We start from the raw sequence: 72,089 nt of genomic DNA on the forward strand, positions 1-72,089 counted from the left end.
ATACTGCCCCCTATGTACAAGAATATAACTGCTATAATACTGCCCCCTATGTACAAGAATATAACTACTATAATACTGCCCCCTATGTACAAGAATATAACTACTATAATACTGCCCCCTATGTACAGGAATATAACTACTATAATACTGCCCCCTATGTACAGGAATATAACTGCTATAATACTGCCCCCCTATGTACAGGAATATAACTACTATAATACTGCCCCCCATGTACAGGAATATAACTGCTATAATACTGCCCCCTATGTGCAAGAATATAACTGCTATAATACTGCCCCCTATGTACAGGAATATAACTGCTATAATACTGCCCCCTATGTACAGGAATATAACTGCTATAATACTGCCCCCTATGTACAGGAATATAACTACTATAATACTGCCCCCTATGTACAGGAATATAACTACTATAATACTGCCCCCTATGTACAGGAATACAACTACTATAATACTGCCCCCTATGTACAGGAATACAACTACTATAATACTGCCCCCTATGTACAGGAATACAACTACTATAATACTGCCCCCTATGTACAGGAATACAACTACTATAATACTGCCCCCTATGTACAGGAATACAACTACTATAATACTGCCCCCTATGTACAGGAATACAACTACTATAATACTGCCCCCTATGTACAGGAATACAACTACTATAATACTGCCCCCTATGTACAGGAATACAACTACTATAATACTGCCCCCTATGTACAGGAATACAACTACTATAATACTGCCCCCTATGTACAGGAATACAACTACTATAATACTGCCCCCTATGTACAGGAATACAACTACTATAATACTGCCCCCTATGTACAGGAATACAACTACTATAATACTGCCCCCTATGTACAGGAATACAACTACTATAATACTGCCCCCTATGTACAGGAATACAACTACTATAATACTGCCCCCTATGTACAGGAATACAACTACTATAATACTGCCCCCTATGTACAGGAATACAACTACTATAATACTGCCCCCTATGTACAGGAATACAACTACTATAATACTGCCCCCTATGTACAGGAATACAACTACTATAATACTGCCCCCTATGTACAGGAATACAACTACTATAATACTGCCCCCTATGTACAGGAATACAACTACTATAATACTGCCCCCTATGTACAGGAATACAACTACTATAATACTGCCCCCTATGTACAGGAATACAACTACTATAATACTGCCCCCTATGTACAGGAATACAACTACTATAATACTGCCCCCTATGTACAGGAATACAACTACTATAATACTGCCCCCTATGTACAGGAATACAACTACTATAATACTGCCCCCTATGTACAGGAATACAACTACTATAATACTGCCCCCTATGTACAGGAATACAACTACTATAATACTGCCCCCTATGTACAGGAATACAACTACTATAATACTGCCCCCTATGTACAGGAATACAACTACTATAATACTGCCCCCTATGTACAGGAATACAACTACTATAATACTGCCCCCTATGTACAGGAATACAACTACTATAATACTGCCCCCTATGTACAGGAATACAACTACTATAATACTGCCCCCTATGTACAGGAATACAACTACTATAATACTGCCCCCTATGTACAGGAATACAACTACTATAATACTGCCCCCTATGTACAGGAATACAACTACTATAATACTGCCCCCTATGTACAGGAATACAACTACTATAATACTGCCCCCTATGTACAGGAATACAACTACTATAATACTGCCCCCTATGTACAGGAATACAACTACTATAATACTGCCCCCTATGTACAGGAATACAACTACTATAATACTGCCCCCTATGTACAGGAATACAACTACTATAATACTGCCCCCTATGTACAGGAATACAACTACTATAATACTGCCCCCTATGTACAGGAATACAACTACTATAATACTGCCCCCTATGTACAGGAATACAACTACTATAATACTGCCCCCTATGTACAGGAATACAACTACTATAATACTGCCCCCTATGTACAGGAATACAACTACTATAATACTGCCCCCTATGTACAGGAATACAACTACTATAATACTGCCCCCTATGTACAGGAATACAACTACTATAATACTGCCCCCTATGTACAGGAATACAACTACTATAATACTGCCCCCTATGTACAGGAATACAACTACTATAATACTGCCCCCTATGTACAGGAATACAACTACTATAATACTGCCCCCTATGTACAGGAATACAACTACTATAATACTGCCCCCTATGTACAGGAATACAACTACTATAATACTGCCCCCTATGTACAGGAATACAACTACTATAATACTGCCCCCTATGTACAGGAATACAACTACTATAATACTGCCCCCTATGTACAGGAATACAACTACTATAATACTGCCCCTATGTACAAGAATATAACTACTATAATACTGCCCCTATGTACAAGAATATAACTACTATAATACTGCTCCCTATGTACAAGAATATAACTACTATAATACTGCCCCGTATGTACAAGAATATAACTACTATAATACTGCCCCTATGTACAAGAATATAACTACTATAATACTGCTCCCTATGTACAGGAATACAACTACTATAATACTGCCCCCTATGTACAGGAATACAACTACTATAATACTGCCCCCTATGTACAGGAATACAACTACTATAATACTGCCCCCTATGTACAGGAATACAACTACTATAATACTGCCCCCTATGTACAGGAATACAACTACTATAATACTGCCCCCTATGTACAGGAATACAACTACTATAATACTGCCCCTATGTACAAGAATACAACTACTATAATACTGCCCCTATGTACAAGAATACAACTACTATAATACTGCCCCTATGTACAAGAATACAACTACTATAATACTGCTCCCTATGTACAAGAATATAACTACTATAATACTGCCCCGTATGTACAAGAATATAACTACTATAATACTGCTCCCTATGTACAGGAATACAACTACTATAATACTGCCCCCTATGTACAAGAACTACTATAATCTATTAATACATAAATATTATAAGCCCCGCCTCCCTTGGCCCCGCCCTCTCATTCGCCATCTCGCTCCTCTTGTTTACCAGTTACTATCTGTACAGGATGTGGGTGTGTTCTGTGGTGTTACGTCACGGAGGGCAGATCTGGTGGGCGTGGCTCCGGGCTGTGCGTTCCACGCCTCCTTGCCTGTACACCCGGGTAATGGCGGCTGTGCTCGGGGTGTACACCGTTTGACCGGAAGAGGAAGGAAGTTGGTTTCCGGTTCCTGCAGCGCTCCCGCCCGTAGCAGAGTTAGCACCGAAGGAGGATTGGTAGGCGGATAGGTAAGAGCGGGAGCCCGGGTGTGTTACGTATCGTGGAAGGAGTCAGTGCGCAGCTGTCAATCACACGGTCACATGACCGAGACAGCAATATGAAAATATACACGCCCCCTGCATATATGATACAATGTATCCTCCTCCTGTCTATATACTGCGCTGTATCCTCCTCCTCCTGTCTATATACTGCGCTGTATCCTCCTCCTCCTGTCTATATACTGCACTGTATCCCCCTCCTCCTGTCTATATACTGCGCTGTATCCCCCTCCTCCTGTCTATATACTGCGCTGTATCCTCCTCCTCCTGTCTATATACCGCGCTGTATCCTCCTCCTCCTGTCTATATACTGCGCTGTATCCTCCTCCTCCTGTCTATATACTGCGCTGTATCCTCCTCCTCCTCCTGTCTATATACTGCGCTGTATCCTCCTTCTCCTGTCTATATACTGCGCTGTATCCTCCTCCTCCTGTCTATATACTGCGCTGTATCCTCCTCCTCCTGTCTATATCCTGCGCTGTATCCTCCTCCTCCTGTCTATATACTGCGCTGTATCCTCCTCCTCCTGTCTATATACTGCGCTGTATCCTCCTCCTCCTGTCTATATACTGCGCTGTATCCTCCTCCTCCTGTCTATATACTGCGCTGTATCCTCCTCCTCCTGTCTATATACTGCGCTGTATCCTCCTCCTCCTGTCTATATACTGCGCTGTATCCTCCTCCTCCTGTCTATATACTGCGCTGTATCCTCCTCCTCCTGTCTATATACTGCGCTGTATCCTCCTCCTCCTGTCTATATACTGCGCTGTATCCTCCTCCTCCCTTCTATATACTACGCTGTATCCTCCTCCTCCTGTCTATATACTACGCTGTATCCTCCTGTCTATATACTGCGCTGTATCCCCCTCCTTCTCCTGTTTATGTACTGCGCTGTATCCCCCTCCTCCTCCTGTCTATATACTGTGCTGTATCCCCCTCCTGTCTACATACTGCGCTGTATCCTCCTGTCTACATACTGCGCTGTATCCTCCTGTCTACATACTGCGCTGTATCCTCCTGTCTACATACTGCGCTGTATCCTCCTCCTCCTGTCTACATACTACGCTGTATCCTCCTCCTCCTGTCTATATACTACGCTGTATCCTCATGTCTATATACTGCGCTGTATCCCCCTCCTTCTCCTGTTTATGTACTGCGCTGTTTCCCCTCCTCCTCCTGTCTATATACTGCGCTGTATCCCCCCTCCTCCTCCTGTCTATATACTGCTCTCTATCCCCTCCTCCTCCTGTCTATGTACTGCGCTGTTTCCCCTCCTCCTCCTGTCTATGTACTGTGCTGTATCCCCCCCCGCCTCCTGTCTATATACTGCGCTGTATCCCCCTCCTCCTGTCTATATACTGCGCTGTATCCCCCTCCTCCTGTCTATATACTGCGCTGTATCCCCCTCCTCCTCCTGTCTATATACTGCGCTGTATCCCCCTCCTCCTCCTGTCTATATACTGCGCTGTATTCCCCTCCTCTTCCTGTCTATATATTGCGCTGTATCCCCCTCCTCCTCCTGTCTACATACTGCGCTGTATCCTCCTCCTCCTGTCTATATACTGCGCTGTATCCTCCTCCTCCTGTCTATATACTGCGCTGTATCCTCCTCCTCCTGTCTATATACTGCTCTCTATCCCCTCCTCCTCCTGTCTATATACTGCTCTCTATCCCCTCCTCCTCCTGTCTATATACTGCGCTGTATCACCCCTCCTCCTCCTGTCTATATACTGCGCTGTATCACCCCTCCTCCTCCTGTCTATATACTGCGCTGTATCACCCCTCCTCCTCCTGTCTATATACTGCACTGTATCCTCCTCCTCCTGTCTATATATTGCTCTCTATCCCCTCCTCCTCCTGTCTATATATTGCTCTCTATCTCCTCCTCCTCCTGTCTATATACTGCGCAGTATCCCCCCTCCTCCTCCTGTATATATATTGCGTTGTATTTTCCTCCTCCTGTCTATATACTGCGCTGTATCCTCCTCCTCCTGTCTATATACTGCACTGTATCCTCCTCCTCCTGTCTATATACTGCACTGTATCCTCCTCCTCCTGTCTATATACTGCTCTCTATCCCCTCCTCCTCCTGTCTATATACTGCTCTCTATCCCCTCCTCCTCCTGTCTATATACTGCTCTCTATCCCCTCCTCCTCCTGTCTATATACTGCGCTGTATCCTCCTCCTCCTGTCTATATACTGCGCTGTATCCTCTTCCTCCTGTCTATATACTGCGCTGTATCCTCCTTCTCCTGTCTATATACTGCGCTGTATCCTCCTTCTCCTGTCTATATACTGCGCTGTATCCTCCTCCTCCTGTCTATATACTGCGCTGTATCCTCCTCCTCCTGTCTATATACTGCGCTGTATCCTCCTCCTCCTCCTGTCTATATACTGCGCTGTATCCTCCTCCTGTCTATATACTGCGCTGTATCCTCCTCCTCCTCCTGTCTATATACTGCGCTGTATCCTCCTCCTGTCTATATACTGCGCTGTATCCTCCTCCTGTCTATATACTGCGCTGTATCCTCCTCCTCCTCCTGTCTATATACTGCGCTGTATCCTCCTCCTCCTGTCTATATACTGCACTGTATCCTCCTCCTCCTGTCTATATACTGCTCTCTATCCCCTCCTCCTCCTGTCTATATACTGCGCTGTATCCTCCTCCTGTCTATATACTGCGCTGTATCCTCCTCCTCTCTATATATACTGCGCTGTATCCTCCTCCTCTCTATATATACTGCGCTGTATCCTCCTCCTCTCTATATATACTGCGCTGTATCCTCCTCCTCTCTATATATACGGCGCTGTATCCTCCTCCTCTCTATATATACGGCGCTGTATCCTCCTCCTCTCTATATATACGGCGCTGTATCCTCCTCCTCTCTATATATACGGCGCTGTATCCTCCTCCTGTCTATATATACGGCGCTGTATCCTCCTCCTGTCTATATATACGGCGCTGTATCCTCCTCCTGTCTATATATACGGCGCTGTATCCTCCTCCTGTCTATATATACGGCGCTGTATCCACTTCTTATGTCATGTATTTGCACAGGATATGTTCTATATTTTCTGTGTATAATTTTTGTTGGTTTCACAAAGTGTTTTGGTATATTGTGTGTGTAGGGGCCTGTTCTATCCTGTGTATACTGTATGTTATTGTTCTGTGCATAAGGGCCTGGTCCTCTCTACATTAATATGTATCTGTGTGTCGGACTGGAGCTATGGGGTTATGGGGCTGTGTTATCTAGAGAATAATTTTAAGGTTCAAATCTTTCCCTTCAGGGAATCCAAGAACCAAAATGGCCGCCATTCACATAGAACCACCTCCTTGTTTTCCTGTAGCGACCAGTTAGATCTCTGCTTTCATTCCTTAATCTTCTGTGGTAACATGAAAGCTGCACTGTGATTGGCTGCTGTGTCTGACTGGTTTGTGATTAGTGAGGGCATCAGAAAGAAAGGCCCATAACATCTAATCACAGCGCGGCTTTCATTTTACCTCACGCTTATGGGTTATATGGTGTCTGGATAATACTGCCATGTAGTGAGGTGTTATGGGTTATATATGGTGTCTGGATAATACTGCCATGTAGTGAGGTGTTATGGGTTATATATGGTGTCTGGATAATACCGCCATGTAGTGAGGTTTTATGGGTTATATGGTGTCTGGATAATACCGCCATGTAGTGAGGTGTTATGGGTTATATATGGTGTCTGGATAATACCACCATGTAGTGAGGTGTTATGGGATATGTATGGTGTCTGGATAATACCGCCATGTAGTGAGGTGTTATGGGATATGTATGGTGTCTGGATAATACCGCCATGTAGTGAGGTGTTATGGGATATGTATGGTGTCTGGATAATACCGCCATGTAGTGAGGTGTTATGGGATATGTATGGTGTCTGGATAATACCGCCATGTAGTGAGGTGTTATGGGATATGTATGGTGTCTGGATAATACCGCCATGTAGTGAGGTGTGATGGGATATATATGGTGTCTGGATAATACCGCCATGTAGTGAGGTGTTATGGGATATGTATGGTGTCTGGATAATACCGCCATGTAGTGAGGTGTTATGGGATATATATGCTGTCTGGATAATACTGCCATGTAGTGAGGTGTTATGGGATATATATGGTGTCTGGATAATACCGCCATGTAGTGAGGTGTTATGGGATATGTATGGTGTCTGGATGATACCGCCATGTAGTGAGGTGTTATGGGATATGTATGGTGTCTGGATAATACCGCCATGTACTGAGGTGTTATGGGATATATATGGTGTCTGGATAATACCGCCATGTAGTGAGGTGTTATGGGATATGTATGGTGTCTGGATAATACCGCCATGTAGTGAGGTGTTATGGGATATATATGGTGTCTGGATAATACCGCCATGTAGTGAGGTGTTATGGGATATATATGGTGTCTGGATAATACCGCCATGTAGTGAGGTGTTATGGGATATATATGGTGTCTGGATAATACCGCCATGTAGTGAGGTGTTATGGGATATATATGGTGTCTGGATAATACCGCCATGTAGTGAGGTGTTATGGGATATGTATGGTGTCTGGATAATACCGCCATGTAGTGAGGTGTTATGGGATATATATGGTGTCTGGATAATACTGCCATGTAGTGAGGTGTTATGGGATATATATGGTGTCTGGATAATACCGCCATGTAGTGAGGTGTTATGGGATATATATGGTGTCTGGATAATACCGCCATGTAATGAGGTGTTATGGGTTATATATGGTGTCTGGATAATACTGCCATGTAGTGAGGTGTTATGGGATATATATGGTGTCTGGATAATACTGCCATGTAGTGAGGTGTTGTGGGTTATATATGGTGTCTGGATAATACCGCCATGTAGTGAGGTGTTATGGGTTATATATGGTGTCTGGATAATACTGCCATGTACTGAGGTGTTATGGGATATATATGGTGTCTGGGATAATACTGCCATGTAGTGAGGTGTTATGGGATATATATGGTGTCTGGATAATACTGCCATGTAGTGAGGTGTTATGGGATATATATGGTGTCTGGATAATACCGCCATGTAATGAGGTGTTATGGGTTATATATGGTGTCTGGATAATACTGCCATGTAGTGAGGTGTTATGGGATATATATGGTGTCTGGATAATACTGCCATGTAGTGAGGTGTTGTGGGTTATATATGGTGTCTGGATAATACCGCCATGTAGTGAGGTGTTATGGGTTATATATGGTGTCTGGATAATACTGCCATGTACTGAGGTGTTATGGGATATATATGGTGTCTGGGATAATACTGCCATGTAGTGAGGTGTTATGGGATATATATGGTGTCTGGATAATACTGCCATGTAGTGAGGTGTGATGGGATATATATGGTGTCTGGATAATACCGCCATGTAGTGAGGTGTTATGGGATATGTATGGTGTCTGGATAATACCGCCATGTAGTGAGGTGTGATGGGATATATATGGTGTCTGGATAATACCGCCATGTAGTGAGGTGTGATGGGATATATATGGTGTCTGGATAATACTGCCATGTAGTGAGGTGTTATGGGTTATGTATGGTGTCTGGATTATACCGCCATGTAGTGAGTTGTTATGGGTTATATGCGGTGTCTGGATAATACCGCCATGTAGTGAGGTGTTATGGGATATGTATGGTGTCTGGATTATACCGCCATGTAGTGAGTTGTTATGGGTTATATGCGGTGTCTGGATTATACCGCCATGTAGTGAGTTGTTATGGGTTATATGCGGTGTCTGGATAATACCGCCATGTAGTGAGGTGTTATGGGATATGTATGGTGTCTGGATAATACCGCCATGTAGTGAGGTGTTATGGGTTATATATGGTGTCTGGATAATACCGCCATGTAGTGAGGTGTTATGGGTTATATATGGTGTCTGGATAATACCGCCATGTAGTGAGGTGTTGCGGGTTATAATACTGCCCTGTGGTGAGGTGTTATGGGTTATATATGGTGTCTGGATAATACCGCCATGTAGTGAGGTGTTATGGGATATGTATGGTGTCTGGATAATACCGCCATGTAGTGAGGTGTTATGGGATATGTATGGTGTCTGGATAATACCGCCATGTAGTGAGGTGTTATGGGTTATGTATGGTGTCTGGATAATACCGCCATGTAGTGAGGTGTTATGGGATATGTATGGTGTCTGGATAATACCGCCATGTAGTGAGGTGTTATGGGATGCATGGTGTCTGGTGGCTGGCTGTGTGGCTGCAGTGCATGCTGGGAGTTGTAGTCTCCCGGCCTCCTGGTAGCGTGCAGCGCACTGCAGGGTGTTCCTGTGCTGGGCTTCCTCCCACGGCCTGTGCTGTGGGCTGGAGCAGGAGGAATGTAGTGAGTCAGAGACTCCGGAGAGAAGCGAGAGGCATCCATGTGTGTCTCCAGCGTGCGTCCCCCCCTCCATGTCTTATCCCTGCAGCTGCTCCGCACGGCCGGCCTCATTGATCATCTCCTCTTATTGTCTCAGGCTTCTCCCTCCACCATGTCCGAGGGATGGCAGGAATGGCCCATTCTGGGTCCCGGCTGGAAGAGACGGACCGTCACCCGCAAATCCGGGGCGTCTACTGGGCAGTCTGACACCTACTATCAGAGGTATCATTGGGGGGTGATCTGCTTAGAACATAGATGGTTGGAAGCAGCCGCTGTGAATGACCCAGCTTTCCCGGGCTCCTGAATGGCAGAGTTGATAAAGCTTGGTTGAGCTGTACTGGCAGCCGTATTGTTTGTCACTTATAATTCGGCTTTCCCAGCATCATTTAGGCCTGTAATCGCTCCCACATGAGCGTCCACAGGATAGTGGAGAGCACACGGATCAGTGTGGGCCCCATTAGTGGGATGATTAGAATGGTGGGACCCCCGTGAATGAGGATGTGCCCGGCCCCTCCATTCATTCAGTACTGGGGGTCTCCCCTGTGCACAGGAAATCTACCATCCGAATCCGTCATGATAGATCCAGGCACCGGGACTGCGGTATCTTCTTATATTTGTTATCCATGGTCTCCTGTTGTCTAACATCAACTTGTAGAATTATGCTAATGAGCCTCAAGGGCAACCCTCACTTGCTTTACAGGCTATTCTGCTGTCTCGCCCTTCCCCCTGCTTCCTCAGCACTTGTGCTCCGTGTAACAGTCTGTAAAGCCGGATCACAGAGAGGGGCTAGGGGAGCATAATTTTAAAAGTTGATTGCAGACGGAAGGAGGTCATGGATAACAAATCTAAGAAGATACCACAGTCACGGTGCCCGGATATATGGGTAAGTACCCCTGGTTTATCAGGATAGATTCGGATCGTAGATTTCATTTAACCCCTTCACGACTGCCATACGGTTATATATACGTCCTATTTGCACATGCCCTACGTCATGGCACTGACCAACTTCAAATGGTTATATCTCCTGAACCTGGGGTCATATTACACAGGAGAGATGGATTTACAGATCCAGAGATATCCACTCCATCAGGTTACTTTTATTACTACTCTATATGCCGGGAAATATAGAGTTATAAAAGTCATATGCTAATAACCCTGGGGCGCACACACAGTGTGGGGCTGGGACCGCTAGCACCACCGAGGGATCGCATACATTAAAACACGAGGCTTCGCTGAGGAGCTTGGGTGTCGTAGCATTACTTATAACTCTCTATTACCCGGCATATAGAATTATCATAAAAGAACTCCTGAGGAACATGGTTCCACTGGGAATCCTTATTAGGACGCTTTTACCTTCCTTTGTTATAGTGAAAACTTTTGATGTTTATGTAAAGCTTTCTATTCCAGATTGTAACTTTAGAGAGTGAATATCACCGGTTCTGTTCTGCATCCATGCACAAAATTATATAATATCAAAGGAGTGACTCTCCTGTTTTATATGACAGAATTGTGTGTCTAGGTGCCAGGGCTCAGGAGTAGAGATGAGCGAACACTAAAATGCTCGGGTACTCGTTATTCGAGACGAACTTTTCCCGATGCTCGAGTGCTCGTCTCGAATAACGAACCCCATTGAAGTCAATGGGAGACTCGAGCATTTTTCAAGGGGACCAAGGCTCTGCACAGGGAAGCTTGGCCAAACACCTGGGAACCTCAGAAAAGGATGGAAACACCACGGAAATGGACAGGAAACAGCAGGGGCAGCATGCATGGATGCCTCTGAGGCTGCCTAATCGCACCATTATGCCAAAATTATGAGCAACAGCATGGCCATGACAGAGTGACAGAATGAGGTTAGATAGCATCTAAAACATGCAATAATTGACCCTGACACTATAGGGGACGGCATGCAGAGGCAGCAGCGGCAGGCTAGAGAGTGGCATGGCGACATACCCTAAATGGACTCAGGCTTCAAACCAATGGGTGGCAGAGAGGAACCAAAGGAGGTGAGCAAGAAGCGCTCAAATAATATCGCTACATGATAAAAGTTTGCCAGTATATTTTGTGGATTACACAGCAGGGTGGCGACAAAGTTAACATGGAAGCCATGAAAACAACCCCAAATTCTGCCTGACACAGCTCGTTTGATAAGGGGACCATGTATGCTTACAGTTCATGCCAGTCGCTGCACTTGCTGCCAGTCTCCTTTCGAATAGTTTAAAATAATAATAACCCTCATCCATAAAGCTCTGTATAATGCTGCACCCCCCTACCTCTCCTCTCTTATCTCAGTCTATCGCCCAACCCGTGCTCTTAGATCCGCCAGTGATCTTAGATTAACCTCTACCCTAGTGCGGACCTCCCACTCGCGTCTCCAAGACTTCTCTAGAGCTGCACCAATTCTATGGAATGCTCTGCCCCGGACTATCAGACTAATACCTAACCTCCAAAGTTTCAAACGTGCTCTTAAAACCCATTTCTTTAGGCAAGCCTATAACACTCATTAACTGCATGAAGTTTTAACTCTTCTACTAACCCGTCCTGTGTCGTCCTCCCATCTGTTATCCAGCAACCAACAGGCACCAGACTTCTCTGCAGTCCCATTCACCCTGGACCTGGTATATAAGATGACGGCTGAGTGTTTCAAGCGACAGCAATTCCATTTATTATATTTTTTTCTATTCCCTAAGAAGAATGGCTTGACCATTAAATATTCTTTTACCTCGTGTTACCCCATCATCTTCATAAACCGTAAGCTCTGGCGAGCAGGGACCTCACTCCTGTTGTTCCATACAAATGTTGTGCTCTGTTACATTACATTTGTATTTGTTTCCTATGATTTGTAAAGCGCTACAGAATATGATGACGCTATATAAATAAAGATTATTATTATTATTATTATGGAGGCAGTGAACTAGTAGTAGATTAAAGGTGCTGCAGTTAAAACTATGTTAGTTGGATCTTGGGATGGAGCTGGCGCTCCGCAGCCAGGCGAGCTTTCGCCAATCCAAGCCCCTGTCTCTAGGCTACTCCCCAAACAGCACTTCTAAGAACCTTTTGTATAAGATCAAGTGTAGTAGCGTTCTTATAAGTTTGGGATATGACGGATGAGGGGAATGTAAACAGCTGCGCAAGAAGCGCTGAAATAATATCGGTTAATCATAAAAGTTTGCCAGTATATTTTGTGGATAACACAGCAGGGTGGCGACAAAGTTAACAACTTTGATGTGGAATCCATGAAAACAACCCAAATTTCTGCCTGACACACCTCGTTTGATAAGGGGAGGATGTATGGAGGCAGCTATATGGACGACTTTTGGAGGTAGCAATGGAGACAACGTGTGGAGGCTGCTATGGAGACAATTTAATTTGGATAGTGCCTGTATGTGGCAGTCCCAAAAAGTTTTCAAACCAGAGGAGCAGGTAGGTGTCCCTCCAGAAAAATGGAATAGATTGAGTGCATGTATGTGGCAGTCCCAAAAAGTTTTCAAACCAGAGGAGCAGGTAGGTGGCCCTCCAGAAAAATGGAATAGATTGAGTGCCTGTATGTGGCAGTCCCAAAAAGTTTTCAAACCAGAGGAGCAGGTAGGTGTCCCTCCAGAAAAATGGAATAGATTGAGTGCCTGTATGTGGCAGTCCCAAAAATGTTTCAAACCAGAGGAGCAGGTAGGTGGCCCTCCAGTAAAATGGAATAGATTGAGTGCCTGTATGTGGCAGTCCCAAAAAGTTTTCAAACCAGAGGAGCAGGTAGGTGTCCCTCCAGAAAAATGGAATAGATTGAGTGCATGTATGTGGCAGTCCCAAAAAGTTTTCAAACCAGAGGAGCAGGTAGGTGGCCCTCCAGAAAAATGGAATAGATTGAGTGCCTGTATGTGGCAGTCCCAAAAAGTTTTCAAACCAGAGGAGCAGGTAGGTGTCCCTCCAGAAAAATGGAATAGATTGAGTGCCTGTATGTGGCAGTCCCAAAAATGTTTCAAACCAGAGGAGCAGGTAGGTGGCCCTCCAGTAAAATGGAATAGATTGAGTGCCTGTATGTGGCAGTCCCAAAAAGTTTTCAAACCAGAGGAGCAGGTAGGTGTCCCTCCAGAAAAATGGAATAGATTGAGTGCATGTATGTGGCAGTCCCAAAAAGTTTTCAAACCAGAGGAGCAGGTAGGTGGCCCTCCAGAAAAATTGAATAGATTGAGTGCCTGTATGTGGCAGTCCCAAAAATGTTTCAAACCAGAGGAGCAGGTAGGTGGCCCTCCAGTAAAATGGAATAGATTGAGTGCCTGTATGTGGCAGTCCCAAAAATGTTTCAAACCAGAGGAGCAGGTAGGTGGCCCTCCAGTAAAATGGAATAGATTGAGTGCCTGTATGTGGCAGTCCCAAAAATTTTTCAAACCAGAGGAGCAGGTAGGTGGCCCTCCAGTAAAATGGAATAGATTGAGTGCCTGTATGTGGCAGTCCCAAAAATTTTTCAAACCAGAGGAGCAGGTAGGTGGCCCTCCAGTAAAATGGAATAGATTGAGTGCCTGTATGTGGCAGTCCCAAAAATTTTTTAAAACAGAGGACCGGGTAGGTGGCCCTCCAGAAAAATTAAATGCATAAAGTACTATAGCAAGAGCCAGTGGGCCCTGTCAAAAAATAGCCAGTTTCCTCTGCTTTACTGTACAAAGAGGAGGAGAAGGAGGAAAATGAGGAGGAGGAGGAGGAGTGGATAAATTATTCAGGTTGAGCTTCCTTCACCTGGTGGAGATTGGAAATTCTGAGAAATCCAGGCTTTATTCATTTTAATAAGCGTCAGCCTGTCAGCGCTGTCAGTCGACAGGCGTGTACGCTTATCTGTGATGATGCCACCAGCTGCACTGAAAACCCGCTCGGACAAGACGCTAGCGGCAGGGCAGGCAAGAACCTCCAAGGCGTACAGCGCCAGTTCGTGCCACATGTCCAGCTTTGAAACCCAGTAGTTGTAGGGAGCTGTGTGATCATTTAGGACGATGGTATGGTCAGCTACGTACTCCCTCACCATCTTTCTGTAAAGATCAGCCCTACTCTGCCGAGACTGGGGACAGGTGACAGTGTCTTGCTGGGGTGACATAAAGCTGGCAAAAGCCTTGTAAAGCGTACCCTTGCCAGTGCTGGACAAGCTGCCTGCTCGCCTACTCTCCCTCGCTACTTGTCCCGCAGAACTACGCACTCTGCCGCTAGCGCTGTCAGAAGGGAAATACTGTTTCAGCTTGTGCACCAGGGCCTGCTGGTATTCATGCATTCTCACACTCCTTTCCTCTGCAGGGATGAGAGTGGAAAGATTTTGCTTGTACCGTGGGTCCAGGAGAGTGAACACCCAGTAATCGGTGCTGGAATAAATTCTTTGAACGCGAGGGTCACGGGATAGGCAGCCTAGCATGAAATCTGCCATATGCGCCAGAGTACCAACGCGTAAGAATTCACTCCCCTCACTGGCCTGACTGTCCATTTCCTCCTCCTCCAACTCCTCCAACTCCTCTTCTTCTGCCCATACACGCTGAACAGTGAAGGACTCAACAATGGTCCCCTCTTGTGTCTCGCCAACATTCTCCTCCTCTTCCTCCTCATCCTCCTCCACCTCCACCTCCTCCGATATGCGCTGAGAAACAGACCTGAGGGTGCTTTGGCTATCAACAAGGGAATCTTCTTCCCCCGTCTCTTGTGACGAGCGCAAAGCTTCCGACTTCATGCTGATCAGAGAGTTTTTCAACAGGCCAAGCAGCGGGATGGTGAGGCTGATGATGGCGGCATCGCCACTGACCATCTGTGTTGACTCCTCAAAGTTACTCAGCACCTGACAGATATCAGACATCCACGTCCACTCCTCATTGTAGACTTGAGGAAGCTGACTGACCTGACTACCACTTCTGGTGGAAGTTGACATCTGGCAGTCTACAATCGCTCTGCGCTGCTGGTAAACTCTGGATAACATGGTCAGTGTTGAATTCCACCTCGTGGGCACGTCGCACAACAGTCGGTGAGCGGGCAGTTGGAGGCGGCGCTGCGCTGCCCTGAGAGTGGCAGCATCTGGGCTGGACTTCCTGAAATGCGCACAGATGCGGCGCACCTTCGTGAGCAAATCAGACAGATTGGGGTATGTCTTGAGGAAACGCTGCACTATCAGATTTAACACATGGGCCAGGCATGGCACATGTGTCAGTCTGCCGAGTTGCAGAGCCGCAACCAGGTTACGGCCGTTGTCACACACAACCATTCCCGGCTTGAGGTTCAGCGGTGCCAGCCACAGATCAGTCTGCGCCGTGATGCCCTGTAATAGCTCTTGGGCGGTGTGCCTTTTGTCGCCTAGGCTCAGCAGTTTGAGCACCGCCTGCTGTCGCTTAGCGACGGCACTGCTGCTGTGCCTAGAGCTACCGACTGATGGCGCCGTGCCCACGGATGGTAGTTCGGAGGAGGAGGTGGAGGAGGGGTGGGAGGAGGAGGAGGCATAGTAGGCCTGAAACACCTGGACCGAGGTAGGCCCCGCAATCCTCGGCGTCGGCAGTATATGAGCAGCCCCAGGGTCAGACTCGGTCCCAGCCTCCACCAAGTTAACCCAATGTGCCGTCAGCGATATATAGTGGCCCTGCCCGGCAGCACTCGTCCACGTGTCCATGGTCAGGTGGACCTTGTCAGAAACGGCGTTGGTCAGGGCACGGATGATGTTGTCTGACACGTGCTGGTGCAGGGCTGGGACGGCACATCGGGAAAAGTAGTGGCGGCTGGGGACCGAATACCGAGGGGCGGCCGCCGCCATGAGGTTGCGAAAGGCCTCGGTCTCTACTAGCCTATAGGGCAGCATCTCCAGGCTAAGCAATCTGGAGATGTGCACATTAAGGGCTTGGGCGTGCGGGTGGGTTGCACTATATTTGCGTTTCCGCTCCAGCGTCTGGGGTATGGAGAGCTGAACGCTGGTGGATGCTGTGGAGGATCGTGGAGGCGACGATGGGGTTTTTGTGGCAGGGTCCTGGGCAGGGGGCTGACTAGCAGCTGACACAGGGGAAGGAGCAGTGGTGTGCACGGCCGGAGGTGAACGGGCTTGTTGCCACTGAGTGGGGTGCTTAGCATTCATATGCCTGCGCATACTGGTGGTAGTTAAGCTAGTAGTGGTGGAACCCCTGCTGAGCCTGGTTTGGCAAATGTTGCACACCACAGTCCGTCGGTCATCCGGTGTTTCCTTAAAGAACCTCCACACTTCTGAAGATCTAGCCCTCGCCGCAAGAGCCCTCACCACGGGAGCTTCACTAGTTGACAGTGGCGCTGATGCACCAGCTCTGGCCCTGCCTCTCCGTCTGGCCCCACCACTGCCTCTTCCAACCTGTTCTGGTCGAGGACTCTCCTCCGTCTCAGAAGCACTGTGTTCACCCGGCCTCTCAACCCAGCTTGGGTCTGTCACCTCATCATCCTCCGATCCCTCAGTCTGCTCCCCCCTCGGACTTCCTGCCCTGACAACAACTTCCCCACTGTCTGACAACCGTGTCTCCTCATCGTCGGACACCTCTTTACACACTTCCACTATGTCAAGAAGGTCATCATCACCCACAGACTGTGACTGGTGGAAAACCTGGGCATCGGAAAATTGCTCAGCAGCAACCGGACAAGTGGTTTGTGACTGTGGGAAGGGTCCAGAAAACAGTTCCTCAGAGTATGCCGGTTCAAATGGCAAATTTTCCTGGGAGGGGGCAGACTGGGGGGGAGGAGGCTGAGGTGCAGGAGCTGGAGGAGTGGGGATTTCGGTGACATGGGTGGACTGCGTGGAAGACTGACTGGTGGTGGACAAATTGCTCGAAGCATTGTCAGCAATCCACGACATCACCTGTTCGCACTGTTCTGGCCTCAACAGTGCTCTACCACGAGTCCCAGTAACTTCAGACATGAACCTAGGGAGTGTAGCTCTGCGGCGTTCCCCTGCTCCCTCATCAGCAGGTGGTGTCTCACCCCGCCCAGGACCACGGCCTCTGACCCCTGCAGTAGTTGGACGCCCACGTCCCCGCCCTCGTCCTCTACCCCTAGCCCTCGGGTTAAACATTTTTAAAATGAGAGTTATAACTTTTTTTTTTTTTTTACTTCTTTTTGTTTTTTTTTGTGTTTTTTTGTGTTTTTTTTTTTTTTGTGTGTTTTTTGTTTTTTTTTGAGTTTTTAAAACCAAACAATCCTATCCTATTGCTATGGCTATTTTCTAGCCAAGTATCAAAGGAAGCACACTACTATGCCAGATGAGATGACACTGAGTTATTGCCTAATAGAAATCCAACCCCTACTGAATTTTCCCACTTCGGCCTTTGCTATGGATATGTGCGCCACTAAGCGCAGAACACAGCGGTCGCAAGTCTCACTACAAATTGCTCAGAATTGGCAAGTACATGCACTGCAGAAACTACAGCCACCAGCAGATCAACCAGAAATCAAATATATAGAACGCTACTGTAGGCTTCAAGAAGCTGTTTGTATTCTCCTATGGCTATTTTCTAGCCAAGTATCAAAGGAAGCACACTACTATGCCAGATGAGATGACACTGAGTTATTGCCTAATAGAAATCCAACCCCTACTGAATTTTCCCACTTCGGCCTTTGCTATGGATATGTGCGCCACTAAGCGCAGAACACAGCGGTCGCAAGTCTCACTACAAATTGCTCAGAATTGGCTAGTACATGCACTGCAGAAACTACAGCCACCAGCAGATCAACCAGAAATCAAATATATAGAACGCTACTGTAGGCTTCAAGAAGCTGTTTGTATTCTCCTATGGCTATTTTCTAGCCAAGTATCAAAGGAAGCACACTACTATGCCAGATGAGATGACACTGAGTTATTGCCTAATAGAAATCCAACCCCTACTGAATTTTCCCACTTCGGCCTTTGCTATGGATATGTGCGCCACTAAGCGCAGAACACAGCGGTCGCAAGTCTCACTACAAATTGCTCAGAATTGGCAAGTACATGCACTGCAGAAACTACAGCCACCAGCAGATCAACCAGAAATCAAATATATAGAACGCTACTGTAGGCTTCAAGAAGCTGTTTGTATTCTCCTATGGCTATTTTCTAGCCAAGTATCAAAGGAAGCACACTACTATGCCAGATGAGATGACACTGAGTTATTGCCTAATAGAAATCCAACCCCTACTGAATTTTCCCACTTCGGTCTTTGCTATGGATATGTGTGCCACTAAGAGCTAAACACAACGGTAGCAAGTCCCCCTGCTAATTCCTCACAAAATGGTAAAAGATGCAAATTAAAATAAAAAAAGTATAACGTTATTGTAGCCCTAAGAAGGGCTGTTGGGTTCTTTGAGAATCACTCCTGCCTAACAGTAAGCTAATAGAACACCCTAACGCTTTCCCTGACCAGCAGCAGCTCTCTCCCTAGCGGCATCCAGAGACAGAATGATCCGAGCAGCGCGGCCAGCGGCTAGTCTATCCCAGGGTCACCTGATCTGGCCAGCCAACCACTGCTATCGACGTGTAAGGGTACCACGTCATGCTGGGTGGAGTGCAGAGTCTCCTGGCTTGTGATTGGCTCTGTTTCTGGCCGCCAAAAAGCAAAACGGCGGGAGCTGCCATTTTCTCGAGCGGGCGAAGTATTCGTCCGAGTAACGAGCAGTTTCGAGTACGCTAATGCTCGACCGAGCATCAAGCTCGGACGAGCATGTTCGCTCATCTCTACTCAGGAGATATAGGCGTTTGAAGTGTTCTGTCAGCTTGAATATAGAAGAAGCTGCAGGAAAGACTTAGTTTGCAGATTTGCAAGTACATGCACCCTCTGCACCTGTAGCCGAACCTGGGGAAAGGGTGATGGGATGACATATTTCTAACATATTTTGGTAAAAGTTAATTCAGTTTTACTATTTTACAACTTAAAAATAGTTTAATCGGGAAAAATGACCCAAAAATGTCATTTTATCGGCTAATTTTATAAAGTAGAAAATATGTAATTTGTAATATGTCATTAATAAAACTATCTTATCAAGTTAAAGTCTCACATGACATGAAAAAAAATCCAAAGTAAAATTTTTTTGATCTGTAAAGATATTGTCATTTAAAGCACATAGCAGAACATCACAAATGACCTGGACATTGGGGCATCAATGGCCATCTGTCACAAAGGGGTTGTGCACAACCTTGTATTACTGAAGATGAGCCATTTTTGTCTCTAGAAAGCTGGGTTCTTGTGTGAGTAGTGCCACATTACAGGATGATGGTGACCTCTGACCTTTCTTCCTTCTTCTCTCTTAGCCCCACGGGCCAACGTTTCAGGAGCAGGAATGAACTGTCCAAATTCTTGGGGGACTCTGTGGACTTGTCATGTTTCGATTTCAAGAGCGGAACAATATTACCGGAGGATAAGGTAGGAAGTGACCGTGGCAGGGGGTTATTCCAAACCGGCAAGGAATGGGGGTAATGCCAGCATGTGTGACCATGCAGAGCTCAGCCAGTGTCACCATGCAGAGCTCAGCCAGTGTCACCATGCAGAGCTCAGCCAGTGTCACCATGCAGAGCTCAGTCAGTGTCATTGTATTATCCCTGGAGAGATGTCTGATCATACCTTTGTATCTGTTGTTAGTAGCAGCAGGACTGTGAAATAAGGATTTATATTCCAGGGTTGTAGCTAACACTCACACTACTGTTCTGATCCATTTTGAATATAAACTACAGTATGGTTTGGGGGAAATACTGCAGCAGTGACTCAAAGGTTGGGGCTTTAAAATAGCCTGATACCCAGAGCTAAGAGCACAGCAGTGTGAGGACATATCACCAAATCTACAACTGTGGAATACAAATCCATTTTTTGTATCAATAACTTTCCTATATTCTTCCTCACAGAGGAAACCTCTTAGACACTATAAACGGCATTCAAAATCTCCAAAGCACTCGTCTGATTCTCCGCCTAAAAAGAAGCAGAAGTCCCTTCCTGTTAGTCCCGAGCCAGGACTGAAGAATGGAAAGAAGGAGGAGGAGGAGGAGGAGTCACAGATTGCGTAAGTCAGTGACAGCATGCTGGGGTGGAAGTGACATGCTCTCATCCAAGAGAAGGGAACCATAGTGGATGTCTACATGTCTTCCGGTCCCTTATACCGCCACATGCACGCCGCCCGCGCTTGAAAGTGGCACTGTTATTACGGTATAACGTAGATGTATGGTTAGTCAGTACAATCCTCCTGTCTTCTAGGTGCTGTAATGGCTGTAACGCCTGGTTCACTGGAGTTGAGTTTGGTAAATCGAAGCAGACAGTGTGGTATTGCGCAGACTGCAGAGGTGAGTAGTCCTTATAGCACCGATATGGTGGCTTAGTTTGTGGTCTCTAACCGTGGAGGCTCATAGTTCTGCATAGGAGCTGTGTACACAAATGGGGGAAAGATCAGCCTCCTTATATCTGCACCAGACAAATGTTATGTTATATTTTCTTTCCTCCCAGCTGCAAAGCAGTTCCACGGCAAACAACAGAAAGCGTTAAAGGTGAGTCTGCACTTTCGAGTGATCATACATAAATATACAAACCCCCCCCCCCAAATATATATTATCATTCAGCATTAGTGGGTCTTCTCACTGTTCTCTATTCCGGGTCACCTGCTGAGCGCGGACACCCAGTATAGCCTCCATGTGGAGACACTGCAGTTATTTCTCTGTTTACTTGTAGACCAGCGGCTGTGGGACATGCACCGCCTGCCGGGTGACAGAGAACTGTGGACATTGCTCTGTGTGTCTCCTTCGATCTCAAAATCCAGAATTTGGAAGCTCCTGGAAGTGTGTGAAAAGACGCTGCCTGCAGGTTATCCGGAAGGTATGAGAAATGACTATAGATCCAACCAGAGACTAATGGTAGATGGATGATGGGGGTAGTAGAGACCAAAGCTATGCTTTCCAGTATGTGATTTGTGTAGGAGCCACCCACAAATCTGTTGACACCCTCTATATTATTAAAGGGGTTGTCCGAAAATGTTATAATCTAGTGTTGTAAAGGACCAAACCTGTAAATGTGCTGCCTGCCCATAGGGAGGGGTCTGTGGCCGCTGTCCCGGCTGCCTGATGAAGGAAGACTGCAATACCTGCTCTGTGTGTACAAGTAAGCAGCAGAACCCCGACCAGGAGATCAGCGACAAGTGTCTGAAGCGTGCGTGTCACAATAAGGCAAGTCATGGGGACACATTGGATTGCTCAAATACGACTACCGCACTAGAGCGTCCTGTCCCTGTACTCCCTCTATTATAATTTCACTTACTTTATTTTTTTTTAATTGCAGAAACAAAAGGCAAAACCACCACCATCTAAAAAACTGACGAAGAAGTTAAATATAGTATGTATTTCCTTTTACCTGGTGCTAGTGCCCCCTATTGGTGAGCAGTAGAATTAACGCTGTCCTCTATCCTCTACAGGGAGGAAACTGTGGTCATTGTTTAGCTTGCTGCACATTAGAAAACTGTGGTAACTGTTCTCTGTGTATCAGAAAGAGACAGAACCCGGGTCGGAAGATCAAAGGAAAGTGTCTGAAGAGGCGCTGTTACAATAAGGTGAGAACCTGGAGTAAGGTGGACCAACTATTCACTGGTATCCAACCTGGTATACTACAACACCCAGCCTCCAGAATGGAAGATCCAGCCCTTTATGTCCCAAGCCATCGCCTATTGAACAGTTCAGTGTAGTACTTCACCAGAATTTTACCACCCAAACTAGCAAGGCCTGCTGGTAAAAGGGGTGCAAGGCCTGCTGGTAAAAGGGGTGCAATGCCTGCTGGTAAAAGGGGTGCAGTACCTCCCCATTTCGCCCCAAATTGGCTGCCAGCAAACACTGTACCTTAATTACAGCCATTTTTCTGATATTCAAAGTGGCTTTCTTGACTCCATCTCCAAGGTTTGACTCTGCTTCTCTCCTGGGCCACCAGTAAACCACGGCCCCTTATTTTGACTGTCAGCTTGTGTCTCTTCAAATCACTGCGCTGCCTTGTTGTACTTGGGGCCCGTCTGTCAATATTCAATGTATAAAGGTCCAATTACTTGTATAAATATTGTGTCCGTTACATGGTGCCATGTGATGTCATCTAAGGCCCTTTACATTTGCAAAATCTAATGTATCTAATGGGGAATGCTGTGATTTCATGTGATCAGATACATACGTGGGGTAGATTTTGCAGATGTAGTGGGTATAGGACCTTCGATGCCATGAACTGCTGAATAGTAAGACTGCATTAGGAGGAGTAGATGGGAAGGGGGCGCCATGCAGGGCATGCACCTCTGATGCCAGGTAATATAAGATAAAGTTGATTTAGCTAAGAGAAGGGTGTCAGTAAGTTACTAGGGCTGTATAATGTGGTGACAGGTTCCCTGTAATTTCACCTGTGGCTTCTGTCAGGGAACCGTACAACTGACAGACCACTTATTAAAAACCTGATCTTCAGCTTGGCTGGAATCTGGCAGAGACCCTTTATGGTTTGCTCCCCCCCCCCCTTTAAATGTGTTTGGACTAATAATATTTATATTTTCTTTCCAGAAGAAAAAAATAAAAGTAAAGCCGAAACTTGGGATTAGAGGACAGGTTAGTGCCGTGCGGAGGGGATGGTACTTGTTAGTCTTCCTCCTGCTGCTTTTGGTGGCTGCTTGTAGTGTTGGGTTTGCAGTAGCCCCATCTTTCATTGCCTTCTCATGCATGAGCGCCCCCTATATTCTATATCCTCCCCCCAGAGACCCATCCATCTAGTTTGCATGCCTTTCAGGGGAGGAGGTCACTAGACGCCTCATTCCTCTCCCTTCACTTTCTTTCTAGCGTTGTGGTTTTTGTTTTTTATTCCTTTGCAGCTTCAGCTTGGGGAGACCCCCCCCCCCTCCCTCCCTCCCTCCCTCCCTCCCTCCATATCATCTTCTCTCTAAGCCATTCACTCCTGCTTCTTCATCTTGTTAAACACAACCTGGCTGAGGCCGAGCACCTGATCTTCTCTTCCTTGTCCCCCCCTCCCCCACTATGTTCCGCAGCATTTGGCAGGCCGCCGCAAGAACCGGAAATGTGGGCAGTGCGAGGCCTGCCTTAAGAACTTGGACTGTGGCGAATGTGACTTCTGCCAAGACAAGCCCAAATTCGGTGGCCGCAACCTAAAGCGGCAGAAGTGTCGCTGGCGGCAGTGCTTGCGTTTTGCCGTGGTGGGTTATTATTACCGTCTGGACTCATCATGGATAGAAATTCTTTCTTCGTTTCTCATCTCTGTAGATTTTATGCTATTCCCTCCTGCCCTGTATATTATAACATGCAGCATGGCCCCCTCCCCTGTCCCTTTCCTTATTGGTTAGAGGGCTGCTCCATTGCCAGCATCATTTATGGCTCTGGCCATGATCTCCGAGATTCAGGTGACCTTAAACACGGCCGCCCATTCCATGCTGTATTTTGTTTTCTTTTTGCGAGCTGTGGTTTTGGTGCTTTGTGTGCTTGTATAGGACGGGTGATTTCCGCGCTGTGCTCAGTCCTGACTGATCTTGTATCTCTGTGTTTCCCTAGGAGAAAAACATACCACTGTTCCTGAAATCCAACCACCCCATAATGCTGGAGCGGCAGAAAGAGGCGGCAGAAGCTGCAGAGAACATGGAAGTCACGGTGTGTACGACGGCCTGGGCTCTATGCTCTATGAAGGGGTGTCATGTGATCTAAATAAAATATACTTGGATAAAAAAAAGGAAAAATCTCCTCTTTTGTGTATACAGATCCCGAGCCAGATTATGTGTCTCCATGGTTACAGACCACAAACAAACCCTGTGTGGTCTGATACTGAAGTCATGTCCTAGGCGGGAGTAGACTAATATATGACTGCGGGTTCAGACTACAGCGTCTGTGATCATGGAGATGCATAGATCTGCCCAGGAGCTGCATACACCAAATAGCAGATATAACGTCAAGACTTGTAGTTTTTATTGTAGGAAGTTCTTCCATCGGGTGTTTACAAAATTTTTAACCCCCTCTCTGTAGAGACCAGATGAAGACGTGCAGCTGCCACCCAAGATACCCGTCATAAGGCTGGCACTGAAGAATGGAGGATACCCAGCGGCAGATGTAAGGATTGTCACAGTGTGTGGTACAGTCAGTGTGGGGTTCAGATTTCTCATGTACAATAATGTCTCCTGATGGACTGTTACAGGGGACACGTGGCGGCTGGGTCATTGGTAGTGTGGACACCAAAGGGGTAAAAGAAGAGACTGTGGAGACCACCACCATCATTAACATTGACGATGACGAGCAGCCCCTGGTACGCCTGATACGTCTGATGCTTGCCCCCGCGTGCGGGATGTTATCGGTTCTCACTCGCTTCTATTTTTTGCACTTTTTTTCTGACAGGATCTCCATTGTCCAGTGAAATCACAAGAGTTTGTCACGGAGGATGATGACATAGCGATGGCTGATGAGAGTACTCCTGTGGTGAGCCTCTTATATACTACCTGTACCTGTCACAGTGACTATGAATGGGGTGATGGCCGTGTGCACCAGCTCCGCACCGCTCTAGCACTGGCACAGGGCCACATGCACATCCCATCTTTTAGGAATGGTACCCCTGTCTTTTTGGAGTTTGTAAGTGCATGCATACATGGCTCTCTCCAAACATGTGTATTACAGCTAACATTATACATATATACAGTCTATTCCAGCGTATAGGAGCTATACAGTGGATATGACCAGAAGTTATACCAGTCTATTCCAGCGTATAGGAGCTATACAGTGGTTATAGCCAGAAGATATACAGTCTCTATTCCAGCGTATAGGAGCTATACAGTGGTTATAGCCAGAGGGTTTACCAGTCTCTATTCCAGCGTATAGGAGCTATACAGTGGATATGGCCAGAAGATATACAGTCTCTATTCCAGCGTATAGGAGCTATACAGTGGTTATAGCCAGAAGATATACAGTCTCTATTCCAGCGTATAGGAGCTATACAGTGGTTATAGCCAGAGGGTTTACCAGTCTCTATTCCAGCGTATAGGAGCTATACAGTGGATATGGCCAGAAGATATACAGTCTCTATTCCAGCGTATAGGAGCTATACAGTGGATATGACCAGAAGTTATACCAGTCTATTCCAGCGTATAGGAGCTATACAGTGGTTATAGCCAGAAGATATACAGTCTCTATTCCAGCGTATAGGAGCTATACAGTGGTTATAGCCAGAAGATATACAGTCTCTATTCCAGCGTATAGGAGCTATACAGTGGTTATAGCCAGAGGGTTTACCAGTCTCTATTCCAGCGTATAGGAGCTATACAGTGGATATGGCCAGAAGATATACAGTCTCTATTCCAGCGTATAGGAGCTATACAGTGGATATGACCAGAAGTTATACCAGTCTATTCCAGCGTATAGGAGCTATACAGTGGTTATAGCCAGAAGATATACAGTCTCTATTCCAGCGTATAGGAGCTATACAGTGGTTATAGCCAGAGGGTTTACCAGTCTCTATTCCAGCGTATAGGAGCTATACATTGGATGGAGCCTTCCCCTTCTGGCTCCCAGCACTGTATAGGACCCCCACGGATCCTTTTCTATGGATAGATCATCAGTATAAATACTGCCTAGTGGGGCCTGACAACTCCTGGGCCCCATGACCAGTCCGGTGATGAGGCATCTACAACCCCTCTGCTTAGAATGGTGACCACTGCTCTGCTTGTCTCCGCTTGTCTTGCACTTGGCTGGGCTGCAGATCTTGAATAACATTTAATGCTTGATATTTTTCTCTACAGATCATGGAGATTTTCAGTCTGGGCTCATACAATGCCAGTACCGGTCTAGATCGGGTTTTGCAGGAATTTATGGACGAGCTGAATGAGATTCCTTTGCCGGCGCATTGGGAATTACTTCCTCCAAACGGCCCTAACCTGCATCTAGTCCAGAGGTCACGGACGTCCACCATGTCGGAGACAATCATCCACATCCTCCCAGGACTTCACTTTAATATCGCCGTGAGGAACTACACTGTCCCCTCCTGCCACGAACTCTTCAGCAATCACCCGAGTCGGCTCACCACGGTGGACGAGGTGGTGGAGCTCATCTGTGACCTGGAAGCCTATCGCCCTTGTGCAGGTCTTCCAAAGCGCGGCCCGCGTTCTCCAAACTGTTCCGTCTTGGTGTATGAGGAACGCTGCCCCGAATGTTGCACAATGCCTTGGCCTTCAGGCATTTATCACTGAGGTCAAGGGTGAAGGGTGGGCCAGCACTCAGGGACATGGAACTGCTGATGAGAAGGTTCGGAGTGTACATTTGGGCAGAAGGAACTTTCTGGAGACCTTTTTTGTCTGTAAGGGTGAACCTGTGTATCCAGTAGCAGTGGTTCAGCACGGTGGATGGTTTCACATCCTCCCTCCTTCATAAAATTTAGCACCTCGGTGTACACTCGTCCTCCGTATACATAGATCTCCAAAGAAGAGTGACTGAGGGGCGCCCTAGGGTTGGCTTCCTGCTAGCTCAGATGTTTTAGCTCTTCAGGTAAAGCGTATTGGGATTTTAACTGTTTGTAGGTGTATCTAACCATACATCCGCCTAAAGCTTCCAGCCCCGATTCAGTAATAGGGACCAAATAAAAGCCATGTATTGTGGATAGCGAAATATTAATGTGTATAGGCTGCAGAGGGAGGAGAAGGCAGACCCACCCATAAAGAGGACCCCACCCCACATCTGTACCCATGGACTTGTACCAGTAGCATCTCATCACCAAAGGTTAACCAGAAGCTTGTTCTGGTTTGGAGCAGACCCAGTATCGGGGCCCGATCAGGAAGCAATCACGTGCCAGACGCCTCCTGCTCCATCTATGTAACTGCTGGTTTAGCCACTGTATGTAGACGGCCAGGCCCTTGCCACGTGAGAAAATAAGGAGTTGGAACCGGCCTAGAAGTAGTGGGTCTGGTCCAAAACAACTCATTTAATTTGTTCAGAATTTGGAAAACTTGGATCTGAAACAGCGCCTCCGTGGGTTGTGTTTGATCTTGCAGCTTAGCCCTATTCACATCCAGGCTGCAATACCGGACACAACCCATAGACAGATGTGGCGCTGTTTTAGGAAGACCGTTAGCTATTAGCATTGTTGGATATTAAGTAGATGTTTTAGCGAGGGTCTGGATGTTGGCGGACCCTCTATTCACATTCGGTTCCGGCAATTTTAGCCACAATCCATTAACCGTTGCAGCAATGTTTTAGTTTTTTTAGCAGAAAGCAGTCATTACGTTTTTAGCATTACCGGACGGAGCAATGAGGAACGTCAAAAAGAGAGACTCGGGGTGATGGTGGGACCTCGGAGGTGAAGGGTCACCGCATGCGCTTCAAGGTCATTGACTTCCATTGAAGTGATTGCAGGGTGGGGGGTCCTGAGTGGTCTCAGAAGCTTCTTATGTGGGTTGTGCTGGGACCGGACCTTGTGTATTTTGGGGGGGGACACAGATTATTTTTCCTTTTCTACACTGGACATAACTGAGGCTGGGCCGCAGATATTATAAAGTAGAGAGTTCTTTATGAATTCCTTTTCAGGTTATTTTTGCAGAGTTGGTTTTATTTTATTACTGTTTTTGGATAGTTAGTTCATGGTATAACCCAGACCCGTCTCTAGTCTTCCTCTCTGTCCTGGGACGGACCCTCTTTCTCTTCGCCGGCGGCAGACGCTGTCTCTTTCCTCTCTGTAGCTCTCAAAGTTAAAAAATCAAATATAAAACAAAAAAAAAAAAATTGCTGCTTTTTAAATAAAGGATAAATGTCTTTATATTTTGTTATTCTGTACAGAAGGTTCTGCTTTGTACGTCACGGTGACCCGTCAGTTGTATATCGCTGTGAGCCTGGGCCAGTGTCTGGGGAGCGCCACAAATTTTATTACTCGTCTAAAAGCCATTTACCCCTGTACATTACGACGGACACAGGAAATAGAGAGGGGGGTTTTAGCAAACTTTAGCAACGTCTTGTCAATGTCATCTGTGCACATAACAAAAGGTGGAGCCACTGTGCACATTAAAAGGGGTTTTTCCATTAAACAAGTTAGGCCGTATCCAAAGCCATATCTTAGTGATGAGACACATCAGGAGAACGAGGGGTCCGGTGGGGGCCCAGGTACCTCCATCAGACCCCCTGTTGCTCCCCGTGATTAATGGAGCAGATGGCCGCACATGACCATTCTGTGACGGAGATTGCCAAGCGCAGCTGCACTCACTATTCTACTGCTGGTACACTCACTATGTACATACATGACATTACTTATCCTGTACTGATCCTGAGTTACATCCTGTATTATACTCCAGAGCTGCACTCACTATTCTGCTGCTGGTGCAGTCACTGTGTACATACATGACATTACGGATCCTGTACTGATCCTGAGTTACATCCTGTATTATACTCCAGAGCTGCACTCACTATTCTGCTGCTAGTGCAGTCACTGTGTACATACATGACATTACTTATCCTGTACTGATCCTGAGTTACATCCTGTATTATACTCCAGAGCTGCACTCACTATTCTGCTGCTGGTGCAGTCACTGTGTACATACATGACATTACTTATCCTGTACTGATCCTAAGTTATATCCTGTATTATACTCCAGAGCTGCACTCACTATTCTGCTGCTGGTGCAGTCACTGTGTACATACATGACATTACTTATCCTGTACTGATCCTGAGTTACATCCTGTATTATACTCCAGAGCTGCACTCACTATTCTGCTGCTGGTGCAGTCACTGTGTACATACATGACATTACTTATCCTGTACTGATCCTAAGTTATATCCTGTATTATACTCCAGAGCTGCACTCACTATTCTGCTGCTGGTGCAGTCACTGTGTACATACATGACATTACTTATCCTGTACTGATCCTGAGTTACATCCTGTATTATACTCCAGAGCTGCACTCACTATTCTGCTGCTGGTGCAGTCACTGTGTACATACATGACATTACTTATCCTGTACTGATCCTGAGTTACATCCTGTATTATACTCCAGAGCTGCACTCACTATTCTGCTGCTGGTGCAGTCACTGTGTACATACATAACATTACTTATCCTGTACTGATCCTGAGTTACATCCTGTATTATACCCCAGAGCTGCACTCACTATTCTGCTGCTGGTGCAGTCACTGTACATACATGACATTACTTATCCTGTACTGATCCTGAGTTACATCCTGTATTATACCCCAGAGCTGCACTCACTATTCTGCTGCTGGTGCAGTCGCTGTGTACATACATGACATTACTTATCCTGTACTGATCCTGAGTTACATCCTGTATTATACTCCAGAGCTGCACTCACTATTCTGCTGCTGGTGCAGTCACTGTGTACATACATGACATTACTTATCCTGTACTGATCCTGAGTTACATCCTGTATTATACTCCAGAGCTGCACTCACTATTCTGCTGCTGGTGCAGTCACTGTGTACATACATGACATTACTTATCCTGTACTGATCCTGAGTTATATCCTGTATTATACCCCAGAGCTGCACTCACTATTCTGCTGCTGGTGCAGTCACTGTGTACATACATGACATTACTTATCCTGTACTGATCCTGAGTTACATCCTGTATTATACTCCAGAGCTACACTCACTATTCTGCTGCTGGTGCAGTCACTGTGTACATACATCACATTACTTATCCTGTACTGATCCTGAGTTACATCCTGTATTATACCCCAGAGCTGCACTCACTATTCTGCTGCTGGTGCAGTCACTGTGTACATACATGACATTACTTATCCTGTACTGACCCTGAGTTACATCCTGTATTATACTCCAGAGCTGCACTCACTATTCTGCTGCTGGTGCAGTCACTGTGTACATACATCACATTACTTATCCTGTACTGATCCCGAGTTACATCCTGTATTATACCCCAGAGCTGCACTCACTATTCTGCTGCTGGTGCAGTCACTGTGTACATACATCACATTACTTATCCTGTATTATACTCCAGAGCTACACTCACTATTCTGCTGCTGGTGCAGTCACTGTGTACATACATCACATTACTTATCCTGTACTGATCCTGAGTTACATCCTGTATTATACCCCAGAGCTGCACTCACTATTCTGCTGCTGGTGCAGTCACTGTGTACATACATGACATTACTTATCCTGTACTGACCCTGAGTTACATCCTGTATTATACTCCAGAGCTGCACTCACTATTCTGCTGCTGGTGCAGTCACTGTGTACATACATCACATTACTTATCCTGTACTGATCCCGAGTTACATCCTGTATTATACCCCAGAGCTGCACTCACTATTCTGCTGCTGGTGCAGTCACTGTGTACATACATGACATTACTTATCCTGTACTGATCCTGAGTTACATCCTGTATTATACCCCAGAGCTGCACTCACTATTCTGCTGCTGGTGCAGTCACTGTGTACATACATGACATTACTTATCCTGTACTGATCCGGAGTTACACTGTGTATTATACCCCAGAGCTGCACTCACTATTCTGCTGCTGGTGGTGTCACTGTGTACATACATGACATTACTTATCCTGTACTGATCCTGAGTTACATCCTGTATTATACCCAACGTACAAAGTGACTGCACCAGCAGCAGAATAGTGAGTGCAGCTCTGGAGTATAATACATAACTCGCAATCGGTGATATCTTTTATGTACACAGTGACTCTACTAGAAGAATGGTGAGCGCAGCTCTTAAGTGAAGACGTTCTAACTGAGGAGACCAAGATAATTAATGTAGTCAAGAAAGAGATCATTTTAAATTTTTATGCATTTTTTATGTTTATATGGAACTAAAATATAAGTAAAGCACGTTAAGACCGTGGTCTCGGTGACACATGCCTCGTAAAGTGTTACCTAATTTTTTTTTTCAACAAACTTTGCACAGATGGCTGTTCTGGTTTGTGTACACGAGGGGTGACACGATATCGGACCGTTATGTGACTGTTTAGCAGTTTTCCCCTCTGCAGACTCTGGTCATGAGTCTCAGTCATTTGGAAAGTAACATTTTCATGCAAAGTTTGCTGAAAGGTTAGTGATCATCCAGTAGCTTGAAGTCCTGGACTATTCCAAAGAACCAAGGCGGTGAACTACGATATTATACTTGGATACTATGCGCTAGTAGTTCATTCGGCTTCTTGTTGTGTTCATACATTGTATTTCCCATCATTCCATGCGCCGGCATCATAGTATAAACACTGGAGTCCATGTCCATCATCGAGTAGGTTTCCTACTTTACCAAAATGATAGTTTGCCCCCTACTAGGAAACAGTTTGCCGAGCCCAGGTACAGTATTAACCCCCCTGATATACGTGTTATCGGCGTAGGCAGCCATTGTTATGGAGGTCTTCTCCTATCTCTGCCGCTAAAGATACATTTATAGGAATGGTGTTCTTCTGATCATTGGGACCACTCCTGACAACTCTAGACTGGTCCCGTGTCGTGTCATTGGAAGCATTGTCAGATGTATTTATTCTTTTTTAGCAAAGATGGCCGCCTCTGCTGTCCTATGTAGGTGACAAATCCACTCTAAAGCTTCAAGTTTTAATTTTGATCTGCCGTAACTGTACCTGAGTGTCTCCTCCCGGGGAGCTTCATATTTCTTCAATAAATTTTATTTTGTTTACAATTTAGCTTTGGGTTCTTCTTCTTCTTTTCTTGGCTCTTTTGTATGTGGTTATCAGTGGCCTTCAGACGTGGACTTCATAGGTGACCACTTGAGAAAAATCTTCAGGGCCTCCTTGACTTCCTTGTTATTTGGGAAGTAAGGATGGAGGACACAAGGGTCACCGTTGTGGTGTCTACTAATGGATTAGATGAGTATTGGTGGAACTATATGAAGATTTTGCCGGAGAAGAGGCCTACAGAAATTATATGAGAAGAACACGTGATAACTTCTGGAGGGTGTGTCGTAAGCCACAAAAATGGCGCCTTACACAAGTCCGTACACCAAAGTGTGACTTATCTATTGGTCTCAGAATTTGTCAAAATGGCAATTTATTTTTTTTGTACCAAAGTTTAATTTTTTTTTAAAAAGTCTACTAAAACCTAATAAAACCTGTAGAAATGTGGCATTTCCATGATCGTACCGACCCAAAGAATTAAGAGGGCGTATCCTTTGGAGCGCACAAAGAAAGCCATAAAAACAGAGCCCAAAAAGAAGATGCTTTTTTTGTCAATTTCACTGCACTTTCACCTAATTTTTTTTCCAGCTTTCCAGTACATTGCATGGAATATGTTAACAAGCCCCCACACATCTCTGTAAACGGAAACATAAAAAAAAGTTATAGTGTTTTGAATGAGGGAAGTAAAAAACAGGAATGAATCACTAGGATTACAAGGAATGTCGTTTCTGTTTTTTACTTTTCTATTATCCAAGTTGTCTAAACCTCTAACTCTGCTCCAGCACATTCTCCCCCCCTCCCTCTCCACAGACTTCTATGTAATCAGACACAACTACCAAGTTACTCGAGCTATCGAGTATCATATCGGGAGGCTTTGATACCATAAATCACTATTCACACACAAGATGTTATAATATTTATGTCGTTTATGAACTAATTGGCAATAAGGGTCTCAATAAAGGAAGAATTAATTTTTACAAGTCTCCTTATTACTCCTCGTTACCAACAAATCTCTTCTACTTATGATGGGCTGGTCCTCTGCTTCTCCATCAAGATGAGGATACATTGGGTGATGCAGGAAGATTATGACCGAAAAAGAGAAGTTAATCAACCTAAAAGGAACCTGTCACCAGCCGAACGGCTGTTAAACCCCCAAACATATATTATAGGGTGTAGTAGATGTTGTCCAGACATGTCCTTATAATGATTCTAAGCCGGCTCACGCTATAATATCAGTTTATATTCATGGGCAGCTAGCAGTCAAGGGGGTGGGGTTTGGTGTAGAGCAATCAGGGGGATGGGGTTTGGTGTAGAGCAGTCAGGGGGATGGGGTCTGGTGTACAGCAGTGAGGGGGGTGGGGTTTGGTGTAGAGCAGTCAGGGGGATGGGGTCTGGTGTACAGCAGTGAGGGGGGTGGGGTTTGGAGTAGAGCAGTGAGGGGGATGGGGTTTGGTGTAGAGCAGTCAGGGGGATGGGGTCTGGTGTACAGCAGTGAGGGGGGTGGGGTTTGGGTTAGATCATTCAGTGGGGTGGGGTTTGTGTACAGCAGTCAGGGGTGTGGTGTCTGGTGTACAGCAGTCAGGGGTGTGGTCTGGTGTACAGCAGTCAGGGGGGTGGTGTCTGGTGTAGAGCAGTCAGGGGGTGGGGTTTGGTGTAGAGCAGTCAGGGGGATGGGGTCTGGTGTACAGCAGTGAGGGGGGTGGGGTTTGGTGTAGAGCAGTCAGGGGGGTGGGGTTGGGTTTGGTGTAGAGCAGTCAGGGGGATGGGGTCTGGTGTACAGCAGTGAGGGGGGTGGGGTTTGGGTTAGATCATTCAGTGGGATTGGGTTTGGTGTACAGCAGTCAGGGGGATGGGGTTTGGTGTACAGCAGTCAGGGGTGTGGTGTCTGGTGTACAGCAGTCAGGGGGGTGGTGTCTGGTGTACAGCAGTCAGGGGGTGGGGTTTGGGGTAGATCAGTCAAGCGTTCACCCACCCTCCAGGCCGCTGCATCATGAAAACCCACCTACTGCTCTCCGTTGAGCCGATACCTGCCCTGCCTCCCACGACTCCCCATCCTCTGCTCTCTCGTTTCAAATCTTGGACAAATCCGCCAGCTGTACACTTCTGGGCCACGTGTCTTTGCCGGTGGCTGGTGACAAGTTCCCTTTAAGAATTGGTGAGAATGGTGGAGTCTCACAATCCTGATCTTCCTCCTAAGAAGATGCTGTGACCTGACCTAAACGGGAATATTCATGGACCCGGAATGGTGTAAAAATCCTCCTTTAACATAGTTCTAATTGTATTCACAGCTACAGTATACAGTATGGGCTCCATCAGGGAGATCTATCAGAAGTCTCTTAGAGCAGAACTGTTCTTGTTACCTATGACAACCAATCAGAGCTCAGCTTACATTTTCCCACAGCTGTTTATAAAATAAAAGCTGAGCTCTGATTGGTTCCCATGGGCAACTAGAAATAGTTTTACCTCAGAAACTTCTCTAAAGGTTGCAAAATTGAAGGGGTCACTTACTTTCACCCCAGAACTGTGGATATTACCCAATAAAATACATGAAACTGTGTGATTTTTGTTTAGTGACATTGAACGTGTCCACATTTGTGACGTACACATCAATCAGTATTAGGCTGGTTGGTCTATATACAATGATATTAGACAAATCCTTGGATTTCAGACCTTCCTCCATGGGCTGTGAGATTTCTCCTTTGTTCTCAGGGAAGATGTTGGGAAATGTGTTACTGCACTCTTTCCACTCAAAACATTCACAGTCAGATGGGTCAAGTGTATGCAGTCTATGGGTTCAGAGAAAGGACAAAATCAAGGGTATAGTTAGAGGGAACCTGTCAGCTCCTCAGTCACTTGTCAATGAAGTGTCCCACACCATTTCTCCTTGGAAAATCCATGGAATGCGGAGAAATTTAGTAAATCCCTCTGCGCAAAAGAGGTTTCACCAGTGGCGTAACTAGAAGCTGATGGGCCCCAGAGCAAAGTCTGTGCCGGGCCCCCGACTATAATGTATGGTTTATAGTAATAGTCTTCTCATATGGGAAAGTGACACCATAAGGGCCCCCTAGACCTCTTGGGCCCTGGTGCGATCGCAGCCTCTGCACCCCCTCAAGTTACGCCCCTGGGTTTCACCGGACCATGAAGCCAATACGTAATGCACCAGTATTTCTCTGCATTCGACCACAAGAAGGAGACTTATGACGGAGGACACCTCCCCTATAAAGCTGTATATTTAGTCTACATCTGACCCAGGAGCAAAGCCATGGAAGCACAAATATGCCCATATGTCCAACGTCCGACACATGTGCACTGAGACCGTGGATGGTTACGCCAGCTTCAATGAAGACCTACACCGGTACGGGGTAGCAGGACCTGGGCATTGACTGTGTTAGTCATATAGACCGTGTAAGTGTATAACACTTTATATGACTTACACTATAGACAGATGACCTCAGATTGGAGATCTTTGTCTCGGTTTGGTGGTTGTGAGACGGCACTTGACCAGCACCACATCCATAGATCACATTCTACATCCTCAGAAAACTTAGTACATTATCCAGGTTTGGATTTGTGGTGGATTTAATACCTGGATTCCTACACCATATAGGAGTCGGTTATTGGCTGCTCATGGTATGGTGGTAACCACCAAAGAGGAGACATCAATCTTCACGTCCTTCAGCCTGTGTATTGCAACCAACCTCTATGGAGATATGGGATCTGCGCTACATCATATCCTGGTCTATAGTCCCCGGGGTCTAATTTAGGAGCTAAAACTGTGATTAGGGGAGGTCAAATGAAATTCCCAGTAGATATTTGTTCACAGCATTTGTAGGGAGGTTCTTATTAAAGGTGTCAGCTCAATGGTTGTTGATTGGATCTGTTGTTATTCCATCAAATATCTAGAAATATCCTCAACTGTTTCCTTTCATGATATTGTAACCTCCATCACCTCTGAAAATTAGAGGACACCACAAGGGGATTTTTATTAAGACTGGTTTTAATTTAGTTTTAACCCCCTTTCCCCAGGGTGGCCCATATCTACTAACAGGTTCAATGTGTGTGAGGTCAGACCTGCTTACACCGTGTCTGATCTGACGTAGATTTCTGCCATAGTCTTCCATAGTCACCCATCCTGGGGTCCAAAAACTCTGTGAAATGGCAGAGAAGGAGAGATTTGCACACCTTCTTAGTCAGAAAACTGGCAAAGGAGCCATAGTAAATGTTCCCCCAACGCATCAATTCTCATTCAAATATTATTGTTAAAAATACAATATAATACAATCCAGTCCTATGATGTCTGCTCAACCACGCTGGTTAGAATGAATTCCCACTGCCTTCCTCATGGCTTGTATCACCTCCCTGTTTCTTAGGCTGTAAATAATGGGGTTCAGCATGGGCGTCATGATGGTGTAGAGCACGGCCACCACCTTGACATCTTTGTCCATGGCGTAGGTAGACGAGGGCCAGATGTAGCTGAAGATGCCACTTCCGTAGTATAGAGCCACAACCATGAAGTGAGAGGCACAAGTAGAGAAGGTCTTTTGACGACCTTTACTGGTGCTGATTTTTGTAACCGCAGCAATAATCCGACCATAGGTCACCAATATAAAGATGAGGGGTCCCATCCCTGCAATGACAACCACTATCATGAACAATCCCTCCCCGACTTTGGTGTCAGAGCAAGACAACTTGAAGAGTGGAGTAACATCGCAAAAGAAATGGTCCACTTTATTTGGACTACAAAAGTCAAGGTGACAAATTGACACAGCTTGGACCACCGAATTCAGGAGACCACTGGCCCAGCAGGCCAGGACTATCCTGATTCTTACTTCTCTACTCATGATGAGGGTATAATTAAGCGGGAAACAGATGGCCACGTACCTATCATAAGCCATTACAGTGAGGATATAACACTCCACCACCATGAAGAGTTGGAAAAAGTAGAGTTGTGTGACACATCCTGCGTAAGAAATGGACTTCTGGGCGGTAGCCAAAATGTACAAGAGCTTGGGGACGGTGACGGAAGATAAAAAGATATCAACTGCAGCGAGATTGGCCAAGAAGAAGTACATAGGTGTGTGTAGTCGCTTATCAGAGGAGATCACACCCAGAATGACTATGTTTCCTATCACCGTGATGAGGTAGATGGCCAGGAAGACGAGAAAGAGGAGGATCTGAGGATCAGCTGTTTCCGAAAGGCCAACTATGAAAAAGATGGACACCGAAGACTCGTTTCTCCAACCAGAGGATTCCATTTGATCAGTGGTTGAGCTAAAAAGTTAAGAGATGAGTATTAGGTAGAACTATTTCTCTTATCTTTCCCCCATTCATAGAGTCCATGCTGGATGCATTTTCTTTCGCTTTTCATTGTCATTTCTATATGTTTTAGTTCTAAGACTTTTAGGTCAGTCTCTATGGATGACGTTTCTCCCCATGGCTCCTCCAATCTCAGAAAATCAGAACAATTAGACCAAACTTCCCCAAAAATAACCCAAGATCACATCAATACTGGATCCCACCCTGATATCTCAACAGCTCCATCTCCAGATCCACACCAAAGCACAGCCGCCCGAGGCCGAAATCTAACAATGACATCCAATAAGCCACAGCCATGTCCTCCACAAGCTTGTCATGGAACAGACATTCCACTTTTCCCTTTTTTGTGGATTCATATGGTTTAGACCCAGACCAGGGTCTCGTGGCTTTGCCTCCAACCATCTGCACTGTGCTGCTCCATCTATATCATCTGTCTATACTGATGTGCTGCACTATGACTAGAAGATGGGTGCACAGCCTACAACTGATCACAAAGAAAAATGGCGCCAAACCTTACCAGGGGCGCAACTCAGAGATGCTGGGTCCTATAGCAAACTACCGAATGGGGCCCCTTCCCCTTAAAAAATATACATATTGGTACCTTCACACATGTTTATCTAATCACACACATTTATATACACACATACAGTTCTACACTCATGCGCACACATTTATGCACACCTTATACACACACATACACAATCATTATTACACATACAGAATATGTACACTGTATATACAGTGTTACACAACATATACTGATACATCATAAACACACATACATGAAGTACAGTATATACGTACCATATATAGACACAAGGGCAGATTTTTCTTTTTTGTGTTGTGTTTTTTTGCAACTTTTTTGTCACTAATATGTGTTTCTGTCATATTTGCAACTTTTTTAGATATTTTAGAGACTTTTCAAATGTAAGCGGAGCATGAATTTTTGCAGAGTATGCCGTATTTAACTTATGAATCCAAATTTTTTTCAAAACTTTTTTAAAATGTCTCAAAAATCGCAGATAACCAAAAAAAACCCCCAACTAGACGCAAGTGATAAATCAAACTTTCACACGCTGTGGGTGCTTGGAGAGGGCTCATCAGTCGCCATGCCAGCCTGGGATCTTCCGAAGACCAGAGTCTGTCTCGTTTTAACCTATTCATTACAATGTGCAATTCGCACATTGTAATGAATGAGGAGGAAAATCCCCATATACTGCCAAACTGTAGTATGACAGTATATGGCAGGATCAATCAGACAACCTAGGGTTAAAGTACTCCAGGGGGTTTGAAAAATGGTAAAAATAAAAAAAAGTTGAAAAAAAAATTATATTAACCCCTTCCCGACATTTGACGTAATAGTACTGCATGGCGGGAGGTGCGTTCCTGCAAAATGCAGTACTATTACGTCAAACTTCTGGCCCCGGCTCATGAACGAAGCCGGGGCCAGAAGCTGCGGGTGTCGGCTATATATTATAGCCGACACCTGCCTCTAACACCCGCGATCAGAGATTTCTCCGCGGCATGTCAGGGGCATTTAACAGGGAATCGGACCCCCCCGCGATGCTTACCCGGCTGCTGTCAGTGCCCGGGGCTGCTACCCCCCCTGCTGCCAGTGCCCGGGCTGCGCGATCCTCCTTCCAGGAGCCGGGTCCCTGCCTTCTGGCAGGACCCGGCTGTAACACACTGAGCATGCGCAGCATGCTCAGTGTGTTACATTACACAGTGTAATACATCTGTATTACACTGTGTAATGTGAAGAAGAGCTTGAACGAGCAATCAGTGGATCGCTTGTTCAAGCTAACCTGTAAAAGTAAATAAAAAAAGTTAAAAACATTAAATAAAAACATTTTTTAATAAAAAGATTTAATTAAATAAAGTTAAAGTCCCCTAAACACAAATATTCCCTATACACATGCAATAAAGTGAGAAAAACACAAAATCGCCAAAAACCCCCACATATTTGGTATCGTCGCATCCATAACAATCCGTACAATAACTCAGAAACATTATTGGACCCGCTCGGTGAACGCCATAAAAACAAAACCCGCAAAAACCCGCAAAAACCCGCAAAAACCCGCAAAAAATATACATTTTTCATAAAATCTCTGAACAAAAATGTTCTAAAAAGTGATCAAAAAAAGTTACGTGTGCCAAAATGGTCCCACTAAAAAGAACAACTCAACACGTAAAAAATAAGCCCTAAACTAGCTCTGTCAACCAAAAAATATTAAAGTTACGTCTCCGAAAAGATGGCGATGCAAAAACAAATGAGATTTCCTCTATATTAGTTTTTATCCAGTAAAATTGTAAAAATAAATGAAAAACTATATAAATGAGGTATCACCATAATCGTAGTGATCTGTAGAATAAAGATAATATAGTATTTTTAGTGTACGACTCCCAAAAAATACAAAAAGAAAGTAAACCAAAATTGACAATTTTCTTTTCACCCATACATTCAAGAGTTAATAAAATCTCATCAATAAGCTAATGACCCACGAAAATGATATATTTGTAAAGTGCATCTTATGTCACAAAAAATAAGCCCTTATATGTCCAAATTGCCAAAAAAATAAATATTGTATAGCCAATAAAAAGTGACAATGCATAATCTGCTCTGAATGGCGCAGCTCCCCCTCCATGCCCTGGCCTGTGCCCATACAGCAGGTCACCACCACATATGGGGGATTGTTATACGCGGGAGGGATTGGGTATCAAATTTTGTGGAGGGTTTTGGTATTTTATCCACTGAAAATTTGTACATTTTTTGAAGAACACATTCATTTAGCCAAAAAAATGTCACTTTCAAAATTGCATCCGATTTTGTTTTAACCCCTGTAAAACAATTAAAGGGTTAACAAACTTCATAAAAGTTGTTTTACGTACGTTGAGGGGTGTAGTTTCTATAATGGGCTAATTCATGGGGTTTTACTTTTATTTAGGCCTCTCAAAGTGATTTGAGGCAAGAGCAGGTCCCTCAATAGCAGGATTTTGCGTTTTTTATGAAAATGTCACACCTAAAGTTCAAAGCCCCAAAACATCCTACAAAAAAAAGAGTATGCATAAAAAACCACGGAGGCATAAAGAAGACATTCGATGAATGTTAGTTATTAAGTCTTTTCACGGTTATGACTATGTGTGGAAAAAGTAGAACATTTTGAAGTTCGAAAATCAAGAATTTTGCCAAATTTTCACCAAATATTTGATTTTCTCATAAATAAATGCAAAACATACCACCAAAATATTTCAACTAACATGAAGTACAAAGTGTCACGAGAAAACAATTTCAAAATCACTTGGATATGTTATAAGTTCCGAAGTTATAACCACTTATAGTGACACAGGGCAGATTTGAAAAAATGGGCCGTGTCAGGAAGGTGAAAAGTGGATTCAGCGTTAAGGGGTTAAAAACCCCTAAAAATTCAAATCACCCCCCTTTCCCTAAAACTGATATAAATATAAATAAACAGTAAAAATCATAAACACATTAGGTATCGCCACGTCCAAAAATGCCCGATCTATCAAAATATAACCCTGTTTAACCCCGTAATGGAAAATAGTGCCCAAAGTCGAAAATGGCACTTTTTTGCCATTTTGAATAAAAAATTCAATAAAAAGGTCGTACAGTCCTAAAAATGGTAGCATTGAAAACGCCATCAAAAGTCACACCACCCACAGCTCCGTGCACCGAAGTATGAAACAGTTATTCGCACCAGAAGATGGCATTTTTTGTGCAGGAGGTTTTAATTCTTGTAAATGTACCATATATACTTTAGTATAAGCCTAGTTTTTCGGCACAAAAAAAATGTGCTGAAAACCCAAACTTGGCTTATACTCGAGTAAAAAAAATCTAAGTTTACCAGGTTTTTGTGGTAAAATTAGGGGCCTTGGCTTATACTCGAGTATATACGGTAGGTAAACATTATAAAACCTGTACAAATTTGGTTTCCCCGTAATTGCACCGACCCAAAGAATAAAGTAGACCTGTCATTTGGGGCGCACAGTGAAAGCCGTAAAACCCAAGCCCACAAGAAAATGGCGCAAATGCATTTTTCACCAATTTCACTGCATTTGGAATTTTTTTTCCTGCTTCCCAGTACATGGCAAGGAATATTAAATACCAGCACTATGAAGTGCAATTTGTTATGCAGAAAACAAGCCGTCACACAGCTCTTTATGTGTAAAAATAAAAAAGTTATAGATTTTTGATGGTGGAGGGTGAAAATTGGAGATGCAAAAAACAAAAAAGGGCCTGGTCGTTAAGAAGTTAAAATATAGGTTAAAAAACCTCCCTGTGTGTTAGGCTCTGCACATGTTGTAGATTGTCATGCGCTAAATCCGCATCCAATAACTGCAGTTTTGATGTGCGATTTTCATGCAGATTTTCTGAATGCATTTTTATCCTCTTTCTGCATGAAAACTGCACAGATTTCCTCTCCCATAGACTTCAATGTAAAGGAATACATACAAAAATCTGTAAGGAAGCACAAGGAAAGTAACACGATCATTATTTTATTTTCTGCACCAAAAAATGATTTCCCAAAAGAAAAAAAAAAAAAAAAAAACATTTTCTACGTGATTTTGCAAATCACATTCACTTTAATGCTTCTGTGTTACCAAAATCTGTGTGTAAACTCCACATGGAGTCCGAGGTGCGCAGAGAGCCTGATAGATTTCTGATAAATACTGTAGATTATTTGTCGACATTTCGAAACCTTTGTTTAAAAATGAATAAAAATGTTTAATTTTGTAACTTTTGTAATATCATTAAATAAATATGGTGCAAAATACAGACTACAGGCGGTCCCCTACTTAAGAACACCTGACTTACAGACGACCCCTAGTTACAAACAGACCTCTGGATATTGGTAATTTCCTGTACTTTAGTCCTAGGCTACAATAATCAGCTATAACAGTTATCACAGGCGTCTGTAATGTAGATTTATTGTTAATCCGGGTTCTTATGACAACCCAACATTTTTAAAATCCAATTGTCACAGAGACCAAAAAAAATTTGGCTGGGATTACAATGATAAAATATACAGTTCCGACTTACATACAAATTCAACTTAAGACCAAACCTACAGACCCTATCTTGTACGTAACCCGGGGACTGCCTGTATTTCGGTGCAAAAAAACCTGCAAAATAGAAAAAGTCTGTGACCCAGAATGGGCTGTGCGGGTATAATGTGTGACCCCGCTCATCCAGCGTCAGACACTGGGAGAATAGAGGCTTCTGATATTATATACTTTTTATAAATCTGCCTCCTTACTGTTTTAAAGACCTTGCTGTCAGTGGGACGCTAGGCAGTGACCCTATACATAGCTCGTCCTGTTCTGCTGTATCCAACCATGACCGTGCTCTGTGAGCGGAACTCATAGGGGGCTGCACTGTCTGGACTAGATACAGTTATAGAGGTTTGTTCCAGTGTGTGGCCTCATATATATATATAAGACAGATGATAACGGCACTACCAGCAGCTATTTCAAATAGATCAACATATGGCACATCCAAAAGGTAACTTCTAAGCAGGTGCAGTGAGTTTCAGGTAATAATGGTGCTCAGGTCCCAAAATAGCATAGATATATATGAATTATATATATATATGAATATATATATATATATATGAAGTTTCATGGATAGAACATATATAAAATGTACATGGAGGATTATTCTGTACAATGTAGCAGCTGCCATTCCCTGCCACAAGGTGTCACAATAACAAGGCATGTGAGTCTCTCCACATAGTCTGAAGTCACATAATAATAGTAATAACAATATAAAAATCTAAATTAGGACTATTATTTTGTATTATAAGCCCAGCATTTTAATCATAATGGGTAAAAATAAAAAAAAAATTGCAAACAAAATTAAGTAATTAAGTAAAAAGGGACAAAACCAATAAGATTTCGAAAAATTAAATTTGCCTGATTTCTATGATACGTCAAGGACTCTTAGTAATTTACCGAATAAATACAATAATAATACAAATAGTGAATAGTTACATTATTTGTAGAAATGAGGGTCACAATTATTATTATGATTATTAAATCCATTTTATTGTATCACTTAATTTGTTTTACCTCCCTTCATGGCTTCACTAAGGTGTGTGTTAGAACACACAATTCAAGCAGTTTTTGTAAAAAATAAAGAAAAAAAAATGAAAATCTCAAGACAGTATGAAAAAATTATGTTGATTTTTTCCCTATGATTTTATTTCATTGAAAATTTGAAATATTGTCAGTGCTGTAAAAATGATGTTGTCTATGGAAGCTCAAGTAAAAAATCACACAAAACATAGAAGTCATTTTAATGAATTGTAATAAAAAATCCAATTATTATTAATTTATTGTTATTGCATTATTATTATTATTAATAATAATAATATTTTACTACCAATTTTATTATTTGGAGATTATTTTGTAGTATTATTGTAAATATATTTTATTCTAACATTGAAAAAAATTGGACTTTTGGAAAAAAATTATATAAAACATAGAATAAATAAAAATAGAACACAAATACACGACGACCTGAACTTTCTATTGTAGAATAAAGTGTTCGGATTTCAGATCATTTGTATAAAATCACCCCAGTAGAGAAAGAAAGATATAGCGGAATATTGTGACTAGAAAGTAAGTGCCCCCCTCCCGCTGCTGGCGTCATACTCACATCTATCCTTAGGCGTCTGCCGCGTGTTCTCTCCTCTCTGCTCCATATAAAACCCTTTAGGCGCTTCCCCTGGGGGCTTTGTCTCCTCCGAAACTGAAAAACTTTCTGAAAAGTTTATGTTTCTGAAAACTTACTTGATAGAAGTTAGAAAACAAAGTTCAGAAACTAAAAATGAAATCTAAATCTGATATTTTGTGTCACATGTACAGTAATAAAAATGCAAAAATAATAAAAATCAATTAAAAAAAATAAAAGCAGCGCTAATAAATCTGATGTACAAAGTCACAAAATAATATGTATAGATAAGAATAAGTTTTTGGGCCTTTGTTAGTTGGAAACACAGTCATGGGGCCCATGGAAAGATGGGACACAACCCCAGGACTTGTTTATGGCTCCTTCATTCCGTATTTCCAAGACTGGAAAGTTGGTTATGACCATCGTCATACGTTGTGGTAAGAGCAGGGACACCATGGACCTCCCTGTCACTGGATGATGTGATGGCTGATATATTATACAGGATCAGGAGGGGCCTCAATGTCTTCATACAAAGAAAAAGTTATGGGAACTGGAATGTTTTGGTTGGGATGTGGATCCAGGGATTTATCATGGCTGCCATAGGAATTTGAATTGGAAGGAATTTTTTTCCCTAATATGAACCAATTGGAATAAACCTAATGGGGTTTCACTGTACTAATAGAAGTTGGATTCAGTAGACCTTTGTTTTTATTCAACCATATCTACCATGAAATGTGACCTAAGGCTGTTGCCACCTTCCTCTCCGACAAGAAACGGGTGGAAGAGGTGGTCTATCGGGAAGGTATGGTCGATGAAACCACCTTCAGGATGTGGGAACTACTGAGGTGCCATTGCTAGAGATTGGCCGATCAGGCAAACGGTGACTCAACGAGTGGTGAATGTCAAACCAGGACAAACCAGGACAAACCAGGACAGTATTGTGGTCATAACCCAATAAGTTCTAGGACATGGACCCAATGAATGACCAAGGTGCTCCAGTGTAATCCACGCTTAGAAACCAGTTTATCTAATTTCCTTGGCCCCTGAAGACCACCCAATCTTACTTACACTTGATGTTTTCAGTATTTTTCTGTTGCCGAGACTTTATTCCAACTTTTATTATACGATAAGAAGTGACAAAACTTAGACAAGTGTAAATATCAAATTCTTATTTTATTTTCTTGCCCCTCAGGATCTTCTTCAGAGCCCGTTTTACCTCCCTGTTTCTTAGGCTGTAAATAATGGGGTTCAGCATGGGCGTCATGATGGTGTAGAGCACGGCCACCACCTTGACATCTTTGTCCATGGCGTAGGTAGACGAGGGCCAGATGTAGCTGAAAATCCCACTGCCATAGTATAGGGCCACCACGATGAAGTGAGATGCACAAGTAGAGAAGGTCTTGACGCGACCTTTACTGGTGCTGATCTTCATAACGGCAGCAATGATCCGGCCATAGGTGACTAAGATGAAAGTCAGTGGTCCCATCCCAGCAACTACCACAACAATCAGAAATATGGCTTCGCTAAGCCGTGTGCTAGAACAAGACAACTTGAACAGAGGAGTAACATCACAGAAGAAGTGGTCCACTTTATTAGGACCACAAAAATCTAGACATGAGATTGAAATGGCTTGGACTACAGAGTTCACCAGACCACAAACCCAACAGGCAATGACCATTCTAAACCTCACCTCTCGACTCATGATGAGGGTATAGTTTAAGGGGAAGCAGATGGCCACGTATCTATCATAAGCCATGATAGCGAGGAGGTAACACTCCGCCACCACAAAAAATTGGAAGAATGATAGTTGGGTGACACAGTCCGAGAAAGACATGGCCTTCTTAGCAGTGACCAAAATGAATAGAAGCTTCGGGACGGTGGTGGATGAAAAGATGATGTCAATGATGGAAAGATTGGCTAAGAAGAAGTACATGGGGGTGTGCAGCCGATGGTCGGCGGAGATAACACTTAAGATGACAAGATTACCAACAACTGTGATGAGGTAGATACAGAGAAAGACCAGGAAGAGCGAGAGTTGAGGTTCTTCTGCATCTGATAGACCAACAACCAGGAATATCGACACAAAAGACTGGTTTTCAGCTTTTGCCATGGGATGATTGGAAATCTGAACAAACAAATTAAAAAAATTCTGAAGTTCTTGAGTTGTCCTCAGGTTGAAAAAATCACTGAGCTTTCATTCACAGTTAATCCCAAAGAAATGATATGATGGCAGCCATGTTGGCTGTGAACATTTTGATGACTTGATTGAAGAGGACAACACGTGGCCAATTCTTTACACCACCTCATAGACCTCTCCTAATTCTTTCTTCAGTATAAGTCTTTACCATCTAATTGTCATCTTCAGATTTGCAGATCTATTCAGCTCCTAGAAGGTGAAAGAGCATAATTGGGGTTCCAATTATGGAAAGAGACCTGACTGAATCTCACCTTGGTCATCTCAAGAACGTGCGCCATCAAGTCATGTTCTTCATGCGAAACCATGTGATGGAAATCAAGGGCCATTCCACATCATCATGGCCAGTAGTGACCATGGATCTATTATTACAAGAAGAGAAATTAGATATAGTGGAGCCCAACAATGGTCCCATATTTTAACTTAAAAGTTTTTAGTGTGGGGAAGGAAAGACAGTGTCACCATCTTCATAGATGGGATTTCTACCGTAAGAACAGGAAGTGTCATCTCTGCCACAATTTGAGTGGTGAGTGTCATCTCACAATTTTTTACCTGCTATTGGCCAATAAACATCAACCTTATTGTTTTTTTTTACGTTCCTCTGGCTCAGCATGGTAGGAGTGTAAGTAGTACTTTGTGGACTTGCGTCTTTATTCCACCTTACCTGCTGTTCCTTTATGCTGATCCCTGTCTATCTCCTGCTGTCTACATTAAAAACTGCAGCTTCATCCCCTTCCTCCCTCTTGAATAAATCCCCCTCCATGTCTATGGGGGGATATGAGGCTAATGACGTCGCTTATCCAATTGCGTAACTAGGTGAGGTGGGGCCCCATAACAGACTTCTGCATGGGACCCTGCTTCCCAATTAAAAAATATACATATTTGTATATTCACACACGCAAGTTACAATCACACATTTACACAATCATGCGCACACATTTAGAGCATATACACACATACAATATACATACACACATAGGGGGAGATTTATCAGAAGTGTCTTGAAGACAAGATCTGCTGTTATTTTAAAAACAGCTGTGGGAAAATGAAAGCTGAGCTCTGATTGGTTGCAATGAGCAACTAGAACAGTTCTGCTATCAGTTAACAAGTTAACCGAATTTTTCCATTTTGCGCCGATTTTCCCTGTATTGCCCAGGGATTTCGGCGCACGCGATCGGATTGCGGCGCATCGGCGCCGGCATGCACGCGACGGAAATGGGGGGGGGGGGGGCGTGGCTGTAAAAAAATAACGATGGATTCGGAAAAGCCGCCACATTTAAAAAAAAAAAAAGTGCCGCTCGACACGCACTTACCTTCACCCACGATGGCTCGGTGAACTTCAGTGCATTCCGATGGTCTTCAGCGCAGCAGCGACACCTGGTGGACGTCGGAGGAACTACCTTAGTGAATCCCGGCCGTACCCGAATCCACCGCAGAGAACGCGCCGCTGGATCGCAAGTGGACCGGGTAAGTAAATCTGCCCCACAGTGTATGTTCTATACAAATTACGCTCTATGTTGCATAATATGTATATAATGGTGCACATCCTCCACTTTGCATCAGGTCGGATGCAGGGGCCCCCTGACACTGCGGGCCCCATGCTGCCACTGTAGTTGCCCCCCTACGCTTATCTCCCATATATACCCATAGTCACTCTGCCTCCGCCACCATACAGGCTCCATGTATGCGAAGTCTTTTATTGTCCAATTATCTTTGTATTCTGCCTTCTCATTCCCAACTCTGCTTCCTGACAGTGAATGAAAATATTCTTATAGACTTTTAGAGTTGTAAACTCTGTGGCCCTCTAGCTGATTTAGTACTACAACTCCCAGCATGCTTGGACTGGAGAGCTATCAGTACCAAACCATTGGTCTGGGGAATCCGCTGTGACAACAATGAATGGGATCCCCATACATCTCGCCCCTGGAGGTCCTATGAAGTCCAAACGAAACCGCCGGTCCCATCTCCTTCCTGCAGAAGGAAATGCTGCTAGGACTTAGCGTGATGTCACACATGGCGTTTTTGGTCCGTTTTTAAACATCCGTTTTCAGTCTGTTTTTGGCCGTTTATCATGCATTTGGCTGCTTACAACCTGTTTATCTATTAAGATAATTGGGAAAAACGGACTAAAAACTGACCAAAAACGCCATGTGTGGCATCACCCTTAGCCTTGTATAACTTGGATCCTGGCACTGAAGTTAAAAATCCATGAGGTTTATTGGGTCTTGTAAAAACATGGATCCCACCAACAGACGATCCAGATGGCGCGTTTCAGGCGCACAAACTGCCCTCAGTATTAGCAACTAAGGCCCCTTCCACACTAGCGAGTGTGATGCGATGAACTCGCATCACACTCGCAACGCAAGCTGCCGGGAACGCACGGCCCGAACGCTGCACCGCGGGAGTGAACTGACATGCTGAGTTCACTCCCGCGGTGCAGCGTTCGGGCCGTGCGTTCCCGGCAGCTTGCGTTGCGAGTGTGATGCGAGTTCATCGCATCACACTCGCTAGTGTGGAAGGGGCCTAAGAGTCTAAGGGCGATATGTGCACCTAAAATGCGTAATCTGAATCATCTGTTTGTGGGATCCATTTTTTTTTAAATGGATGATGATCAGGGAAATAGTTAGAGGATGCAACAAACCACACGGCCACAGGCTACAAACACACGGCTATATTCAGTCCTGGCCAAGAATGAACTCCAAGCATCATTGCTATATATGATGCAAGGACTCCCTGCTTTTAATGTGGCTCCTTGCATCATATATACTGTAACTATGATTCTTGGAGTGTAGACCCACAGCCATGATATCCAGCCACCATGTAACATTATGGGGCAGATTTATCAAGTGTCTGAAAGTCAGAATATTTCCAATTGCCCATGGCAACCAATCACAGCTCCCCTTTAAAATATTCATGAGCACTGGTGAAATGAAAGCTGAGCTGTGATTGGTTGCCATGGGCAACTGGAAATATTCTGACTTTCAGACTGCTTGATAAATCTGCCCCTATATCTTTCTGACATTGGGTTTGCTGGCCCTTTCAGAACATGACAGGGTTAGGCTGTGCTGTAGGTGATCCCAGAGAGTAATCCGGGTACATGCAGCTGGTGAAGATTGTGATTGCAGAGTCAGATTGTAAATGTTGTCAGAGGAGAACACAAGACAAGCAAAAAGCAACGGAAAAGCTTCATAATAAAATGATTGTTGTGAAACAGGAAAATTTGTTCAATGTATGTAGAAAAGTAATATAAAGATAAAGAAAAAAAAACAAGAACAGACGTAAAGAATCATCTACACAATGTTTATTACGTCTTCTCAATGTTGAAGATATCTAACGGGCCAAAGTGAGAAAATATCACAGGCATGAAAAAAAGCTCTAAATGGGTATAATGTGTGTGATATGTATGATGTATGTGATGTGTATGTGATGTGTGTGATGTATAATGTATGTGATGTGTATGATGTATGTGATATGTATGTGATGTGTGTGATGTGTGTAATGTATAATGTATGTAATGTGTATGATGTATGTGATGTGTGTGATGAGTGTAATGTATGTAATGTGTATGTGATGTGCGTAATGTGTATGATGTATATAATGTGTATGATGTATGAGATATGTGTGATGTATGTGATGTTTATAATGTATGTAATGTGTATAATGTATGTGATGTATGATGTATGTAATGTCATGGATGGGTGCTCCGGGTGTTTCCATACATGGCACAGCCATCAGCCCGGCGTCGTACTCACATCTGTCCTCAGGCGGCGGCCGCATCCTCCATCCTCTCCTCCCATATAAATGTACAGAAAACCCTTTGGGGAAGATCCCAAGTGACTGTTCTGCACCTGATGCCAATAACTAACAGACACTTAGCCAAAAATAGGGAAAAAATGGAAAAGAAACTTTTTTCCTTACAGAGATATTTCTATGTGCTGTTGTACTGCTACTGTTTTGCCTTGGTGTAGTTTTTACATTTTATTCATAGAGCCACAAGTCTCCTGCTCCTCATATTGTACACAGGTTTGGATATTGCCACAATGACCTGTCTGAATACACCCCAAGGCTGGCTCCATAGGGAGCGGATCATCCACCGTGGACAGAACCTTCCGTGATGTACGGAACAGGCAGAATGACTGGAAGATATGAGGACAAGTTCACATGTTGCACTTGAATTGTGTTTCCGGGAGGATTTCCTAAATTATTTGCAAAGTATCATTTTTTTTTTATTGCGGATGAATGAGTGTTCATTGCATTTTCAAACACTTTGGGGCACATTTACTAAGAGCAGCACAGTGTGTACTATGTGCAGTGTCCTTTGTAGTGTGCAGGATTCAGGATTTCTGGTGCACGTTCTTCATGAACCCAGCACCCCCTTCACTGACCAGACAGAGAGCACCAACTTTTTTTGGTGCACCATTAACTTGGGATGCTAGGGCACAGGGGGCGCTCCTCAGCCCGAACACACATGCGTTTCCAGGGAAACGCATACGATTGATAAGCCGGGCCGAGGACCTCCCCCTGTGCGCTAGCGTCGCGTTATGAACGGACGCCTAGCCGAGCTGTGTGACCGTTTTTGAAAACCTCATGCTGTTTTCAATAACACATGCGGTTTTTGAAGGACTGCTTAAAAATGGGCCAAAAACACATTAAACGTATGGCATTACCCTGAGGGCAATTTCACAGACTCCGCTAGCGTCGCGTTCATAATGCGATGCTAGCGCACAGGGAACGGGGCACGGACCGATCGCATATGCGTTTCCCAGGAAATGCATGCGATTGATAACACGATCGCATGCGTTTCTCTGGAAACGCATATGCGATCACCCCGAGCCCCGCTAGCCCCTCAGGGCGCGTTCACACGTTCCGCTATCGTCACGTTCATAACGCGACGCTAGCGCACAGTGGGCGGGGCTCGGGCCGATCGCATATGGCCGCGGTCACACGTACCGCTAGACGTCCGTTCATAGCGCGACGCTAGCGCACACGGGGAGGTCCTCGGCCCGAACGCACATGCGTTTCCAGAGAAACGCATGCGATCGGCTTAACAATCGCATGCGTTTCCCTGGAAACGCATGTGCGTTCGGGCCGAGGACCTCCCCCTGTGCGCTAGCGTCGCGTTATGACGGACGCTTAGCGGTACGTGTGACCGCGGCCTATGCGTTTCCCGGGAAACGCATGCGATTAATAACCCGATGGCATGCGTTTCTCTGGAAACGCATATGCGATCGCCCCAAACTCCGCCCCCTGTGCGCTAGCGTCGTGCGTTATGAACGCGGCGCTAGCGAAACGTGTGAACACGCCCTCAGGGTGCGGTCACAAGTCGCATTTTGGTTACCTAATTACATTAAGGGCGCTGTCACACGTTGCGTTTGCAAACGCAGACGCAGACCAAACCGCGCCCACCGGGGCGGTCCGCGGTCCGATCGCATCGGCGTTTCTCTATGTTTCTATGGAAAACGCCGATGCGATCGGACCGCGGACCGCCCCGGTGGGCGTGGTTTGGTCTGCGTCTGCGTTTGCAAACGCACCGTGGGACAGCGCCCTTAGGGCGCTGTCCCACGTTGTGTTTGCAGACGCAGACAAAACCACTAAGGGCGCATTCACACGTTGCGTTGCGTCACGTTGTGCGTTGTGTCTTTGACGCATTCCACTGGCTTCAGCCTTGATTACATGCTAAGGTTACATTGCGTTTCCACGGCATCTGCTAAAGCGCAACTTTAGTATGTAATTAAAACTGAAGCCAGTGGAATGCGGCAAAAACGCAACGCACAACGCAACGCAATGCATTGTGTGAATGCGCCCTGAATCACATGCAGAAAAATCAGCAAGAAATCACTTTTTTCCCCCTGTATACTCGTTAATGATGACCCGGATCACCTGCCGCACATCAGATTGTTAAATCCCCGGGGGGAGGAGGGATGGCAGCGCTTGCTTCAGTTTTGCTGGTGAGTCCCGCTATATATGTGTTGTGCTGTGGGCTGGTGCAATAGTCTGCAGTATGTGGTATACGGTAGGTACAATGGCTGCTGTAGTGCTGATGATTTGTATGACTTGGGCCTAGGAGCCTGAGGGTGTCTCTTCCCAAATGAAGACTATTGCCATGAATTATTGGGGCTGCTACAGACCCTGCATTGTGGCCCAGCAGCTTAGTGTTCTGTCTATGGGGATATATACTGCATTGTGGCCCAGCAGCTTGGTGTTCTGTCTATGGGGATATATACTGCATTGTGGCCCAGCAGCTTGGTGTTCTGTCTATGGGGATGGATATGTACTGCATTGTGTGGCCTTGTAACATGTGCTCCATAATCCTGCAGACATCACTATCCTCATGGAGACTGATTCCCCTCCATGCTGCCATTGTGAATGTGACAAGCTCTGGGCTCGGATGTTCCTTCATGACAATCTCCTTGTGTGTTTTTTGCTTCTATAGCCACATCACATGTTAAATCTGTGGATCCTATTCGGGCCTAGTAGCTGGGTCCAGGCCTATGTGCACTTATGTATCTGCTGGGCCCCAATGACTGGACCCCTACTACACTGGTACTGGAAGAGGGGCTTAATGAGACCCTTTAGGCTCCTATGTCTGGGTACAGTCCTTGTAATACACCCCTGACAATGTTGGGTTTCTGTATAAAACCACATGGATGAGGATGGGTCTAGTCTGTGGTAAACAATGGGGGACATTTACTATGGCGTTTCTGCCAGTTTTGTGGCGCTCTCACCACATGTTCTGCTCTCAGACCTATTTATTAGCTGGCGGCGCCAGAAAAAATCCCGTCTGCTCTGACTCTTCTCCGAAAAGGGGCGTGGCTTTGGCGGAGTGGAAACTCCGACCCTATGTCGCAGCCCTTTTTGGGCGCCGTAAACTTGCGGAAAGTAGACCAAAAGAAAACTGGTCTAGCAGGGACTGTTGGACACATTTCTGGTGCTCGGGACAGATTTTGGTCCCAGGGACAGAAAATGGTCTCCGCACCAGAAATGTCTCTGCACAGCTCCACAATATTAAATGTCTTCTTTCCCAGAGCAGGTCGGTAACAAAGCCAATGCAGACACCGACACTAAGTAAATGTCCCCCAATGTGTTTTGGGCCTTATTTTGCAGGAGACCAGAGCCTTGTCCATAGTAACTGAATACAGCGGCCTGGTTGCTATGGACAAAGTCTCCCAATGAAGGGAAGCCATGTCTCTTATCAGCATGGACGCGCCCTGGCACTTATCTGATACTTGGAGGCCGATGCCTGTTATATCCGGCACGGTGTGGGGGATGGGCGTTATAGAGCGCTAGTGCACCGCTTGCCAGTGTTTTGAGAAATCCCCCGTTGTGTCTGGAGGGTTGTGTGCGCCATTTCCACCTGAGCCAATATGGCGGGGACTTTGAGCTCTGAATGCTGAACTCTTTAAGCTATGAATGCTTCTTGTACTGGGCCTGGTCACAAATCCCCTGTGATGCCAGGCGGACCATCTCTGCCAACTAGCGAATCCAAGGTTTTGTGTTTTTTTTTTTTTTTTTTTTCCCCTAATGAAACTCCTTCTAAATAATAATTCTATGCCTTTCCCTGTCCCCTTGTGCCACAGAGCATTTATGGGGAAATTTATTGAATTGTTTACCACCAGGATGAAAGATTGTAAACCTAGAACAGTGACATACTGTTGTGGGCCCCCTCTGGCAGGATCTTCTTTTTAAAGTACTTGGGGTGAAGACACACGTGGCGTTTTTGGGCCGTTTTAGTTATTGCGTTTTCAGAACGTAAAAAACGCATCCGTTTTTGACAGGTTTGACCAATTATCTTAATTCAAACTGGTCAAAAACGCATGCGTTTTTTTCCGATCTGAAAATGCTGTACTAAAAACAGCCCAAAAACTACCTAAAAACGCCACGTGTGTCTTCACCCTTAGGCCTGCGGCACACGTGGCATTTTGAACCAGTCTTTTTTAAGCAGTTCGTTAATAAACGCATCTGTTTTACCAATTATCTTAATTAAAACAGGTCAAACGGATGTGTTTTCAAAAACATGTGCTTTTTAATGGACTGCTTAAAAAGGGCCGCCGGCCTAATGCCCTGGTTTTTAAGAATAAGGCTTTATAAATTATGTAAATGAGCTATAGGGGCTCCAGGCTCTATTAAACTTATGGAACCTGGAACCCTGACTCATTTGCATAATTTTAAAATCCCTTTTTGTTGGTTAAAAACATCACATAAGAAGCTAAAAGGGCAGAGAGGGTGCACACCAGATGTCCATGTGCTTGGTTTACATCTGTTCATCCTGGTGGTGTCTCTTAAGCCATTTCTTTGTTATCTAGCTGCAATGGTGGAGACCAGCTTTACTGAACACTAACTCTTTGTCTTTGTTTTTTGCTTTGCAGGATTTGCTCAGCACCTGCAATTTCCAGATGGTAAGAAATGTATATATATTTTTCTTTAGTTTTGTTTCCTGGGCTTGTAATGGGTGCAGTGACTTAAATTGTCGTAAAAATGACCAATTGACTAGTCTGCAGCAATCCCCCAACCTCTTCATCTTGTACTGTACCTGCCATGGTCCTGCTTGTAGCTTGGCACCGGTCTAAACCTACATCAAGGCAAAAGCCAATGGGTTCTGTTGGGTTTGACTTGTTTCTCTCTTCTGCAGGGTATCTCCAAAGGCCTCGGACCTCTTGTTATTTATTTAAACGCTGAAGAAGGGGTCTCCTTCCAGACGGATAATGACATGTTCCTGAGCTCATGTTTTAATGGCAAGCAGAACCTGATGTACCCTCAATTTACGAAGGATCTTGGCAGCAAGTTTAACATCATTGTGCTCCGAAACGGCAAAATTATGTTGCAGGACTTGCGTGAAATGTACGTCAGCTGGGTAGACAATGATGGAGTTCTCTGTCTGGAGATTGAGAAGAGTGTCCCGGATGAGCGTTGTGAGTTTGATGTGTACAACGATGGGGAGAAGGTTCTGTTCAAAGCCTCCAATGGTCTGTTTGTATGCAGGACTTTCCGATTCCATAATGACATGATTGAGGTCAATCGCTCCGGCATGGATGACTGTTGCCGGTTTCGTGCCGGAATCGGAGATATGTACGCCCCATGTTTTGATATCTCAAACGTTGAGCTCAATGACATCTCCAAGCTCATCTGTCGCCCATGTGTGCTTAGGAAAGAGACCTTTGTCAATAAGTCGGATGTTGACCAAACTCATGTGTTCAATCTAACCTGGGAGACCCGAACCTCAGAAACGACCCAATGGGAAACCACATGGGGCCTGAACTCTAATGTTTCCTCCGAATTTACTGTTCTGGGTTTTGAAGCAACCATAACTTACAATGGGACATTCCAGAAGGTGGCCTCCACCTACAGGTCTATTTTGGAAAGGCGAAGCGTTACGGTCAATGTCCCACCGCACAGTAAGGTCACTGCTCAGCTAGTGGTTTCCAAAATGGAAAATGCGTCCATCCCCTTTACCGCCTATATTCGCAAGACAAAAATCACTGGAGAGAATGTTGACATGGTGGAAAAGGGAGTGTGGAAGGGCCTGATCTATGATAATGTAACTGTGGAGACCAAGGAGGAAGCTGAAGGAGATTTTGAATACACATGCCGGGCACTGTAATATTTAGGAAGCTAATAATTCCCCAGAACTTTTTATCGTCCATGACCAGATGGTGTCACTGCTGCTAAATGTGTCGGCAATGCCGAATGTGACTCCTCCAACCTGGTCGTTGTAGGCAACTTTGGCCATTGTCTGTGCGAGAAGGTCTTTGACTATGGACAGCCGGGGACTTCTATCATCGAGGACTTCTGCTACCCTATGTCTTGGAACCTTCAAGCTTGGATCCATCTCATGTATATCAGTGCCATTTTAATCTTTGTCTGGGGGATTGTTGGGGTACTACTGTTTTTGATGAAATTGACACTAGTGTTTTATTAAAGTACCCTGCACATGGTTTCTAAATCTGTTATTAAACAATAAACCGCAATCTGCATTAAAATACAGTTCTAGTTTTCTTATTTGGTAGGTAGTGGGTGTTCTTTATGAGAAGATGGGGGGGGGGGGGGGGAGGAATTTATCAAGTGAGCAAAACTACTACTACATGTGACTTATCTGTACTTTCTAAAGCGGTGTTCACAATGCACCCCAAAACACATCAGTATTATGATAAAGGTTTTTTTTTTTTCCCTCCCCCTTTAAACACATTTCAAGCGCATCTTCAGATGCGCTTGAAATGTGTTAATGAAATTGAACATGGTTAACATGGACAACCAATACATCCACCATCCGTCCCTCAATGTTCCTGCCCTCTTAATCTCATAGTGGATCCTTCACATTGTGGCTTCCCCATCTGCCAGGAAACGTTATGACCTCTCATTACACCTCTGATCTATATCCACAACTGCAGCAGGGGGCGCTATGTGTTCTGTTACACCCATCATCTGAGTAATTAATTAGTCTCTAATGGTGGTCAGGGATTTCCTCTGCAGATGTTGAGTAATATAGTTGAAACTCTAATTCCAGCTCAACTTGTCAGTAGGACTCATTAGTGGGAGAATGGAGATTAAACTTTTTTTTTTTTTTTTTTTTTTAATATAGTGAAACTTTTAGAAATCAGTCTTTTTAGCTACCACCTAAGTTTGTGTCCTGGTCCCTTTGTTCTCAACATCTGTGTTCAATTGTGTCCATGGGTCATTGCCCTTGAACCCCCAAGCATCATGACACTAGAAGTGATGTTAGATGGTCCCACCAGTGGTAGGGTGTCTGCTCATGATGGTCTTTAGTTGCTACAGTAAGAACCATATCTTGGCTTCTTCAGAATGGGCCTTCTCAGGACCGTGCACAAAGATCCAATGGCTTCTACCCATCACAACCTACCATATAAAGTTATAACATGGCATTTTCAGTTGTACAGTAGTATAATTTCTTTCCTCTGGCACCAGTGCTTATTCCTCGTGTTATGAAACTTGTAGCTAATGAGCCCCTAAGAGAATTCAGAGGCCGCTGCTCTGCCTACACTCCCAAGGCCCCGGCTCCTTCCACAGGGAAATCAGAGGAAGCTTTGACTTCATTACTTTATTTCTGTGACAAACTAAACCCAGAGGGAGAATTCCTGAAATTGAAATGATTTTATGTTCTTCTCTTGGTAAATGTTTGCTGTAATGTATATGGTCAAGTCCTATAGGCTGGACATGTCCTACCTCAATACTGAATTTTGAGATGATTCTTTTGATCTTGTAAGAAGATGATTCTCAAATTTTGGCAACCCTTACTCAGGGGGAGTCAATGACTTTTGGTATTCTGATGCCTTGAATCCGTAAATGATGCCCTGGGATGTGAAGAATAAAAACCCCAAGTCAACAGGTCCTGTAAAGATTGGTCCACAGACACTTTGGCCAAATTGGATTTGGGCACCAAAGTTGTGATGGAACAGATATGAGAGACTTGGCGTTTGATTCTTTAGAGGGTTGTGACTAGAGATGAGCGAACATGCTCGTTCGAGCATTAGCGTACTCGAAACTGCTCGTTGCTCGGACGAATACTTCGCCCGCTCGAGAAAATGGCAGCTCCCGCCGTTTTGCTTTTTGGCGGCCAGAAACAGAGCCAATCACAAGCCAGGAGACTCTGCACTCCACCCAGCATGACGTGGTACCCTTACACGTCGATAGCAGTGGTTGGCTGGCCAGATCAGGTGACCCTGGGATAGACTAGCCCCTGCCTGCGCTGCTCGGATCATTCTGTGTCTGGATGCCGCTAGGGAGAGAGCTGCTGCTGGTCAGGGAAAGCGTTAGGGTGTTCTATTAGCTTACTGTTAGGCAGGAGTGATTCTCAAAGAACCCAACAGCCCTTCTTAGGGCTACAATAACGTTCTACTTTTTTTTTTTTTTATTTGCATCTAGTACCATTTTGTGAGGAATTAGCAGGGGGACTTGCTACCGTTGTGTTTAGCTCTTAGTGGCACACATATCCACCTCAAACACCAAAGTGGGAAAATTTAGTAGGGGTTGGATTTCAATTAGGCACAGTCTGCCATTTGTCCTTTTTTATTTTACGTTTATTTTGTTTAATAACTCAGCGTCATCTCATCTGGCATAGTAGTGTGCTTTCATACTTGGCTAGAAAATAGCCATAGGAGAATCCAAACGGCTTACGCCTACAGTAGCGTTATATATTTGATTTCTGGTTGATCTGCTGGTGGCTGTACTTGCTGCAGTGCATCTACTGGCCAATTGTGAGCAATTTGTAGTGAGACTTGCGACCGCTGTGTTTTGCGCTTAGTGACGCACATATCCATCGCAAAGACCGAAGTGGGAAAATTTAGTAGGGGTTGGATTTCAATTAGGCACAGTCTGCCATTTGTCCTTTTTTATTTTACGTTTATTTTGTTTAATAACTCAGTGTCCTCTCATCTGGCATAGTAGTGTGCTTTCATACTTGGCTAGAAAATAGCCATAGCAATAGGATAGCATTGTTTGGTTTTAAAAACTCAAAAACTCAAAAACACACAAAAAAAAAAAAAAACACAAAAAAAAGTTAAAAAAAAATTAAAGCTATAACTCTCATTTTAAAAATGTTTAACCCGAGGGCTAGGGGTAGAGGACGAGGGCGGGGACGTGGGCGTCCAACTACTGCAGGGGTCAGAGGCCGTGGTCCTGGCCGGGGTGAGACACCACCTGCTGATGAGGGAGCAGGGGAACGCCGCAGAGCTACACTCCCTAGGTTCATGTCTGAAGTTACTGGGACTCGTGGTAGAGCACTGTTGAGGCCAGAACAGTGCGAACAGGTGATGTCGTGGATTGCTGACAATGCTTCGAGCAATTTGTCCACCAGTCAGTCTTCCACGCAGTCCACCCATGTCACCGAAATCGCCACTCCTCCAGCTCCTGCACCTCAGCCTCCTCCCCCCCAGTCTGCCCCCTCCCAGGAAAATTTGGCATTTGAACCGGCATACTCTGAGGAACTGTTTTCTGGACCCTTTCCACAGTCACAAACCACTTGTCCGGTTGCTGCTGAGCAATTTTCCGATGCCCAGGTTTTCCACCAGTCACAGTCTGTGGGTGATGATGACCTTCTTGACGTAGTGGAAGTGTGTAAAGAGGTGTCCGACGATGAGGAGACACGGTTGTCAGACAGTGGGGAAGTTGTTGTCAGGGCAGGAAGTCCGAGACAGACCCAAGCTGGGTTGAGAGGCCGGGTGAACACAGTGCTTCTGAGACGGAGGAGAGTCCTCGACCAGAACAGGTTGGAAGAGGCAGTGGTGGGGCCAGACGGAGAGGCAGGGCCAGAGCTGGTGCATCAGCGCCAAATGTGTCAACTAGTGAAGCTCCCGTGGCGAGGGCTCTTGCGGCGAGGGCTAGATCTTCAGAAGTCTGGAGGTTCTTTAAGGAAACACCGGATGACCGACGGACTGTGGTGTGCAACATTTGCCAAACCAGGCTCAGCAGGGGTTCCACCACTACTAGCTTAACTACCACCAGTATGCGCAGGCATATGAATGCTAAACACCCCACTCAGTGGCAACAAGCCTGTTCACCTCCGGCCGTGCACACCACTGCTCCTTCCCCTGTGTCAGCTGATAGTCAGCCCCCTGCCCAGGACCCTGCCACAAAAACCCCATCGTCGCCTCCATGATCCTCCACAGCATCCACCAGCGTTCAGCTCTCCATACCCCAGACGCTGGAGCGGAAACGCAAATATAGTGCAACCCACCCGCACGCCCAAGCCCTTAATGTGCACATCTCCAGATTGCCTGGAGATGCTGCCCTATAGGCTAGTAGAGACCGAGGCCTTTCGCAACCTCATGGCGGCGGCCGCCCCTCGGTATTCGGTCCCCAGCCGCCACTACTTTTCCCGATGTGCCGTCCCAGCCCTGCACCAGCACGTGTCAGACAACATCACCCGTGCCCTGACCAACGCCGTTTCTGACAAGGTCCACCTGACCACGGACACGTGGACGAGTGCTGCCGGGCAGGGCCACTATATATCGCTGACGGCACATTGGGTTAACTTGGTGGAGGCTGGGACCGAGTCTGACCCTGGGGCTGGTCATATACTGCCGACGCCGAGGATTGCGGGGCCTACCTCGGTCCAGGTGTTTCAGGCCTACTATGCCTCCTCCTCCTCCCACCCCTCCTCCACCTCCTCCTCCGAACTACCATCCGTGGGCACGGCGCCATCAGTCGGTAGCTCTAGGCACAGCAGCAGTGCCGTTGCTAAGCGACAGCAGGCGGTGCTCAAACTGCTGAGCCTAGGCGATAAAAGGCACACCGCCCAAGAGCTATTACAGGGCATCACGGCGCAGACTGATCTGTGGCTGGCACCGCTGAACCTGAAGCCAGGCATGGTTGTGTGTGACAACGGCCGTAACCTGGTGGCGGCTCTGCAACTCGGCAGACTGACACATGTGCCATGCCTGGCCCATGTGTTAAATCTGATAGTTCAGCGTTTCCTCAAGACATACCCCAATCTGTCAGATTTGCTCACGAAGGTGCGCCGCATCTGTGCGCATTTCAGGAAGTCCAGCACAGATGCTGCCACTCTCAGGGCAGCGCAGCGCCGCCTCCAACTGCCCGCTCACCGACTGTTGTGCGACGTGCCCACGAGGTGGAATTCAACACTGACCATGTTATCCAGAGTTTACCAGCAGCGCCGAGCCATTGTAGACTGCCAGATGTCAACTTCCACCAGAACTGGTAGTCAGGTCAGTCAGCTTCCTCAAGTCTACAATGAGGAGTGGACGTGGATGTCTGATATCTGTCAGGTGCTGAGTAACTTTGAGGAGTCAACAGAGATGGTCAGTGGCGATGCCGCCATCATCAGCCTCACCATCCCGCTGCTTGGCCTGTTGAAAAACTCTCTGATCAGCATGAAGTCGGAAGCTTTGCGCTCGTCACAAGAGACGGGGGAAGAAGATTCCCTTGTTGATAGCCAAAGCACCCTTAGGTCTGTTTCTCAGCGCATATCGGAGGAGGTGGAGGTGGAGGAGGATGAGGAGGAAGAGGAGGAGAATGTTGGCGAGACACAAGAGGGGACCATTGTTGAGTCCTTCACTGTTCAGCGTGTATGGGCAGAAGAAGAGGAGTTGGAGGAGTTGGAGGAGGAGGAAATGGACAGTCAGGCCAGTGAGGGGAGTGAATTCTTACGCGTTGGTACTCTGGCGCATATGGCAGATTTCATGCTAGGCTGCCTATCCCGTGACCCTCGCGTTCAAAGAATTTATTCCAGCACCGATTACTGGGTGTTCACTCTCCTGGACCCACGGTACAAGCAAAATCTTTCCACTCTCATCCCTGCAGAGGAAAGGAGTGTGAGAATGCATGAATACCAGCAGGCCCTGGTGCACAAGCTGAAACAGTATTTCCCTTCTGACAGCGCTAGCGGCAGAGTGCGTAGTTCTGCGGGACAAGTAGCGAGGGAGAGTAGGCGAGCAGGCAGCTTGTCCAGCACTGGCAAGGGTACGCTTTACAAGGCTTTTGCCAGCTTTATGTCACCCCAGCAAGACACTGTCACCTGTCCCCAGTCTCGGCAGAGTAGGGCTGATCTTTACAGAAAGATGGTGAGGGAGTACGTAGCTGACCATACCATCGTCCTAAATGATCACACAGCTCCCTACAACTACTGGGTTTCAAAGCTGGACATGTGGCACGAACTGGCGCTGTACGCCTTGGAGGTTCTTGCCTGCCCTGCCGCTAGCGTCTTGTCCGAGCGGGTTTTCAGTGCAGCTGGTGGCATCATCACCGATAAGCGTACACGCCTGTCGACTGACAGCGCTGACAGGCTGACGCTTATTAAGATGAATAAAGCCTGGATTTCTCATAATTTCCAATCTCCACCAGGTGAAGGAAGCTCAACCTGAATAATTGATCCACTCCTCCTCCTCCTCATTTTCCTCCTTCTCCTCCTCTTTGTACAGTAAAGCAGAGGAAACTGGCTATTTTTTGACAGGGCCCACTGGCTCTAGCTATAGTACTTTATGCATTTAATTTTTCTGGAGGGCCACCGACCCGGTCCTCTGTTTTAAACAATTTTTGGGAGTGCCACATACAGGCACTCAATCTATTCAATTTTTCTGGAGGGCCACCTACCCGGTCCTCTGTTTTAAACAATTTTTGGGAGTGCCACATACAGGCACTCAATCTATTCAATTTTTCTGGAGGGCCACCTACCTGCTCCTCTGGTTTGAAAATTTTTTTGGACTGCCACATACAGGCACTCAATCTATTCCATTTTACTGGAGGGCCACCTACCTGCTCCTCTGGTTTGAAAAATTTTTGGGACTGCCACATACAGGCACTATCCAAATTAAATTGTCTCCATAGCAGCCTCCACACGTTGTCTTCATTGCTACCTCCAAAAGTCGTCCATATAGCTGCCTCCATACATCGTCCCTTTATCAAACGAGGTGTGTCAGGCAGAAATTTGGGTTGTTTTCATGGATTCCACATCAAAGTTGTTAACTTTGTCGCCACCCTGCTGTGTTATCCACAAAATATACTGGCAAACTTTTATCATTTACCAATATTATTTCAGCGCTTCTTGCGCATCTGTTTACATTCCCCTCACCCGGCATATCCTAAACTTATAAGAACGCTACTACACTTGATCTTATACAAAAGGTTCTTAGAAGTGCTGTTTGGGGAGTAGCCTAGAGACAGGGGCTTGGATTGGCGAAAGCTCGCCTGGCAGTGGAGCGCCAGCTCCATGCGCATCAGCCGCTTCTTGCGCATCTGTTTACATTCCCCTCACCCGCCATATCCCAAACTTATAAGAACGCTACTACACTTAACTTGGTGCAGGCTGGGACCGAGTCTGACCCTGGGGCTGGTCATATACTGCCGACGCAGAGAATTGCGGGGCCTACCTCGGTCCAGGTCTCAAAGGCCTACTATACCTCCTCCCAACCCTCCTCCACCTCCTCCTCCTCCGAATTACCATCCGTGGGCATGGCGCCATCAGTCGGTAGCTCTAGGCACAGCAGCAGTGCCGTCGCTAAGCGACAGCAGGCGGTGCTCAAACTGCTGAGCCTAGGCGATAAAAGGCACACCACCCAAGAGCTATTACAGGGCATTCCACATCAAACTTGTTAACTTTGTCGCCACCCTGCTGTGTAATCCACAAAATATACTTGCAAACTTTTATCATTTACCGATATTATTTCAGCGCTTCTTGCGCATCTGTTTACATTCCCCTCACCCGGCATATCCTAAACTTATAAGAACGCTACTACACTTGATCTTATACAAAAGGTTCTTAGAAGTGCTGTTTGGGGAGTAGCCTAGAGACAGGGGCTTGGATTGGCGAAAGCTCGCCTGGCAGCGGAGCGCCAACTCCATGCCAAGATCCAACTAACATAGTTTTAACTGCAGCACCTTTAATCTACTACTAGTTCACTGCCTCCATACATGGTCCCCTTATCAAACGAGCTGTGTCAGGCAGAATTTTGGGTTGTTTTCATGGCTTCCATGTTAACTTTGTCGCCACCCTGCTGTGTAATCCACAAAATATACTGGCAAACTTTTATCATGTACCGATATTATTTGAGCGCTTCTTGCTCACCTCCTTTGGTTCCTCTCTGCCACCCATTGGTTTGAAGCCTGAGTCCAATTAGGGTATGTCGCCATGCCACTCTCTAGCCTGCTGCCGCTGCCTCTGCATGCCGTCCCCTATAGTGTCAGGGTCAATTATTGGATGTTTTAGATGCTATCTAGCTTCATTCTGTCACTCTGTCATGGCCATGCTGTTGCCCATAATTTTGGCATAATGGTGCGATTAAGCAGCCTCAGAGGCATCCATGCATGCTGCCCCTGCTGTTTCCTGTCCATTTCCGTGGTGTTTCCATCCTTTTCTGAGGTTCCCAGGTGTTTGGCCAAGCTTCCCTGTGCAGAGCCTTGGTCCCCTTGAAAAATGCTCGAGTCTCCCATTGACTTCAATGGGGTTCGTTATTCGAGACGAGCACTCGAGCATCGGGAAAAGTTCGTCTCGAATAACGAGTACCCGAGCATTTTAGTGCTTGCTCATCTCTAGTTGTGACCAATTGATCCAGGACTCTGTGACCTTTGTACACTGGTATATGCACATTTAGGAACCATGGGACATGGCCAAATTCACATGGGGGCAATGTACAAACACTTGGGGTGGAAGGACAATGATCTAATGACTTTTGGGGATCCAGAAAAGTGGTATGTGGGCACATGGACTAAGTAACTTAGATACTCAAGATGACAATATTGCTATGCTAACACTTAGGCTACATGCACACGTAAGTATGCCCACTGGGAGATGCATGGCACACGGCCCTGTGTACGGTGCTGCACTGTATGGTCTGTGCGGCCACTGCCGGCCTATGGGGGACGTATATAGCCTTGAGATCTACTTATGGTAATAAATAATATTGGGGGGTTAACACTGAATAATGGACAAGATTTTTTTACACTTGGGGGACCATGGCTCATGTAGTGATGGAACAATGCTTCTATAAGACTTGGGGGGGTCAAGACATGGCATAATAGACACTGGGGGTGCAATCACAATATTCAATGGGATCCCAGAGACTAAGGACAGACCAAGGACCTTAGACTTGAAATAATAAAGATATGCTGCTTGGGTGGATAGAGGAATGGATTCACCTGGGACAATGACCCAAAGACACTTGTGGTGGGAAGGCAGTGAGATGCCTACGGTCCCACATAGATGATGTAACATGGACCTTTGCTACGATGGTGGTTTGGAATCCAGGCCTTTCTGGTCTCACTTTAGAACCATATGGTTTATAAACTCAAGCCCAAGTCCACATCCTAAGGATTCAAAATGATTCCTCCTCAGGAATGTCACAATTGGGGTCGACTCCTTGGGAAGCGGGGGCTGGAAATTGCTTTCATCTCAGGTCAAGGATTCAGAGTGGCTCTTCCTGCATTCCCGGGCTTGAGATTGGAACAACAGCTGCCCCTCTGATAGGTGTGTAAATGAGGCAGATTTGGGTAACGCTGCATATTCCACCTCCTCCCTCTCAGGAGAAGAACTCTATTTAAATATCATTGAATGGAATGAAGCAATTAAGCCCCCCACAGGGGGCAAACAAAAGGAGGCTAAGTCTCATGGAGGCAAAAGTCCACACCCTCCTGAGATAGGAAAGGTCACCTACATGTTACAGATACAAGGGAGGTGGGGGGGGGGGACAAAGACCCTCAACCCAACCTGGATATCAATTCCTCAGAATGAATTATAATCTAGAGGGCTAATCTGTTAATCCTCCAGTAAACTGGATACTATTCTTACACTTATATTATGGGATAAGAAACCACTTAGTGTAAATTATAAGGCCAACCATAAGTTGTCCGTAGTAAGTCCACCACCATTGTCCTCCTACCACTACAGGCTTTGGTAAATTTGTCTACATAATTTATGGGGTATGGTTGACCCCCATCCTGCTCATAGACCCTGTATTATATTACGGGTAATTGTCACATTAATGAGGGATAGATATCCAGTCCAAGTATCAAGAGCAGACCGGACCGGGCCAAACATGCCTGTCTATGGAGGAGTTAGCTTATACAATATGCGTCTGATGTGTACGAAGGATAGAACTGGAAGAAACAAATTAATATACACAATTTTAGTTGAATTCCAGAACCTTAACCCCGTAATGACTTGTCCCTTTTTTGTATCTGTGTTCCCATTTCTCACTCCTCACCTTCAAAAATCTAGAACATGCAGAGCTATGTGAGGCGTTGTTTTTCGGCTTAAAAAAATCATACTTTGTAGTGATTGTATTTAATATTCTATGTCGTGTGCTGGGAAGTGGGAAACTGGTAAAACACATTCGCCCCTTTTTCTACTGGGATTGGCTTTTACGTGCCCCCAAATGACACCTCCCCTTTATTCTTGATTGTCTTTTAATACTTTAAAAAAATTTAAAACCTTCTGTCTGAAAAAAAAAAATGTCTTTGCGATCAGCTGATGCCAATAACTTTTTCAGTGTATTGGGCTGTGTAAGGGGTAGTTTTTGCAGGTTGACCTGTCGTTTCCGTTGCTTCCAGTTTGGGGACTGTATGACCTTCTGATCACTTCTTCTTCAAAAAAATAAATAAATAAAAAAATGTTGTTGCCTAATGGAGAATTAGTAGCGTTTTGGGCATTTAGACGCTATCTTCCATTACGGGTTCAACACCATTTTTATATGTTGATCGGTATTGATGCGTCCCAAATGACAAGATGTAACATGTTTATGATTTTATGTGTTTATTCTTATATCAGTGCTAGAGAAAGGGGATGATTAGGACTCAAACTTTTTTAAAATGTTTTTATTTTACCATTTTTTAGACACCCGAGGGTGCTTTAGCCCTAAGGAGTCTGATTGCTCTGATTACTAGAGTATCACAGTGTATAGAGAATCTGTAAGTGTGTGTCACTGGAACACTGTTACAGATCTGCAGCAATGATTGGTGCTGGAGTCTGAGAAAGCAGTTATCCCTTATTCTTTGGATGATAGATCAGTGGGGCTTTCAGTGGTTGTCACCTTCTATTCTGGAGATTGGTGAAGGTCCCAGCAGATGGAGACCCAATGATGTAGAATTTATCACGTATGGTGACTATAGGTTGAAGAACTCATATAGTCTCATACATTACATTACATTACGTACATTCGATAGACTGGGTTCACGTCATTTTTTTTTGTATCCGCCTGACATATACTGAAATGTTTACGTTTAAAAATTGACAAAAATGGATGCATTTTTTGTCATCCGTCTACGTTCATACGTCACATCCCTTTCCATCTGTTTCTATGCTATGAAAACATATATGTTTTCTTTTCACTTCCGCTTTCTGCACCTTCTGAAGCCAATCCCATGTGTCCTTAGCAAGATGGAGAATTGTAAGATCCAAATATTGGCGAGAACACGGGTGTGATGGATTGATGCCGGCGCTTGTATATTTTCCGCATAGGTCATCCATAGACATCCATGTTAAAAAAAAAGTATGCATTTTATTAATTGGTTTTTAAAAAGGTCACGGAAAACGCAGCAGCACACGTTTTTCTCAACCAATAAAAAAAGGATACAGATGCACAGGACAACAAACGTCCACTGTTTGGGCATCCATTAGGTCCATAGACATTAACCCCTTTCCGACAATGGATGTAGTGCTACGCCATGGGCAGCAGGGACTTGCCGCATCGTGACGCAGTACTACGTCCGGCTTCTAGAACGGCACCGGTGCCAGAAGCTGTGGGTGTCAGCTGTATATTACAGCCAACACCTGCCTCTAATACCCGTGATCGGAGATTCCTCCGATCGCGGGTGCTAACCCCTTACACACCGCGGTCATGCGTGACCGTGGTGTGTAAGGGTTAACACCCCCGATCGGAGGGATCGATAAAGGCATGCATAGTGCGCAGCATGCTCAGTATGTTACATAACACATTGTAATACACCTGTATTACACTGTGTTAGGTAAAGAAGAGCTTGAACAAACCGATCAGGGCATCGCTTGATCAAGCCAACCCGTAAAAATAAAAGAAAGAAAATTTAAAAACTTAATAAAGTTTTTGTAATAAAAATAATGAATTAAATAAAGTGAAAGTCCCCTAAACACCAACATTCCCTATACGCATTTAATAAAATACAAAAAGTGCAAAATCTTGAAACCTCCCCTACATATTTGGTATCGCCGCTTCCGTAACAATCCGTACAATAAATCAGCAACATTATTGGACCTGCTTGGTGAAGGACGTAAAAACAAAACCCAAAAAACTTGCCAAAAATGTACATTTTTCCTAAAAGTTCCAAAAAGAGATAAAAAAAAGTTACGTGCCCCAGAATGGTACCACTGAAAGGGCAACAAATTAGTAAAGTTATGTCTCAGAAAAGATGCCGATACGAAAATTAGATTTTCTTTACATTAGTTTTTCTTCTGTAAAATTTTTAAAAAATGTAAAAAATATATTTAAAAAAAACAATATTAATTAGGTATCACTGAAATTGTAGTGATCTATAGAATAAAGATGTGTCATTTTTATGATACGCTGTACGGTCCCCAAAAAATACAAAAAGCAACAAAACCAAAATCGACAATTTTCTTTTCCTCCATACATTCAAGAGTTAATAAAATCTCATCAATAAGCTATTGACCTACTAAAATGAAGTATTTGTAAAGTTCCTCTAATCTCCCAGAAAATAATCCCCTAGATGTCCAAATTGCCCAAAAAATTATAGATTGTATATCCATTAAAGGGTGACAATCCAAATCTCCTCCGAATGTGGCGACTTCCCTTCGATACCCTGGCTGGTGCCCATACAGCAGGTTACCACCACATATAGGGTATTGTTATATGCGGGAGAGATCAAACTTTGCGGAGCGTTTTGGTATTTCATCCACTGAGAATTTGTAAATTTTTTTTAAAACACATTCATTTAGCCAAAACATTGAAATTTCAAAATTGCACAAAATTTTTGAAACCATATAAAACAAAGGGTTAACAAACTTCATAAAATTTGTTTTACATACATTGAGGGTTATAGTTTGTATAATGGAGTCATTTTGGGGGTTTTACTATTATTTAGGCCTCTCAAAGTGACTTGAAATCTGAGCAGGACCCTCCAAAGTCTGATTTCGTGTTTTTTAAGAAAATACAAAAAAATCACATCTATAGTTCAAAGCCCCAGAACCTCCTACAAAAATGAGAGGATTCATAAAAAACCAAGTCCACATAAAGTAGACATTCGGATAATGTTAATTATCAAGTATTTTTGCTGTTAGGACTCTGTATGGAAAAAGTAGAACATTTTGAATTTCAGAACTTGAGAATTTTTCCAAATTTGCACCAAATATCAGACTTTTTTCAGAAATAAACGCAGAACATACCACCAAAATTACCAAAATTACCAAACTAACATGAAGTCCAAAGTGTCCTGAGAAAACTATTTCATTATCACTTTGATATGTTGAAGCGTTGAAACTGTAGTCTACATTCTTTTCCCAATCTTTTGCCATAATCCCTCATTTGTATTTTCAAGTTATTTTTATTTTCCAACTTATTTGATGAAAACCATTTTTCGGGTCCCCGTCCTTAAAATTGTGACAAATTCATGGACCTGTATTATAAAACTGAGCCTGGACATGTGATGTATTACATATTGAGCCATTTCTCCAAGTTTCGCTGATGTCTAGACTAGAGTGGAGATTGTGGTCTCCGAGGTCCTCCCCCCCCCAGCCCCCGTTATCAGCTCATCTTCCTGAGTTCTCCACAGATTCTTGCATTTAGATGAGTTCCCATTGTGAGGGAGATGCACACAGGATCTGACCTGATAACCATTTCTTTGAAGCTGCAGGAGTGTTACAATTCAATGCCAAATTCACCTCCCTGTCCCCCATCTACCTGACCAGCAGGATCCAATTCTCGTTATCATGCTAATGTCTTCACTAAACCTCACAAAGTCCTAAAATATATATTATTTTACTCAAATGGCCTACAAACGCTTTGGGGGGCTCAATCAAAGGTCATGTCTCCGAAAGCTGGTCGTAGATAGAAAGACTTTGGTCATGGCCCCTACTATATATTTATGGGGACCATTATTGAGTCTCTCAGGCACAAAAAGGTCCTTGATAAGGTCTAGTGTGAGGGTCTGACCCTCTTGTTTCTCCTATTATGGGGTGTACATAAGTCAGGGAAGAGTTACATCCAAAACTAGTAGAAAAGTCATGTCATGTCTCCAAAAGCTTTGTTGTAGATGTAAAGAGTTTAGTCCTGGTATTACTATTTATGAGGACCATTAATGAGACTTTAGGTCCATAAGAACCTTGTTGAGGTCTGACCCCCTTGTTTCTCTTAGTTATGGGGTGTACATAAGTCCGGGAAGATTTACATCCAAAACTAGTAGAAAAGTCATATCACGTCTCCAAAAGCTTGTTGTAGATGTAAAGATTTTAGTTGTGGTCTCTAGTTTATTTATGAGGACCATTAATGAGAATCTTAGGTCCATAAGAACCTTGATGAGGTCTGGTGTTGAGGTCTGACCCTAATGTTTCTCCTATTATGGGGTGTACATAAGTCAGGGAAGATTTACATCCAAAACTAGTAGAAAAGACATGTCATGTCTCCAAAAGCTTGTTGTAGATGTAAAGGTTTTAGTGTTGTGGTCTCTAGTTTATTTATGAGGACCATTAATGAGAATCTTAGGTCCATAAGAACCTTGATGAGGTCTGGTGTTGAGGTCTGACCCTAATGTTTCTCCTATTATGGGGTGTACATAAGTCAGGGAAGATTTACATCCAAAACTAGTAGAAAAGTCATGTCATGTCTCCAAAAGCTTGTTGTAGATGTAAAGATTTTAGTCATGGCACCTACTATTCATGAGGACCATTACTGAGCCTCTTAGGTCCATGAGAACCTTGATGAGGTCTGACCCTGTTGTTTCTCTTAGTTATGGGTGTACATAAGCCAAGGAGGATTTACCATCCAAAACTTGGAGGAACGTCCTTTCTTTCCATAACATGTATATGCAGGACATTTCATATCTGGTCCAGAGTGTTTACGACGGGTCAATAAAGATGTATATGATGGACATGTTTGTCCTTGTGCATCCTCCAATGTGATATGAACCTTCCTGAATGGTGGAGATAAATGGTCCCAACCAACAATTTTGGAAAAGATCAGTAGAATTTTTTATCAACTTGATGATTGATGAGGACTGGGTTGTCTTTGTCTTTCTAGTAGATACTTGGGTAGGTGCTATTAGACAGTTAGTTGACCCATGGATCTACCCCAGAACTCTACTCCATATAAATTGTACACTACCCATGATGGTGATGGTTCATGATGTCCGCGTTTTCTGAATTTGATGATTAATACACTAGGAATGTTCTTGTGGACACACATGTGGCTCCTCACCCCCTGGCCAGGCGTCAGATGGGTCTTCACAGGTAGGTGGATTAAAGAACTTCGTTAAGTTTAGTTAATCAGGATGCGAGTCTCCGAGGTGTGAGGGAAACTCATTGTGTTCCTTGCATATCGAATATTCACCCAGGGAAGAATTTGCAATTTAAAGAGACTCCGAGAGATAAAGGGAAAGGTGTTGATATGAAAAGTAGATTAGCTGAAGACCACAACTCTCCCTCCTCTGAGCGGGATAAGACCACATGTGCCTGGGGCCAAACCCATAATACGTATCCCCATTATAATGTATTATAGCCCAGGCCTATTACGCTGAATTCCAATCTTCTTATCTGTTACCATCAGATAATTCTCTCCTGATTGTCTACTGTTCACTGTTTAAAATTGCTAAGTTTTTGGACAACTTCTGAATTATTGGGCACCTAGATGTCCCAATAACATGTGTCCTCCATCACTGCCCAATGTAGAAGACCCTGGGGTCAGACAACTGGTGGATCTTATATCTCCCTGTGTACAGACATTTATCCCTGACAATTAGGAGATTTGCCTCTGACCCAATGACCACTACAAAAGATCCAGGGAATATACCGGGAATATTCCAATAGATCCAACAACTAACTCTAC

The 72,089-nt window shown here is 44.8% G+C and overlaps 4 protein-coding genes across 7 annotated transcripts; 2 read left to right on the top strand and 2 right to left on the bottom strand.

The window, feature by feature from the left end:
• Window positions 1-3,174: 3,174 nt before the first annotated feature.
• Window positions 3,175-29,655, top strand: LOC140077703 (methyl-CpG-binding domain protein 1-like). Of its 3 annotated transcripts, XM_072125089.1 has the most exons (17): window positions 3,176-3,370; window positions 9,923-10,047; window positions 20,066-20,177; window positions 20,654-20,808; window positions 21,000-21,085; window positions 21,246-21,286; window positions 21,468-21,611; window positions 21,824-21,958; window positions 22,071-22,124; window positions 22,204-22,338; window positions 23,315-23,359; window positions 23,794-23,958; window positions 24,311-24,406; window positions 24,776-24,859; window positions 24,945-25,052; window positions 25,142-25,222; window positions 26,536-29,653. In XM_072125089.1, the coding sequence occupies exons 2-17, from the start codon at window positions 9,938-9,940 to the stop codon at window positions 26,980-26,982; spliced, it is 1,998 nt and encodes a 665-aa protein (XP_071981190.1). In that variant the 5' UTR covers window positions 3,176-3,370; window positions 9,923-9,937; the 3' UTR covers window positions 26,983-29,653. The 3 variants fall into 3 exon arrangements, with proteins under 3 accessions (XP_071981192.1, XP_071981190.1, XP_071981193.1); XM_072125091.1 differs by lacking the exon at window positions 21,468-21,611 and having other exon boundaries at window positions 3,175-3,370; window positions 26,536-29,655; XM_072125092.1 differs by lacking the exon at window positions 23,794-23,958 and having other exon boundaries at window positions 26,536-29,654.
• Window positions 29,656-36,699: 7,044 nt separating this feature from the next.
• LOC140076476 (olfactory receptor 1J21-like) lies at window positions 36,700-38,116 on the bottom strand. The gene is made up of 2 exons (XM_072123002.1): window positions 37,908-38,116; window positions 36,700-37,669 (listed from the first exon to the last, which is right to left on the bottom strand). Exons 1-2 carry the CDS (start codon window positions 38,114-38,116, stop codon window positions 36,700-36,702), a joined length of 1,179 nt encoding a protein of 392 aa, XP_071979103.1.
• A 7,457-nt stretch (window positions 38,117-45,573) lies between these two features.
• Window positions 45,574-46,547, bottom strand: LOC140076477 (olfactory receptor 5A2-like). Its single transcript, XM_072123003.1, has one exon. It carries the CDS (start codon window positions 46,513-46,515, stop codon window positions 45,574-45,576), a length of 942 nt encoding a protein of 313 aa, XP_071979104.1. The 5' UTR covers window positions 46,516-46,547.
• Window positions 46,548-52,505: 5,958 nt separating this feature from the next.
• Window positions 52,506-56,580, top strand: LOC140077704 (uncharacterized). 2 transcript variants are annotated; one of them, XM_072125093.1, is made up of 3 exons: window positions 52,506-52,547; window positions 54,966-54,995; window positions 55,229-56,580. In XM_072125093.1, the coding sequence occupies exons 1-3, from the start codon at window positions 52,521-52,523 to the stop codon at window positions 56,195-56,197; spliced, it is 1,026 nt and encodes a 341-aa protein (XP_071981194.1). In that variant the 5' UTR covers window positions 52,506-52,520; the 3' UTR covers window positions 56,198-56,580. The 2 variants fall into 2 exon arrangements, with proteins under 2 accessions (XP_071981194.1, XP_071981195.1); XM_072125094.1 differs by lacking the exon at window positions 52,506-52,547 and adding an exon at window positions 52,558-52,612.
• Window positions 56,581-72,089: the final 15,509 nt, after the last annotated feature.

This window comes from Engystomops pustulosus, chromosome 9, assembly GCF_040894005.1.
Source record: "Engystomops pustulosus chromosome 9, aEngPut4.maternal, whole genome shotgun sequence".
NCBI lineage: Eukaryota > Metazoa > Chordata > Amphibia > Anura > Leptodactylidae > Engystomops > Engystomops pustulosus.

Coding starts and splice junctions, on each gene's coding strand:
- LOC140077703 (XM_072125089.1), top strand. CDS start 9,938: ATGTCCGAGGGATGGCAGGAATGGCCCATTCTGGGTCCCGGCTGGAAG. Junction 20,809..20,999: donor GAGGAGGAGTCACAGATTGC/GTAAGTCAGTGA, acceptor CCTGTCTTCTAG/GTGCTGTAATGGCTGTAACG. Junction 21,612..21,823: donor GCCTGCAGGTTATCCGGAAG/GTATGAGAAATG, acceptor GCCTGCCCATAG/GGAGGGGTCTGTGGCCGCTG.
- LOC140076476 (XM_072123002.1), bottom strand. CDS start 38,116: ATGGTTGGAGGCAAAGCCACGAGACCCTGGTCTGGGTCTAAACCATAT. Junction 37,670..37,907: donor AGATATCAGGGTGGGATCCA/GTATTGATGTGA, acceptor TTAACTTTTTAG/CTCAACCACTGATCAAATGG.
- LOC140076477 (XM_072123003.1), bottom strand. CDS start 46,515: ATGGCAAAAGCTGAAAACCAGTCTTTTGTGTCGATATTCCTGGTTGTT.
- LOC140077704 (XM_072125093.1), top strand. CDS start 52,521: ATGGCAGCGCTTGCTTCAGTTTTGCTG. Junction 52,548..54,965: donor CGCTTGCTTCAGTTTTGCTG/GTGAGTCCCGCT, acceptor TTTGCTTTGCAG/GATTTGCTCAGCACCTGCAA. Junction 54,996..55,228: donor GCACCTGCAATTTCCAGATG/GTAAGAAATGTA, acceptor TCTCTTCTGCAG/GGTATCTCCAAAGGCCTCGG.